General features: G+C 49.8%; 1 protein-coding gene across 3 annotated transcripts; it reads left to right on the top strand.

Moving 5' to 3' along the window:
* The first annotated feature begins 13,802 nt into the window (after nt 1-13,802).
* On the top strand, nt 13,803-70,128 carry NUMA1 (nuclear mitotic apparatus protein 1). 3 transcript variants are annotated; one of them, XM_063950890.1, is made up of 27 exons: nt 13,803-13,964; nt 39,884-39,962; nt 40,705-40,790; nt 41,382-41,452; nt 41,749-41,837; nt 41,921-42,001; nt 42,084-42,174; nt 42,660-42,786; nt 43,106-43,263; nt 44,351-44,465; nt 45,988-46,105; nt 46,652-46,792; nt 48,986-49,102; nt 49,260-52,940; nt 53,126-53,167; nt 54,144-54,212; nt 54,353-54,460; nt 54,727-54,957; nt 55,357-55,526; nt 55,649-55,901; nt 56,564-56,843; nt 56,931-57,067; nt 57,918-58,142; nt 58,299-58,403; nt 59,035-59,265; nt 59,392-59,415; nt 67,815-70,128. In XM_063950890.1, exons 2-27 carry the CDS (start codon nt 39,921-39,923, stop codon nt 67,845-67,847), a joined length of 6,825 nt encoding a protein of 2,274 aa, XP_063806960.1. In that variant the 5' UTR covers nt 13,803-13,964; nt 39,884-39,920; the 3' UTR covers nt 67,848-70,128. The 3 variants fall into 3 exon arrangements, with proteins under 3 accessions (XP_063806960.1, XP_063806962.1, XP_063806961.1); XM_063950891.1 differs by lacking the exon at nt 13,803-13,964 and adding an exon at nt 22,916-23,099; XM_063950892.1 differs by lacking the exon at nt 59,392-59,415.
* Nucleotides 70,129-71,576: the final 1,448 nt, after the last annotated feature.

Raw genomic sequence — 71,576 nt, 5'->3', positions numbered from 1 at the left:
CTACTATACACAAATCACGTTTGCGTATGCTTTACACGACGCGTATGATGACACAATTTACGCAAAAGAACGCAAAATGGTATCACGTTGCGCCACGTATCACACACAGAAACGCGCGGTCCAATCGCACAGCATATAGATACTTGTTATCTATCCGCCCTATGATCACTGGAGTCGAATTTACAAGCTGCGCTCCACAGCCGGAGCGTAACACAAAATCCTTAAACTTCAATTACTTCACAGAGTATACTCCAGGCATGTCCAAACTGCGGCCCCCCAGCTGTTGTGAAACTACATATCCCAGCATGCCCTGACACAGTTTTGCTGTCAGAGAATGCTAAAGCTGTGTCAGGGCATGCTGGGATGTGTAGTTTCTCAACAGCTGGAGGGCCGCAGTTTGGACATGCCTGGTATACTCTATCACGCTCCTGTGCAAGTTTCCTCACTACTTGCGTACTTCTCTATTAACATAAGGTAGCTGACCTCACGCCACTGAGCCTCTGCTAACTCAGTGTCTTCACGGGATCCCGACTTCCGGGGTTCAATGTGTTCACTCCTACTTTCAGCTCACACAAATACACCGTGTTTTTCTGTACGGAAAAATATCACTCCCTTTGATTGATAGTCTATCCCAGAGGTAGTACAGTTTAAACAAAATATTATAATAATCTGCTTTTAAAATTGGATAGTTATGTGCTATAGTATAAATGTATTCTATAGTGATGAGCGGGTTCGGTTCCTCGGAATCCGAACCCCCCCGAACTTCACCCTTTTTACACGGGTCCGAGGCAGGTTCGAACCTTCCCGCCTTGCTCGGCTAACCCGAGCGCGCCCGAACGTCATCATCCCGCTGTCGGATTCTCGCGAGGCTCGAATTCTATCGCGAGACTCGGATTCTATATAAGGAGCCGCGCGTCGCCGCCATTTTCACACGTGCATTGAGATTGATAGGGAGAGGACGTGGCTGGCGTCCTCTCCGTTTATAGAGAAGAGAGTAGAGAGTTAGAGACACTATTTAGTATTTACTAATTTTGGGGAGCATATTAGGACTGGAGTACTACTACTTGCTGATAGTGTGACCATTGACCACCAGTTTAATTAATCTGTTCTCTGCCTGAAAAAAAACGATACACAGTGTGACACAGTCACATACCATATCTGTGCTCAGCCTCAGTGTGCTGCATCATCATATGTAATACTGTATATCTGACTGTGCTGAGTGCTCACTGCTCACACAGCTTAATTGTGGGGGAGACTGGGGAGCAGTTAGAGCAGGAGTACATAAATAATATATTTTAAGTACAGTGCACACTTTTTCTGCCAGAGTGCCACACTGCCAGTGTGACTGACCAGTGACCACACTGACCACCAGTATATTGTGATTGTCTGCTTAGGACGGAGTACTACTTGCTGATAGTGTGACCAGTGACCAGTGACCACCACCAGTTTAATTAATCCGTTCTCTGCCTGAAAAAAAACCGATACACAGTGTGATACAGTCACATACCATATCTGTGCTCAGCCCAGTGTGCTGCATCATATGTAATACTGTATATCATTATCTGACTGTGCTGAGTGCTCACTGCTCACACAGCTTAATTGTGGGGGAGACTGGGGAGCAGTTATAGCAGGAGTACATATTTTAAGTACAGTGCACACTTTTGCTGCCAGAGTGCCACTGCCAGTGTGACTGACCAGTGACCACTGACCACCAGTATATTGTGATTGTCTGCTGACCACCAGTATATTGTGATTGTCTGCCTGAAAAAGTTAAACACTCGTCGTGTGGTGTTTTTATAAACGCATTCTGCAGACAGTGTCCAGCAGGTCCGTCATTACATAATATATACCTGTCCGGCTGCAGTACTAGTGTGATATATATATATATTTTAATTTTATCTCATTATCATCCAGTCTATATTAGCAGCAGACACAGTACGGTAGTCCACGGCTGTAGCTACCTCTGTGTCGGCAGTCGCTCGTCCATCCATAATTGTATACCACCTACCCGTGGTTTTTTTTTCTATCTTCTTGATACTAGTAGCTTACTTTAGGAGTCTGCAGTGCTGACAGACAGTGTCCAGCAGGTCCGTCATTACATAATATATATACCTGTCCGGCTGCAGTACTAGTGTGATATATATATATTTTTTAATTTTATCTCATTATCATCCAGTCTATATTAGCAGCAGACACAGTACGGTAGTCCACGGCTGTAGCTACCTCTGTGTCGGCAGTCGCTCGTCCATCCATAATTGTATACCACCTACCCGTGGTTTTTTTTTCTATCTTCTTGATACTAGTAGCTTACTTTAGGAGTCTGCAGTGCTGACAGTGTCCAGCAGGTCCGTCATTACATAATATATATACCTGTCCGGCTGCAGTACTAGTGTGATATATATATATATATTTTATTTTTATCTCATTATCATCCAGTCTATATTAACAGCAGACACAGTACGGTAGTCCACGGCTGTAGCTACCTCTGTGTCGGCAGTCGCTCGTCCATCCATAATTGTATACCACCTACCCGTGGTTTTTTTTTCTATCTTCTTGATACTAGTAGCTTACTTTAGGAGTCTGCAGTGCTGACAGACAGTGTCCAGCAGGTCCGTCATTACATAATATATATACCTGTCCGGCTGCAGTACTAGTGTGATATATATATATATATTATTTTTATCTCATTATCATCCAGTCTATATTAGCAGCAGACACAGTACGGTAGTCCACGGCTGTAGCTACCTCTGTGTCGGCAGTCGCTCGTCCATCCATAATTGTATACCACCTACCTGTGGTTTTTTTTTCTATCTTCTTGATACTAGTAGCTTACTTTAGGAGTCTGCAGTGCTGACAGACAGTGTCCAGCAGGTCCGTCATTACATAATATATATACCTGTCCGGCTGCAGTACTAGTGTGATATATATATATATTTTATTTTTATCTCATTATCATCCAGTCTATATTAGCAGCAGACACAGTACGGTAGTCCACGGCTGTAGCTACCTCTGTGTCGGCAGTCGCTCGTCCATCCATAAGTATACTAGTATCCATCCATCTCCATTGTTTACCTGAGGTGCCTTTTAGTTGTGCCTATTAAAATATGGAGAACAAAAATGTTGAGGTTCCAAAAATAGGGAAAGATCAAGATCGACTTCCACCTCGTGCTGAAGCTGCTGCCACTAGTCATGGCCGAGACGATGAAATTCCATCAACGTCGTCTGCCAAGGCCGATGCCCAATGTCATAGTACAGAGCATGTAAAATCCAAAACACCAAATATCAGTAAAAAAAGGACTCAAAAATCTAAAATAAAATTGTCGGAGGAGAAGCGTAAACTTGCCAATATGCCATTTACCACACGGAGTGGCAAGGAACGGCTGAGGCCCTGGCCTATGTTCATGGCTAGTGGTTCAGCTTCACATGAGGATGGAAGCACTCAGCCTCTCGCTAGAAAAATGAAAAGACTCAAGCTGGCAAAAGCACAGCAAAGAACTGTGCGTTCTTCGAAATCCCAAATCCACAAGGAGAGTCCAATTGTGTCGGTTGCGATGCCTGACCTTCCCAACACTGGACGTGAAGAGCATGCGCCTTCCACCATTTGCACGCCCCCTGCAAGTGCTGGAAGGAGCACCCGCAGTCCAGTTCCTGATAGTCAGATTGAAGATGTCAGTGTTGAAGTACACCAGGATGAGGAGGATATGGGTGTTGCTGGCGCTGGGGAGGAAATTGACAAGGAGGATTCTGATGGTGAGGTGGTTTTTTTAAGTCAGGCACCCGGGGAGACACCTGTTGTCCGTGGGAGGAATATGGCCATTGACATGCCTGGTGAAAATACCAAAAAAATCTGCTCTTCGGTGTGGAAGTATTTCAACAGAAATGCGGACAACATTTGTCAAGCCGTGTGTTGCCTTTGTCAAGCTGTAATAAGTAGGGGTAAGGACGTTAACCACCTCGGAACATCCTCCCTTATACGTCACCTGCAGCGCATTCATAATAAGTCAGTGACAAGTTCAAAAACTTTGGGCGACAGCGGAAGCAGTCCACTGACCAGTAAATCCCTTCCTCTTGTAACCAAGCTCACGCAAACCACCCCACCAACTCCCTCAGTGTCAATTTCCTCCTTCCCCAGGAATGCCAATAGTCCTGCAGGCCATGTCACTGGCAATTCTGACGAGTCCTCTCCTGCCTGGGATTCCTCCGATGCATCCTTGCGTGTAACGCCTACTGCTGCTGGCGCTGCTGTTGTTGCTGCTGGGAGTCGATGGTCATCCCAGAGGGGAAGTCGTAAGACCACTTTTACTACTTCCACCAAGCAATTGACTGTCCAACAGTCCTTTGCGAGGAAGATGAAATATCACAGCAGTCATCCTGCTGCAAAGCGGATAACTGAGGCCTTGGCATCCTGGGTGGTGAGAAACGTGGTTCCGGTATCCATCATTACTGCAGAGCCAACTAGAGACTTGTTGGAGGTACTGTGTCCCCGGTACCAAATACCATCTAGGTTCCATTTCTCTAGGCAGGCGATACCGAAAATGTACACAGACCTCAGAAAAAGAGTCACCAGTGTCCTAAAAAATGCAGCTGTACCCAATGTCCACTTAACCACGGACATGTGGACAAGTGGAGCAGGGCAGGGTCAGGACTATATGACTGTGACAGCCCACTGGGTAGATGTATGGACTCCCGCCGCAAGAACAGCAGCGGCGGCACCAGTAGCAGCATCTCGCAAACGCCAACTCTTTCCTAGGCAGGCTACGCTTTGTATCACCGGTTTCCAGAATACGCACACAGCTGAAAACCTCTTACGGCAACTGAGGAAGATCATCGCGGAATGGCTTACCCCAATTGGACTCTCCTGTGGATTTGTGGCATCGGACAACGCCAGCAATATTGTGTGTGCATTAAACATGGGCAAATTCCAGCACGTCCCATGTTTTGCACATACCTTGAATTTGGTGGTGCAGAATTATTTAAAAAACGAGAGGGGCGTGCAAGAGATGCTGTCGGTGGCCAGAAGAATTGCGGGACACTTTCAGCGTACAGGCACCACGTACAGAAGACTGGAGCACCACCAAAAACGCCTGAACCTGCCCTGCCATCATCTGAAGCAAGAAGTGGTAACGAGGTGGAATTCAACCCTATATATGCTTCAGAGGTTGGAGGAGCAGCAAAAGGCCATTCAAGCCTATACAATTGAGCACGATATAGGAGGTGGAATGCACCTGTCTCAAGCGCAGTGGAGAATGATTTCAACGTTGTGCAAGGTTCTGCTGCCCTTTGAACTTGCCACACGTGAAGTCAGTTCAGACACTGCCAGCCTGAGTCAGGTCATTCCCCTCATCAGGCTTTTGCAGAAGAAGCTGGAGACATTGAAGGAGGAGCTAACACAGAGCGATTCCGCTAGGCATGTGGGACTTGTGGATGGAGCCCTTAATTCGCTTAACAAGGATTCACGGGTGGTCAATCTGTTGAAATCAGAGCACTACATTTTGGCCACCGTGCTCGATCCTAGATTTAAAACCTACCTTGGATCTCTCTTTCCGGCAGACACAAGTCTGCTGGGGTTCAAAGACCTGCTGGTGAGAAAATTGTCAAGTCAAGCGGAACGCGACCTGTCAACATCTCCTCCTTCACATTCTCCCGCAACTGGGGGTGCGAGGAAAAGGCTCAGAATTCCGAGCCCACCCGCTGGCGGTGATGCAGGGCAGTCTGGAGCGACTGCTGATGCTGACATCTGGTCCGGACTGAAGGACCTGCCAACGATTACTGACATGTCGTCTACTGGCACTGCATATGATTCTCTCCCCATTGAAAGAATGGTGGAGGATTATATGAGTGACCGCATCCAAGTAGGCACGTCAGACAGTCCGTACTTATACTGGCAGGAAAAAGAGGCAATTTGGAGGCCCTTGCACAAACTGGCTTTATTCTACCTAAGTTGCCCTCCCACAAGTGTGTACTCCGAAAGAGTGTTTAGTGCCGCCGCTCACCTTGTCAGCAATCGGCGTACGAGGTTACTTCCAGAAAATGTGGAGAAGATGATGTTCATTAAAATGAATTATAATCAATTCCTCCGTGGAGACATTGACCAGCAGCAATTGCCTCCACAAAGTACACAGGGAGCTGAGATGGTGGATTCCAGTGGGGACGAATTGATAATCTGTGAGGAGGGGGATGTACACGGTGATATATCGGAGGATGATGATGAGGTGGACATCTTGCCTCTGTAGAGCCAGTTTGTGCAAGGAGAGATTAATTGCTTCTTTTTTGGTGGGGGTCCAAACCAACCCGTCATTTCAGTCACAGTCGTGTGGCAGACCCTGTCACTGAAATTATGGGTTGGTTAAAGTGTGCATGTCCTGTTTATACAACATAAGGGTGGGTGGGAGGGCCCAAGGACAATTCCATCTTGCACCTCTTTTTTCTTTCATTTTTCTTTGCGTCATGTGCTGTTTGGGGAGTGTTTTTTGGAAGGGCCATCCTGCGTGACACTGCAGTGCCACTCCTAGATGGGCCAGGTGTTTGTGTCGGCCACTAGGGTCGCTTAGCTTACTCACACAGCTACCTCATTGCGCCTCTTTTTTTCTTTGCGTCATGTGCTGTTTGGGGAGTGTTTTTTGGAAGGGCCATCCTGCGTGACACTGCAGTGCCACTCCTAGATGGGCCAGGTGTTTGTGTCGGCCACTAGGGTCGCTTAGCTTACTCACACAGCTACCTCATTGCGCCTCTTTTTTTCTTCTTTGCGTCATGTGCTGTTTGGGGAGTGTTTTTTGGAAGGGCCATCCTGCGTGACACTGCAGTGCCACTCCTAGATGGGCCAGGTGTTTGTGTCGGCCACTAGGGTCGCTTATCTTACTCACACAGCTACCTCATTGCGCCTCTTTTTTTCTTTGCGTCATGTGCTGTTTGGGGAGTGTTTTTTGGAAGGGCCATCCTGCGTGACCCTGCAGTGCCACTCCTAGATGGGCCAGGTGTTTGTGTCGGCCACTAGGGTCGCTTAGCTTACTCACACAGCTACCTCATTGCGCCTCTTTTTTTCTTTGCGTCATGTGCTGTTTGGGGAGTGTTTTTTGGAAGGGCCATCCTGCGTGACACTGCAGTGCCACTCCTAGATGGGCCAGGTGTTTGTGTCGGCCACTAGGGTCGCTTAGCTTACTCACACAGCTACCTCATTGCGCCTCTTTTTTTCTTTGCGTCATGTGCTGTTTGGGGAGTGTTTTTTGGAAGGGCCATCCTGCGTGACACTGCAGTGCCACTCCTAGATGGGCCAGGTGTTTGTGTCGGCCACTTGGGTCGCTTAGCTTAGTCATCCAGCGACCTCGGTGCAAATTTTAGGACTAAAAATAATATTGTGAGGTGTGAGGTGTTCAGAATAGACTGAAAATGAGTGGAAATTATGGTTTTTGAGGTTAATAATACTTTGGGATCAAAATGACCCCCAAATTCTATGATTTAAGCTGTTTTTTAGGGTTTTTTGAAAAAAAACACCCGAATCCAAAACACACCCGAATCCGACAAAAAAAATTCGGTGAGGTTTTGCCAAAACGCGGTCGAACCCAAAACACGGCCGCGGAACCGAACTCAAACACAAAACCCGAAAAATTTCAAGTGCACATCTCTAGTATTCTATCCTGCCTTAAATTGGACTGCTATTGTGCGGTTATAACTTGCGCTCGTGACTCAACGCAACCTTGCATAAACACGCGACCGTGCGTGTCCTTACGCCACGTGCACGTCCCTGTTCGCTGTCCTCACGTACCGAACCCACGTGTATAAACATGCGTTCGCAACTCAATAAACCACACTATCTCGATAAATGTGAGCAACAAAACTACTATTGCTCACTAACACAACACACAATTGTTCCGTACACTCGCCGGAAGTCACCCACATGGGCAATCCTCTTTTGAGTGTATACCTAAACGTTTAGGCCGGAACTATGTTTCGTGATTTTTATAATTACTCCCTTAACACACTATCTCAAATATATATATATAGCAAATAAATGTATCTGATTTCACACAGATCTATAATGACTGTTATAACTTATGGCAACAATATGTGAGAATGTATGCAAAGTATCGGTACGCTTTGTGTACGCTTTCGCGCCAAAAATTACACACAGATAATGGCCCTCATTCCGAGTTGTTCGCTCGGTATTTTTCATCGCATCGCAGTGAAAATCCGCTTAGTACGCATGCGCAATGTTCGCACTGCGACTGCGCCAAGTAACTTTACTATGAAGAAAGTAATTTTACTCACGGCTTTTTCTTCGCTCCGGCGATCGTAATGTGATTGACAGGAAATGGGTGTTACTGGGCGGAAACACGGCGTTTCAGGGGCGTGTGGCTGAAAACGCTACCGTTTCCGGAAAAAACGCAGGAGTGGCCGGGGAAACGGTGGGAGTGCCTGGGCGAACGCTGGGTGTGTTTGTGACGTCAACCAGGAACGACAAGCACTGAACTGATCGCACAGGCAGAGTAAGTCTGAAGCTACTCTGAAACTGCTAAGTAGTTAGTAATCGCAATATTGCGAATACATCGGTCGCAATTTTAAGAAGCTAAGATTCACTCCCAGTAGGCGGCGGCTTAGCGTGTGTAACTCTGCTAAATTCGCCTTGCGACCGATCAACTCGGAATGAGGGCCAATAAACGGCTTTTTTCCTGTTTGTCCCTCGGGTTACACTAGCACCTCTAAAACTATACAGAACAGACGTGGCCTAACAACACAAGATCATTTCAAACACAATGCAAGGTTACTTAAAATGCGTCTCCACCCTTTGTTGGTAGACCAAAGTCTGTTATGGCCTGCAAGTCTGTAAGTATGTGGTGAACCGGACAGAGCCCCAAATTGTTAAGTTCATTTAACTTACAGGAAGAAAAAAGCAATACCTTAAATACACAAATGTTCAGGCCGCTGCGACCGCTAAGCGTGTGTGTGAAACCCCTATGAAATGCATACACGTTGCGTAAGCAAGCCGTCACGCTGTAAGCACAAAGTAGCTACACGTGCGGCGGAATACACTTTATAACCCCTAACAGGAAAGGAATGCGACACCAATTGTATATGTAATGTTGTGGTCCAACGCAGCAACAAATATTTACTTAAAAGGGGGGTACAACAGAAATACAATAACACAAGAGAAAAAGCTACAACCAATGGATACATACGTTTTGTTCGCCTGCGCCAGCCAGATCCGTCCTCAGTCAATCTGGCTAGATGACCTTCAGAGAATTAACCTGAGACCGGCCAGGAGGCCTTGTTTTTATATAATGGTCCAAAACACAATACAATGGGAAATGTATGCTCTTCTTCCATTGGTCCGGGGGTGGGACATATCCTGAGCACTGGGGATCATTGGTCAGCTCAAACGGTGGGCGATGGCTAAGTCCTGAGATGTGATTACTGTTGTTTACATCTGAGTTCCCGCCCCAAGACCAGTTAAACACACATTATTATACATAAATCCGGTATTACTAATAACTTATTGCCGCAATATGAGACAATATCCTCATACCCACCGGATTACTGCTTATGTGACCCTGAACAATATGATCCCACACATGATATATTTATTATTCCCATCCTCGAGATATGTGTATGTGTGTGTATGTATATATATATATATATATATATATATATATTCCTGCTATTACAGTTAGTTATGATATATATATATATATATATATATATATATATATATATTACCATGAGTTAGATGTATGTAGGCTACATGTATGAGACTATAAATGTTATATCTCTGATACATACATCAAATTTCTGGTCTGTAAATGTCTTGTATGTGATTTTGTAAGTTGTTAATCAAGTTAGGGTTTGGCTTGTGTTCTTGTCTAGGATATATTGTTCTTTTGTTTTTCCTGACTTCTAGTGCAACAATGACAGTCCAGTATCTAAAACAATGGGGGCAACCAAAGGTATTTACATTCCCCATAGATCAGGGTCTATGTTCCATGATTACAAAGCTTTGCGTAAACAAGACAGTCTGGTACATTCAAGACACTGATTATAATTGAGTTCTTGGAAGTATCGCCTTTGATTGTGTGTGTGAGAATGATTTTATTATAATGTGTGCGCACAGTAACTTGCCATTGAAGAGTGTACAGACTGTGTGTAAATTATGCACTATATGGATAAAATATTGAATATGGCTTTGTGGCTTTTCCATGTGAATGCGTATGTTACCGTATTTACTCATACCACATGCTAATACGCAGGGCTTCAAGAGCCAATGTACGCAGCTTGCAGGTATGCGCCCGCACGGCAAGTATGCACCCGCACAGAGGCCACTTTGAATGGTGTTTGTATGTGTAGAGTGTAGGCGTAATATTTTTGACTTCGACATACTCCACATCCTGCATTATTTGCATGCACAAATCCAAACACATAGGCCCTCATTCTGAGTTGTTCGCTCGCTAGCAGATTTTAGCAGCATTACACACGCTAGGCCGCCGCCCTCTGGGAGTGTATCTTAGCTTAGCAAAATAGCGAATGAAAGATTAGCAGAATTGCGATTAGAAATTTCTTTGCAGTTTCTGAGTAGGCCGAGACTTACTCCTACACTGCGATCAGCTCAGCCCGTTTTGTTCCTGGTTTGACGTCACAAACACGCCCTGCGTTCGGCCAGCCACTCCCCCGTTTCTCCAGACACTCCCGCGTTTTATCCTGGCACACCTGCGTTTTTCCGCACACTCCCAGAAAACAGTCACTTTCCGCCCAGAAACACCCACTTCCTGTCAATCACACTCCGATCACTTCAACGATGGAAATTCTTTGTTCGGACGTGAGTAAATCTACTAAGTTTTGTGCTAAAATACTTAGCGCATGCGCACTGCGTACCATGAGCATGCGCATTTTTGCCTTAATCGCTCCGTTGCGAAAATCGTCAACGAGCGACCAACTCGGAATGACCCCCATGCTTCCTTACCCTGATTGCACCATACAGTGGCAACTAGCAGTGCAGAGGGGTGAGGAGGCATCCACAAAGCAGCACTGGACCTTTGGTAATATGGGAGAAATGTCACATGGGGAGGGGGGGTCTTCTGTGCTTGGGGAAGATGATCTATTTGGGGGGGTGGGCTTCAGTTTGCCGGCTGTCAGGATCCCGGCGCACAGTATACCGGTGCCAGAATCCCGACACCTGGCATACCGACACCTATTCTCCCTCTTGGGGGTCCACAACCCACTTGGAGGTAGAATAGATAGCGTGGCGTGCCCCCGTGCTCGCCCAGCTGTCGGTTTGTTGGTGGTTGGGATTCCGGTGCTGGTATCCTGGCTGCCAGGTGCCCGGCCACCGGCATACCATACTACACCCATTTGGGGGTAGGGGGGGGGGGGGTCTTCTGTGCTGTGAGGTGTGTAATGGAGGATATTGTAATGTGAATATTGAAGGAATGGGGGAGCTGTGATGTAATGAAGCGTGGAGAGTGCATTGAAGTGGTGGAGTGCTGTGAGGTAGGCATTGAAGGGAGGGTAGCGGTGCTCTGCCCAGACCTAGTTACAGACTCTCTCACCCTGTCACCCAAACATCTGCCCTACAGACACTTAACCTGAGCCATACCAGACTGGTTCCCACACACTCACCCTGTCCCCTAGCAGAACTCTCCCTGCACACTCACCCCATCCCCTACCAGACCTGTCCCTGCACACTCACTCCGTCCCCTACCAGACCTGTCCCTGCACACTCACTCCGTCCCCTACCAGACCTGTCCCTGCACACTCACTCCGTCCCCTACCAGACCTGTCCCTGCACACTCACCCTGTCCCCTAGCAGACTGGTTCCCACACACTCACCCTGTCCCCTAGCAGAACTCTCCCTGCACACTCACCCCATCCCCTACCAGACCTGTCCCTGCACACTCACCCTGTCCCCTAGCAGAACTCTCCCTGCACACTCACCCCATCCCCTACCAGACCTGTCCCTGCACACTCACCCTGTCCCCTAGCAGAACTCTCCCTGCACACTCACTCCATCCCCTACCAGACCTGTCCCTGCACACTCACCCTGTCCCCTAGCAGACTGGTTCCCACACACTCACCCTGTCCCCTAGCAGAACTCTCCCTGCACACTCACCCCATCCCCTACCAGACCTGTCCCTGCACACTCACCCTGTCCCCTAGCAGAACTCTCCCTGCACACTCACTCCATCCCCTACCAGACCTGTCCCTGCACACTCACCCTGTCCCCTAGCAGACTGGTTCCCACACACTCACCCTGTCCCCTAGCAGAACTCTCCCTGCACACTCACCCCATCCCCTACCAGACCTGTCCCTGCACACTCACCCTGTCCCCTAGCAGAACTTTCCCTGCACACTCACCCCATCCCCTACCAGACCTGTCCCTGCACACTCACCCTGTCCCCTAGCAGACCTGTCCCTGCACACTCACTCCGTCCCCTACCAGACCTGTCCCTGCACACTCACTTCGTCCCCTACCAGACCTGTCCCTGCACACTCACTCCGTCCCCTACCAGACCTGTCCCTGCACACTCACTCCGTCTCCTACCAGACCTGTCCCTGCACACTCACTCCGTCTCCTACCAGACCTGTCCCTGCACACTCACTCCGTCCCCTACCAGACCTGTCCCTGCACACTCACTCCGTCCCCTACCAGACCTGTCCCTGCACACTCACTCCGTCTCCTACCAGACCTGTCCCTGCACACTCACCCTGTCCCCTAGCAGAACTCTCCCTGCACATTCACCCCATCCCCTACCAGACTGGTTCCCACACACTCACCCTGTCCCCTAGCAGAACTCTCCCTGCACACTCACCCCATCCCCTACCAGACCTGTCCCTGCACACTCACCCTGTCCCCTAACAGGGGCTCCTACTGACTATAGCTCCATGTCCACTCTATCCAGACCCTGTGTATAGCTCCATGTTTATTGTCTCCAGTTCCTGACTATAGCTCCATGTCCCTTATATCCCGTCCCTGTGTGTAGCTCCATGTTTCCTGTCTCCAGTCCCTGACTATAGCTCCATGTCCTCTCTATCCAGTTCCTTTTTATAGCTCCATGTTTCCTGTCTCCAGTTCCTGACTATAGCTCCAAGTCCCTTATATCCAGTCCCTGCGTGTAGCTTCATGTTTCCTGTCTACAGTCCCTGACTATAGCTCCATGTCTCATATTCAGTCCCTGTGTATAGCTCCATGTTTCCTGTCTCCAGTCCCTGACTATAGCTCTATGTCCTTATATCCAGTCACTGTGTATAGCCCCATGTTTCCTGTCTCCAGTCCCTGACTATAGCTCCATGTCTCATATTCAGTCCCTGTGTATAGCTCCATGTTTCCTGTCTCCAGTCCCTGACTATAGCTCTATGTCCTTATATCCAGTCACTGTGTATAGCTCCATGTTTCCTGTCTCCAGTCCCTGACTATAGCTCCATGTCTCATATTCAGTTCCTGTGTATAGCTCCATATTTCCTGTCTCCAGTCCCTGACTATAGCTCCATGTCCCTTATATCCAGTCCATGTGTATAGCTCTATGTCCTTTTATCTAGTCACTGTGTACAGCTCCATGTTTCCATTCCCTGACTATAGCTCCATGTCCCTTATATCCAGTCCCTGTGTATAGCTCCATGTTTCTATCTCCAGTCCCTGGCTATAGCTCCATGGCCTCCCACGTGACAGTGTTTTTGTGCATCTGGGCGTGTCCGGCATTACGAATAGGAAGAGGGGAAGGGCCTCGACGTCGCGGCTGCATGAATAGGGGGCGTGGCTATGTAAATAAAGAAGCATGCAGAGGGGCGTGGCGTTATTGTCGTAGCAGGAAGAGGGGCGTGGCGGCTCGGGGTGGGGGCGGGGTATCTCGGCGGTGGCGCGCAGGCTGAGTACAGCCAATGGCGGTCAGGCCCGCGGGCGGCTCCAGCTTTGAATAGAGGTCCCGGGCCCAGTGTGTGAGACGTCGCCAGTGACCGGAGAGAGGACGGAGACCCTGGAGCAGGTGAGCAGCCGCCAGCGACCGCATAGACCGTCATTCTGTCCCCGCAGACTGCGTCCGAGTGTCCTGCGTCACCTCCCGGCCCGCCGCCTGCACCGCGCCCGGGGGTGTGAGGGCTGAGAAGACGGGGGTGACCCGGGGTGTGAGAGAGAAGGTGGGGGATCCTGAGGTGCGATGGGGAGAGAGGAGGTGGGGTACCCCGGGGTGCGAGGGGGAGAGAGAAGGTGGGGGACCCCGGGGTGCGAGGGGGAGAGAGGAGGTGGGGGACCCCGGGGTGCGAGGGGGAGAGAGAAGGTGGGGGACCCGGGGGTGCGAGGGGAAGAGAGAAGGTGGGGGACCCCGGGGTGCGAGGGGGAGAGATATGGGGGACCCCGGGGTGCGAGGGGGAGAGAGATGGGGGACCCCGGGGTGCGAGGGGGAGAGAGAGATGGGGGACCCTGGGGTGCGAGGGGGGGAGAGAGAGAGAGAGAGAGAAGGTAGGGGACCCCGGGGTGTGAGGGGGAGAGAGAGAGAAGGTAGGGGACCCCGGGGTGTGAGGGGGAGAGAGAGAGAAGGTGGGGGACCCCGGGGTGTGAGGGGGAGAGAGAGAGAAGGTGGGGGACCCCGGGGTGCGAGGGAGAGAGAGAGAGAAGGTGGGGGACCCCGGGGTGTGAGGGGGAGAGAGAGAAGGTGGGGGACCCCGGGGTGCGAGGGGGAGAGAGAGAGAGAAGGTGGGGGACCCCGGGGTGCGAGGGGGAGAGAGAGAGAAGGTGGGGGACCCCGGGGTGCGAGGGGGAGAGAGAGAAGGTGGGGGACCCCGGGGTGCGAGGGGGAGAGAGAGAGATGGGGGACACCGGGGTGCGAGGGGGAGAGAGATATGGAGGACCCCGGGGTGCGAGGGGGAGAGAGAGAGAAGGTGGGGGACCCCGGGGTGCGAGGGGGAGAGAGAGAGAAGGTGGGGGACCCCGGGGTGCGAGGGGGAGAGAGAGAAGGTGGGGGACCCCGGGGTGCGAGGGGGAGAGAGAGGTGGGGGACCCCGGGGTGCGAGGGGGAGAGAGAGAAGGTGGGGGACCCCGGGGTGCGAGGGGGAGAGAGAAGGTGGGGGACCCCGGGGTGCGAGGGGGAGAGAGAAGGTGGGGGACCCCGGGGTGCGATATGTGGGAGAGAGGAGGTGGGGGACCCCGGGGTGCGATGGGTGGGAGAGAGTGAGGAGGTGGGGGACCCCGGGGTGCGATGGGGGAGGTAGAGAGAGGAGGTGGGGGACCCCGGGGTGCGATGGGGGAGGGAGAGAGAGGAGGTGGGGGACCCCGGGGTGCGATGGGTGAGAGAGAGAGGAGGTGGGGGACCCCGGGGTGCGATGGGTGAGGGAGAGAGAGGAGGTGGGGGACCCCGGGGTGCGATGGGTGAGGGAGAGAGAGAAGGTGGGGGACCCCGGGGTGCGATGGGGGAGGGAGAGAGAGAAGGTGGGCGACCCCGGGGTGCGATGGGTGGGAGAGAGAGAAGGTGGGCGACCCCGGGGTGCGATGGGTGGGAGAGAGAGGTGGGAGACCCCGGGGTGCGATGGGTGGGAGAGAGAGGTGGGAGACCCCGGGGTGCGATGGGTGGGAGAGAGAGAGGTGGGAGACCCCGGAGTGCGATGGGTGGGAGAGAGAGAGAGGAGGTGGGGGACCCATGGATGCGATAGGTGGGAGAGAGAGAAGAGATGGGGGACCCCGGGGTGCGATGGGTGGGAGAGAGAGGAGGTGGGGGACCCCGGGGTACGATGGGTGGGAGAGAGAGAGAGAGGAGGTGGGGGATCCCGGGGTGCGATGGGTGGGGGGTATAGAGTCCCTGTTTCGTGCGAGGATGCGGAGATTTAGCAGCTTATCCCGTGCCGGGCGCCGTGCAGTTGAGCTATGCCCGCCGCTTGCGACCATCGTAGAGCCCCTGTTTAGCGTGGCTTTGTGCTTGGGCCTCAGGAGAGTATGAGCGGAAATATGTGATAAGTGCAGCCCCAGGGCTGTTCGCGCACATCAATTGAATAGCTGCCGGGCACTTAGCACGGGAGTGACGGTTTCCTGTAACAATTGAATTGCTCCCTATGAACCCTATCCTGGCGGCATTAGATGTGGGCTGCTCCCTATGATCCCTACTGATGTACGCAGCACAAACTCAGCTCAGATTACACCTAGAATTGGACAAATTGTTCAAAACAACGCCGCCATTGAAAGATGTGCTGGTTACATGTACCCTCCCATTTACTTCCCCCTGGTTCCGTACGGCTACAGCTCACCAGTGTGACCGCAGCCCATGATGATCTGGATGTAACTCAAATGTAGGGTAACCCTGTGTCTGCCTCTAGCGTGTATTTGTTAACTCGCTGCCTTGGTCTATAACGCTTGTATCGGGGACATATTCAGAGGTTTGGGCTGGGAGATGGTGCAATGTTTCAGTCTATAATATCTGTAGAACGCAATTCAATTAGAAATGGTATGACTGGTTAATCAATGCTATATATATCTATCTAAATCTCTCTCTCTCTCTCTCTCTCTCTCTCTCTCGGGTAAGCCTATTAATGTATCAAACCTGTTTCCACGAGAGTTGCAGGGGCTCGTTATACACCTGAATTGCTAATTATTGTAATCATACGTGTTTGAGAAATGAATTGCAGCACCATTGTTGGTATTTATAATACAGTGGGGTCGATTCAATTAGGCAACAGTTGAATGTCGCCGGGAATTAGCTCCCGACGCTATTCAATTCAGCTCCAGTTAAGTCGGCGATGGCCCGTTCTTGCCGACTTAACAGGTAGTTTTGTCGGGAGAACGGGCATTCTCGGACTTAACTACCCGCGGCGATGCTGATTCCCAACAGAATCAGCATTGCGCCGGCCGCGCGGCAGCACTTTTGTCAGGTTTCTAATCTTATCCCCCGGGGATGAGAAGAATTCCCGACAATTGAGGGTCAGTCGTCGCTGTATTGAATAGCGCTGGGAGCAAACTCCCGACGCTATTCAACTGTTGCCGAATTGAATCGACCCCAGTGACTGGTAAATGGTGAAGTAGTCATTATGTTGCTTTTGGAATACAGTATATGTGCTGAGCTTCTGACCTCGTCCCATTAAATTTGGGCTTAAAATATGGAGCTATCAATGGAGGCAGAATGGACATCCATTGGATTTGTAAGGTGACAATCTAGGGGCTGATTCGTCCCCTAGTGTCTACCACTAGGGGACGCAAAATGGAGCAATTCAATTGTTGCTCGGTTATGTGCCCAGTAGCCGCAGGGGTGACTCTTCTCGCAGCAAATACAGATCTTCCATCAGTTTAGTAGAAACGTTCTGCAGATTGTTACCGTACACTAGCAATCTAGAGCTCCAGTTGATCTGTGAAATCCAACATGTTGGACAACCTGATTTACCAATCCCAGTCGATGTATTTATATTTTGAGTCTGAGTCTGCGATCTGTGAACCCCTACATTGCACATTTATACCCCTCTCAGACGTGATGGTAAATCCCAGTTTATGCACGTGAATGCGCTTCATCCCTGCATTAATGCATGTGTGGAAGGACACAACCCAGGAGTAAGTCCCTGGTCCCTGACCCTGACCCTGACCCTGCTCCCGACCAGGGACAAACAGCTGAGATCCGGGAAATTGCTGGCTGCTAGACGCGGCAAATTTCCGGGTCACATGTCTGAAAAGGGTACGATTTGCGCAGTCACCGGCAATGCACCAAATTGCTCTGTTTGCTTGCTGATGTATGGGGGACTCCAACGTCCATGTGTAAGTGATATCCGTGCTTCTGCACAGATGCTTAAGTCGCCATAGCTGAGACCTAGATAGCACTACAGCCTGGGCTATTAAGGTGGGTACACACTAGGCGATGTGTTCTGTGAGTGACGTCGCCCATTGTTTCCCCCTCCTGGGCCGGGCAGTCGGCGGCCGTGCATACACCCTGAGCGATACAACGACCATATCGCTCAGTGATGTCACGCCGCGGCAGGGCAGTTCTTGGATGAGCTGCATGCACGGCCGACAGCAGGGGTCGTTAACGACCCACTGTGACGCATGTCGTTTGTCGCCTGCATGCACACTTTCCGAGAAAGTAAACAATGTCGCTCAGGAAGGGTGAAAATGAGCGACGTGGTTGACTTTCTCAGCAAGTGTGCATGCACCGTTAGTGTGCCTTGAGGACTGCGCTTGGAACGCCTGCTGCACACCGTACACATTTCCTAGGCTTAGTCACCAGGGGGGCCGTTGTGATAATGTGGATGGCTGATGGGCCGTGTGAGTGTTATTATTGCACTATTGGATCATTTTATTTGAGTTTTTTCACATGTGTATGCGCAGTCCTTTGTGGCAGAGTCTTCTAACCTCTGTCCTTAAGGCACACTGTACAGTCCAAGCTGTAAGGATAGATCTGCTTGAGCACAGCTGACTTAATAGCTTTGCTATTTTTATTTAACCACCTGTGCTCAAGCACGGAGATTACTAATTCCTGGACTGTTGGTGTGCTTTTGAGGAATGGCTGCTTTGTGGTGTAGTTGGACTGCATAGAACAGAGGTTCACAAACTCAGGCCTCAAGACACACCACGGTCCAGGGTTTAGGTATAGACATGGCTCGGCACAGACAGTTAAATCAAATTGACCAATACTAATTAAGTCACCTGTGGCCAAGCATGGATATACTTAAAGCCTGAACCATTAGGCTGCCTTGAGGACTGTGTTTGGGAAGCAGAGATATTACTGATGTGCCTTCTTACACGATAGGGGGGTCTCTATCCTGTGGAGGGCCCCTCCGCGTCGCTCCTATGTGAACCTACGAGAGTGCTTTATATGCAAATAGACTAGACTGTTCTGTTTGTTCTTTGTCTTGTGACATTATGTGCTGAGAGATCCTCAATGAATTTCAAGAAGCACACAGCAGACTGCTGCTTTTTTTGTGTGTTGTGTATAGTTTATCTGTTTCCATTATAGAGTACTGAGCTTGGAAGCCTTCATTGTCCCCCTATGGGTGAAACAGGGGACCATGTAATATGGAGTATTACCAGCTGGTGGCGCTGTGTCCTTACTAGCTCCTTACTGTGATCCTGCAGGGAGAGTTGGGCTGGCCTGTCTGCTCAGTATTGTCCATCTGCCACTAAATTTAAGATGACCCTCTTAGTAATGGGGTAAATAAGTGGTTTCTGTGCAGTAGCAGATCCCGCAGGAGGGATGTGCAGCAGGCAGTGTGGTGATCTGCACTGGATAGACTTGCAGCAGGCAGTGTGGTGATCTGCACTGGATAGACTTGCAGCAGGCAGTGTGGGGATCTGCACTGGATAGACTTGCAGCAGGCAGTGTGGGGATCTGCACTGGATAGACTTGCAGCAGGCAGTGTGGGGATCTGCACGGGATAGACTTGCAGCAGGCAGTGTGGTGTTCTGCACTGGATAGACTTGCAGCAGGCAGTGTGGGGATCTGCACTGGATAGACTTGCAGCAGGCAGTGTGGGGATCTGCACTGGATAGACTTGCAGCAGGCAGTGTGGAGATATGCACTGGATAGACTTGCAGCAGGCAGTGTGGGGTTCTGCACTGGATAGACTTGCAGCAGGCAGTGTGGGGTTCTGCACTGGATAGACTTGCAGCAGGCAGTGTGGGGATCTGCACGGGATAGACTTGCAGCAGGCAGTGTGGGGATCTGCACTGGATAGACTTGCAGCAGGCAGTGTGGGGATCTGCACGGGATAGACTTGCAGCAGGCAGTGTGGGGATCTGCACGGGATAGACTTGCAGCAGGCAGTGTGGGGATCTGCACGGGATAGACTTGCAGCAGGCAGTGTGGGGATCTGCACTGGATAGACTTGCAGCAGGCAGTGAGGGGATCTGCACTGGATAGACTTGCAGCAGGCAGTGTGGGGATCTGCACGGGATAGACTTGCAGCAGGCAGTGTGGGGATCTGCACGGGATAGACTTGCAGCAGGCAGTGTGGGGATCTGCACGGGATAGACTTGCAGCAGGCAGTGTGGGGATCTGCACTGGATAGACTTGCAGCAGGCAGTGAGGGGATCTGCACTGGATAGACTTGCAGCAGGCAGTGTGGGGATCTGCACGGGATAGACTTGCAGCAGGCAGTGTGGGGATCTGCACGGGATAGACTTGCAGCAGGCAGTGTGGGGATCTGCACGGGATAGACTTGCAGCAGGCAGTGTGGGGATCTGCACGGGATAGACTTGCAGCAGGCAGTGTGGGGATCTGCACGGGATAGACTTGCAGCAGGCAGTGTGGGGATCTGCACTGGATAGACTTGCAGCAGGCAGTGAGGGGATCTGCACTGGATAGACTTGCAGCAGGCAGTGTGGGGATCTGCACGGGATAGACTTGCAGCAGGCAGTGTGGGGATCTGCACGGGATAGACTTGCAGCAGGCAGTGTGGGGATCTGCACGGGATAGCATTGCAGCAGGCAGTGTGGAGATATGCACTGGATAGACTTGCAGCAGGCAGTGTGGGGATATGCACTGGATAGACTTGCAGCAGGCAGTGTGGGGATCTGCACTGGATAGCATTGCAGCAGGCAGTGTGGGGATCTGCACTGGATAGCATTGCAGCAGGCAGTGTGGGGATCTGCACAGGATAGACTTGCAGCAGGCAGTGTGGGGATCTGCACTGGATAGACTTGCAGCAGGCAGTGTGGGGATCTGCACTGGATAGACTTGCAGCAGGCAGTGTGGGGATCTGCACTGGATAGACTTGCAGCAGGCAGTGTGGGGATCTGCACTGGATAGACTTGCAGCAGGCAGTGTGGGGATCTGCACGGGATAGACTTGCAGCAGGCAGTGTGGGGATCTGCACTGGATAGACTCGCATGTTGCATTGTGTAGCGTCTTTATTTTTGTGGTATTTTGATATAAAGTGCGTGCACTGGAGGGTCATTTGCTGTCCATGCGCTTGAGGTTTCGTGTTGGTGCTACTTAGTAATCGGGTGTTTCCAACCCCGGCACCCTCTTGGAAAGATGGAGCCTGCACATGGGCTCCTATCAGACTCTCCACACGTATGCGGCGGCGCTGCATCCACCGGACTTAACCATGCTGCCGTTCATGCTTGAGTACAGGTGTCTTAATTAGTACCTCAGTTATTTTGGTTTAACCATCTGTGCTGAAGCCTGGATATCACTAAAACCTGCCCTGTTGTGCCTTGAGGACTGAGGTTGGGAATTCCTGGAGTAGATTGTCTGTACAGATGAATGATTTTAGACGCTTTCAGGAGGTTAATGCATAGAGTGAGCTCTGTGCTAGGAAATCTTCCCCGTCTTCAGGTGATATGCTGAGACTTTGACTGGCGGCCATGTTTAGCTAACCACCGGGCAGATTTGGAAAAGGAGATAGCGATTTGTAGGACAGACACCAGATATTTGTTCCTAATAATGTACCTGCGGGCGCAGCAATGCTTATTACTAAGCCACTAGCTATAATACTAGCCCATTAATACACCTGGCTCAGTAATACCCCACTGCATCATATGGGGGTATATACCCACCCAGGAGTAGTTGCTAAATGTCTTAATACCCCTGTGGGGTTTAGCAGAGAGATCATCCCTACGGTGTAATGGATTAGCCAGTGGTTCTGTGGATGTGCGTTCACTGACCTGCTAATATCTGTAATCACTATACACAAGGATTATAGTGACTGGTGGTGCAGTGACTGCTGGGATGTATGCAGATCTGGGCACAAAGCTAGCACCATGGCACATCCTTCTGCACTGCAGGGGACAGGTGTAAAATGTGGGTAATTTGCAGTCCTTATTATATTTCACCTTAGAGGATTATATTTCAGGACCTACCAATGATCATAGGCTAATAATTCCTAATTAGCAAACTATGGGGTCGATTCAATTCGGCAACAGTTGAATAGCGACGAGAATTAGCTCCCGACGCTATTCAATTCAGCTCCAGTTAAGTCGGCGATGGCCCGTTCTCTCCGACTTAACAGGTAGTTTTGTCGGGAGAACGGACATTCTCCAACTTAACTACCCGCGGCGATGCTGATTCCGGACAGAATCAGCCTCGCGCCGGCCGCGCGGCAGCACTTTTGTTGGGTTTCTTCTCTCATCCCCCGGGGATGAGAGAATTCCCGACAATTGAGGGTCACTCGTCGCTGTATTGAATAGCGCCGTGAGCAAAATCTCGGCGACTTCAACTGTCGGAGAATAGAATTGACCCCTAGGACTAGTACCCTCAGTGATATGTCTGCAGTAACTGAGTGATGCCCATTGCAGGTCCCAGCTACACGGTCTCCGTGGTGTAAATGACTGAATAACATGCCGAGACCCTCTCTGAGGTGTATATAAATAGATCTTCATTAGGCCTGAGGCATTTGCCCAAGTTCCAAGCCTGTGGTAGAGGGTGTTCAGGTAGAATTGGGTTGTGGGTAAAGGCTTTGCCCTTTCCATACCCAAAGTGACACCCTGCGCATTATCCCAATCCTAGAAAGACATGATGAGCAGAGGTCAGGATTGGGGTCACAGCTATTATCCGTGCCCCATCCCGGACTAGAGATGAGATTTGCAGTGGCTGCTAGGTGCATAGGGTATTTACTAATGGAAAATTAGAGCAGTATCTGACCGCATCCCATCTGACCTACTATGGCCTGACCCCACAGCGTCTGGGAGACCTCTCATGGGTGAGCCCTGGGGCAGCGGAGGCTGCATTTGTTCCTCAGTGTTGTGTTACAAGGGATCTGCATGCAGTCTGGGCGGCTTTAATGTCGGTCCTCCCTGTTGGAAACGTCTATAAAATGTAACTGCTGCAAGCCTGTCGGTGCAGGGGTTAATCACTGGTGTGTGTGAGGACTCCCCTCCCTCAGCCACCACCTCCCAGGCCCCACCAAAAATCCCAGATGCAATGTCTGCTCAGGCTCATTGTGTAGCATCTCGCTGCTGTGCAACCAAACTCTGCCCCCCCCCTTCCCAGCCACATAACCGCGACGTCACAGCCCCAGAGCATGCTGGGATATTTGGCATGCAAATACAAGCTGGCCTGCCATGGCAGCCGTCCTCTTCTCCTCCCCAGGCTGCAGCTCTCGCCTTTGAAGTGGATTGAACTTTGTAAAGTTATTTTCGTCCCCCTGGTGATCTGTGGGTCCTGCAGGAGCTGGAGGCCACTGCCCCCCGGTGCATGGGTAAAGTTGCCCCCAATGTGAGTAGCTGTGGTCTTGGGGAGACGCTGGTTGCGTTCCATTCGCACAAGATCAGCTGCATCCTCTGGCTGGCGGGGTTTGGGGGGTACAGTTGGCTCTCAGGGCAGCGATCTGTGCTGGGTGACGTTTTGTGTACAGCTGCAGTTCCACTTTGTTGACTGGGCCAGCTTGCTGAGTGTGTGCAGCGTGTGAGTTACTGTGTGCAGGGCCCGGCTGCCCCCCGTGTTTCTGCAGAGTGCGGGTGATGTGCACACCTGATACCTGCTGCTGTCTGTGTGCAGGCGTCCTGTTGGCGGGCAGAGTTCCTGGAAAGGACCACGGGGTTCTCTGGTGGTGCCGGGGTTAATGCTGCTTATCGTGGCTCTAGATGAACTTTGTTTAAAGGGTTCTTGGACTTGTGCCAGCAGAGAGCTTTCTCCTTGCGGAATATGGCTATAAGCTGTTCCTGCTGGGAGGAGAACCCTGCACTACATGGGGGTATGAGACAAAGATGTGTAGGAGCCCCCCCCCCTCCCCCCCCCATTGTGGTGCACCCTGGGGGGGCTGCTTCCTCACAGACCTCACATAAGATGTGGCCTCTGGAGCTCCGTGACTGTGTGGAGGTTATACCTGTCTGTAACGGAGTCCATTGTCTTGTTGCTTTAATTATAAATATAACATATATACAGGGGAGGTCACGCAAACCCCACACACTGACCACTGAGCTGGAACATCTGACCCCAGCCGTATGCTCAGTAAATGTGATGTTTCTGTAGTTTGCATGTAAGCGGCCTCTGTAGAGATGTTCCCGGGAAGAGAGTGATATTGAAGTACCGGTGTGTGATAACGTGGTCGCTGATGTTACACGTGACAATACCCTGGCGTTCTAGAAGGACCTGATGCCAAACCTTGTTCAGCTGTGATCTGTGAGTGAGGGGGAAGTGTAGCAAATCAATGTAACGTCTAATCCAGCTCATGTCATGCGTCTCTTCCATCGCTACCTGTAACGTTCTAATGGTGCCCATACACTTGTGAGATAATCTGTGCTAAGCTTCCATTTCAACCGCATCTGGGGGATATCCAATTAGCCTCGGTTTTTTTACCGGGGCTAATTGTCCCGCCGGGGGCTATCTAATTAGCCCCGATAAGCCGCGGCAGAATCCCAGGAAACAGGCCCGATTTCGGACAGAACCTGTGTGTTTTCGGGGGTAAGGTGGGGGGGGGGGGGGGGGGGGGGGTTACACGCTAATCGACAGGATAGTCTGTAAAGAATTTTTTTTTAATAAATCGGTGAAACATCGGGAAAAAGTCCGATAAACGTCCGAAAACGGGCGTTTATCGCACCCGATGTTTTAACGGGAATAATTTAACGGGGATAATTTGATATCCCCCTGTGAGAGAAATGGAAGGATTGTGTGCACATTTTAGGTACCTTGCGACGCAATGCTCCCACTCGGCGGTGACGTGCCCACCACGTGATTACCATGTGCATGATCAGATGGTAATCACTTTGGCAGTTCAGGTGCGAGTTCATCACACCTGAACTGCCGGTGCGATGCCCCACGATGTTGCGGGGCATCGCACAAGTGTGTGGGCACCATTACTTTCATGTAACGTTTCCATGGTCTGTTCTTTGTCTCTGGAACCCGATTTGTGGCTTTTATACATCTGTAGCAGAAACGCAGCGCATTGCCCGCTCTGTATATACTGCACCTTCTGCGACCAGCTGCTGTTACGTATACCGTAGATTGGCTGCGTTGATGCTGTACACTCCGGGTAGGGGTACGTAGGACTGCTGATCTCTCATGTTCCTGAGCGAGCTGCCTATTTCCCCAATAACTAACACCGTAGCTACTTTATATTAGCCATTGTAGCCTATAGTCTACACTTCACATAAATTAATATAAAATAAAAACATTCTTTCTCTGACGTCCTAGTGGATACTGGGAACTCCGTAAGGACCATGGGGAATAGACGGGCTCCGCATGAGACTGGGCACTATAAAAGAAAGATTAGGTACTATCTGGTGTGCACTGGCTCCTCCCTCTATGCCCCTCCTCCAGACCTCAGTTAGAATCTTGTGCCCGGCTGAGCTGGATGCACACTAGGGGCTCTCCTGAGCTCCTAGAAAGAAAGTATATTTTAGTTTTTTTATTTTACAGTGAGACCTGCTGGCAACAGGCTCACTGCAGCGAGGGACTAAGGGGAGAAGAAGCGAACCTACCTGCTTGCAGCTAGCTTGGGCTTCTTAGGCTACTGGACACCATTAGCTCCAGAGGGATCGACCGCAGGACCCGTCCTTGGTGTTCGTTCCCGGAGCCGCGCCGCCGTCCCCCTTACAGAGCCAGAAGCTAGAAGAGGTCCGGCAAAATCGGCGGCAGAAGACTTCAGTCTTCACCAAGGTAGCGCACAGCACTGCAGCTGCGCGCCATTGCTCCTCTTGTACACCTCACACTCCGGTCACTGATGGGTGCAGGGCGCTGGGGGGGGGGGGGGGGGGGCGCCCTGAGCAGCAATAATTAGACCTTGGCTGGCAAAATAATCACAATATATAGCCCCAGAGGCTATATATGTGATAAATACCCCTGCCAGATTCCATAAAAAAGCGGGAGAAAAGTCCGCCGAAAAAGGGGCGGAGCTATCTCCCTCAGCACACTGGCGCCATTTCTCCCTCACAGCTCCGCTGGAAGGAAGCTCCCTGGCTCTCCCCTGCAGTCTGCACTACAGAAGGGTAAAAAAGAGAGGGGGGGCACTAAATTTAGGCGCAGTATATAATTTATAGCAGCTATAAGGGGATATAATTCAGTTAGTCCCTGTATTATATAGCGCTCTGGTGTGTGCTGGCATACTCTCTCTCTGTCTCCCCAAAGGGCTTTTTGTGGGGTCCTGTCCTCTGTCAGAGCATTCCCTGTGTGTGTGCGGTGTGTCGGTACGGCTGTGTCGACATGTTTGATGAGGAGGCTTATGTGGAGGCAGAGCAGATGCCTATAAATGTGATGTCACCCCCTGCGGGGCAGACACCTGAGTGGATGGACTTATGGAAGGAATTACGTGCAAGTGTCGACTCCTTACATAAAAAAATTTGACGACATGCCAAATGCGGGACAGCCGGCTTCTCAGCTCGTGCCTGCCCAGACGACTCAAAGGCCATCAGGGGCTCTAAAGCGCCCGCTACCTCAGATGGCAGACACAGATGTCGACACGGATACTGATACCAGTGTCGACGACGAAGAGTCTAATTTAATGTCCACTAGGGCCATTCGTTGCATGATTGAGGCAATGAAAGAGGTATTACACATTTCTGATATAAACCCAGGTACCTCAAAAAAGGGTATTATGTTTGGGGAGAAAAAACTACCAATAGTTTCTCTAACGTCCTAGTGGATGCTGGGGACTCCGAAAGGACCATGGGGAATAGCGGCTCCGCAGGAGACTGGGCACAAAAGTAAAAGCTTTAGGACTACCTGGTGTGCACTGGCTCCTCCCCCTATGACCCTCCTCCAAGCCTCAGTTAGATTTTTGTGCCCGAACGAGAAGGGTGCATACTAAGGGGCTCTCCTGAGCTGCTTAGAGTAAAAGTTTAAAGTAGGTTTTTTTTTTTCAGTGAGACCTGCTGGCAACAGGCTCACTGCACCGAGGGACTAAGGGGAGAAGAAGCGAACTCGCCTGCGTGCAGTGTGGATTGGGCTTCTTAGGCTACTGGACATTAGCTCCAGAGGGACGATCACAGGCCCAGCCATGGATGGGTCCCAGAGCCGCGCCGCCGGCCCCCTTACAGAGCCAGAAGACTGAAGAGGTCCGGAAAATCGGCGGCAGAAGACGTCCTGTCTTCAATAAGGTAGCGCACAGCACCGCAGCTGTGCGCCATTGCTCTCAGCACACTTCACACTCCGGTCACTGAGGGTGCAGGGCGCTGGGGGGGGCGCCCTGAGACGCAATAAAAATACCTTTTTTGGCAAAAAAATACATCACATATAGCTCCTGGGCTATATGGATGCATTTAACCCCTGCCAATTTTTCCATAAAAAAGCGGGAGAAAGGCTCCGCCCCCTTCTCGGCGGCCTATCTCCTCAGCACACTGGCGCCATTTTTTCCTCACAGCTCCGTTGGAGGAAGGCTCCCTGACTCTCCCCTGCAGTCCTGCACTACAGAAACAGGGTAAAACAAGAGAGGGGGGGCACTAATTTGGCAGATAAATATATACAGCAGCTATATCAGGGAAAAACACTTATATAAGGTTATCCCTATATATATATATATATATATAGCGCTCTGGTGTGTGCTGGCAAACTCTCCCTCTGTCTCCCCAAAGGGCTAGTGGGGTCCTGTCCTCTATCAGAGCATTCCCTGTGTGTGTGCTGTGTCGGCACGTTGTGTCGACATGTATGAGGAGGAAAATGGTGTGGAGGCGGAGCAATTGCCTGTGTTAGTGATGTCACCCCCTAGGGAGTCGACACCTGACTGGATGGTCTTATGGAAAGAATTACGTGATAGTGTCAGCACTTTACAAAAGACTGTTGACATGAGACAGCCGGCAAATCAGTTAATACCTGTACAGGCGTCTCAAACACCGTCAGGGGCTATAAAACGCCCGTTACCTCAGGTCGATACAGACACGGACACGGACACTGACACGGACACTGACTCCAGTGTCGACGGTGAGGAAACAAACGTATTTCCCAGTAGGGCCACACGTTACATGATCACGGCAATGAAGGAGGTTTTGAACATTTCTGATACTACAAGTACCACAAAAAAGGGTATTATGTGGGGTGTGAAAAAACTACCCGTAGTTTTTCCTGAATCAGATGAATTAAATGAGGTGTGTGATGAAGCGTGGGTTTCCCCCGATAAAAAACTGCTAATTTCTAAAAAATTATTGGCATTATACCCTTTCCCGCCAGAGGTTAGGGCACGTTGGGAAACACCCCCTAGGGTAGATAAGGCGCTCACACGCTTATCAAAACAAGTGGCGTTACCGTCTCCTGATACGGCCGCCCTCAAGGAACCAGCTGATAGGAAGCTGGAAAATATCCTAAAAAGTATATACACACATACTGGTATTATACTGCGACCAGCAATCGCCTCAGCCTGGATGTGCAGTGCTGGGGTGGCTTGGTCGGATTCCCTGACTGAAAATATTGATACCCTGGACAGGGACAATATATTATTGACTATAGAGCATTTAAAGGATGCATTTCTATATATGCGTGATGCACAGAGGGATATTTGCACTCTGGCATCAAGAGTAAGTGCGATGTCCATTTCTGCCAGAAGAGGGTTATGGACGCGACAGTGGTCAGGTGATGCGGATTCCAAACGGCATATGGAAGTATTGCCGTATAAAGGGGAGGAGTTATTTGGGGTCGGTCTATCGGACCTGGTGGCCACGGCAACGGCTGGGAAATCCACCTTTTTACCCCAGGTCACCTCTCAGCAGAAAAAGATACCGTCTTTTCAGGCTCAGTCCTTTCGTCCCCATAAGGGCAAGCGGGCAAAAGGCCACTCATATCTGCCCCGGGGCAGAGGAAGGGGAAAAAGACTGCAGCAGACAGCCTCTTCCCAGGAACAGAAGCCCTCCCCCGCTTCTGCCAAGTCCTCAGCATGACGCTGGGGCCTTACAAGCGGACTCAGGCACGGTGGGGGCCCGTCTCAAGAATTTCAGCGCGCAGTGGGCTCACTCGCAAGGGACCCCTGGATCCTGCAGGTAGTATCTCAGGGGTACAAATTGGAATTCGAGACGTCTCCCCCTCGCCGGTTCCTGAAGTCTGCTTTACCAACGTCTCCCCCCGACAGGGAGGCGGTATTGGAAGCCATTCACAAGCTGTATTCCCAGCAGGGGATAATCAAGGTACCCCTCCTACAACAGGGAAAGGGGTATTATTCCACGCTGTTTGTGGTACCGAAGCCGGACGGCTCGGTGAGACCCATTTTAAATCTGAAATCCTTGAACACTTACATAAAAAGGTTCAAGTTCAAGATGGAGTCACTCAGAGCAGTGATAGCGAACCTGGAAGAAGGGGACTATATGGTGTCTCTGGACATCAAGGATGCTTACCTCCATGTCCCAATTTGCCCTTCTCACCAAGGGTACCTCAGGTTTGTGGTACAGAACTGTCACTATCAGTTTCAGACGCTGCCGTTTGGATTGTCCACGGCACCCCGGGTCTTTACCAAGGTAATGGCCGAAATGATGATTCTTCTTCGAAGAAAAGGCGTCTTAATTATCCCTTACTTTTGGACGATCTCCTGATAAGGGCAAGGTCCAGAGAACAGTTAGAGGTCGGAGTAGCACTATCTCAAGTAGTACTACGACAGCACGGATGGATTCTAAATATTCCAAAATCGCAGCTGATTCCGACGACACGTCTGCTGTTCCTAGGGATGATTCTGGACACAGTACAGAAAAAGGTGTTTCTCCCGGAGGAGAAAGCCAGGGAGTTATCCGACCTAGTCAGGAACCTCCTAAGACCAGGCCAAGTGTCAGTGCATCAATGCACAAGGGTCCTGGGAAAGATGGTGGCTTCTTACGAAGCGATTCCATTCGGCAGATTCCACGCAAGAACTTTTCAGTGGGATCTGCTGGACAAATGGTCCGGACCGCATCTTCAAATGCATCAGCGGATAACCCTGTCTCCAAGGACAAGGGTATCTCTCCTGTGGTGGTTACAGAGTGCTCATCTCCTAGAGGGCCGCAGATTCGGCATTCAGGATTGGGTCCTGGTGACCACGGATGCCAGCCTGAGAGGCTGGGGAGCAGTCACACAGGGAAAAAATTTCCAGGGCTTGTGGTCAAGCATGGAAACGTCACTTCATATAAATATCCTGGAACTAAGGGCCATTTACAATGCCCTAAGTCAGGCAAGGCCTCTGCTTCAGGGTCAGCCGGTGTTGATCCAGTCGGACAACATCACGGCAGTCGCCCACGTAAACAGACAGGGCGGCACAAGAAGCAGGAGGGCAATGACGGAAGTTGCAAGGATTCTTCGCTGGGCGGAAAATCATGTGATAGCACTGTCAGCAGTGTTCATTCCGGGAGTGGACAACTGGGAAGCAGACTTCCTCAGCAGACACGATCTTCACCCAGAAGTCTTCCACATGATTGTGAACCGTTGGGAAAAACCAAAGGTGGACATGATGGCGTCCCGCCTCAACAAAAAACTGGACAGATATTGCGCCAGGTCAAGGGACCCTCAGGCAATAGCTGTGGACGCTCTGGTAACACCGTGGGTGTACCAGTCAGTATATGTGTTCCCTCCTCTGCCTCTCATACCCAAGGTACTGAGAATCATAAGAAGGAGAGGTGTAAAGACTATACTCGTGGCTCCGGATTGGCCAAGAAGGACTTGGTACCCGGAAATTCAAGAGATGCTCACGGAAGACCCGTGGCCTCTACCTCTAAGAAAGGACCTGCTCCAGCAGGGACCATGTCTGTTCCAAGACTTACCGCGGCTGCGTTTGACGACATGGCGGTTGAACGCCGGATTCTGAAGGAAAAAGGCATTCCAGATGAAGTCATCCCTACCCTGATAAAAGCCAGGAAGGATGTAACTGTGCAACATTATCACCGTATTTGGCGTAAATATGTTGCGTGGTGTGAGGCCAGGAAGGCCCCTACAGAGGAATTTCAACTGGGTCGATTCCTGCATTTCCTGCAAACAGGACTGTCTATGGGCCTCAAATTAGGGTCCATTAAGGTTCAAATTTCGGCCCTGTCAATATTCTTCCAAAAAGAACTGGCTTCTGTTCCTGAAGTTCAGACGTTTGTCAAGGGGGTACTGCATATACAGCCTCCTTTTGTGCCTCCAGTGGCACCTTGGGATCTCAATGTAGTTTTGGGATTCCTAAAATCACATTGGTTTGAACCACTCACCACTGTGGACTTAAAATATCTCACATGGAAAGTGGTAATGCTGTTAGCCCTGGCTTCAGCCAGGCGTGTATCAGAATTGGCGGCTTTATCCTATAAAAGCCCTTACCTAATTTTTCATACGGACAGGGCAGAATTGAGGACTCGTCCTCAATTTCTCCCGAAGGTGGTTTCAGCTTTTCACTTAAACCAGCCTATTGTGGTGCCTGCGGCTACTAGGGACTTGGAGGATTCCAAGTTGCTGGACGTAGTCAGGGCCCTGAAAATATGTTTCCAGGACGGCTGGAGTCAGAAAATCTGACTCGCTGTTTATCCTGTATGCACCCAACAAGCTGGGTGCTCCTGCTTCTAAGCAGACGATTGCTCGTTGGATTTGTAGTACAATTCAGCTTGCACATTCTGTGGCAGGCCTGCCACAGCCAAAATCTGTAAAAGCCCATTCCACACGGAAAGTGGGCTCATCTTGGGCGGCTGCCCAAGGGGTCTCGGCTTTACAACTTTGCCGAGCAGCTACTTGGTCAGGGGCAAATACGTTTGCAAAATTCTACAAATTTGATACCCTGGCTGAGGAGGACCTGGAGTTCTCTCATTCGGTGCTGCAGAGTCATCTGCACTCTCCCGCCCGTTTGGGAGCTTTGGTATAATCCCCATGGTCCTTTCGGAGTCCCCAGCATCCACTAGGACGTTAGAGAAAATAAGAATTTACTTACCGATAATTCTATTTCTCGTAGTCCGTAGTGGATGCTGGGCGCCCATCCCAAGTGCGGATTGTCTGCAATACTTGTACATAGTTATTGTTACAAAAATCGGGTTATTGTTGTGAGCCATCTTTTCAGAGGCTCCTCTGTTATCATGCTGTTAACTGGGTTCAAATCACAAGTTGTACGGTGTGATTGGTGTGGCTGGTATGAGTCTTACCCGGGATTCAAAATCCTTCCTTATTGTGTACGCTCGTCCGGGCACAGTATCCTAACTGAGGCTTGGAGGAGGGTCATAGGGGGAGGAGCCAGTGCACACCAGGTAGTCCTAAAGCTTTTACTTTTGTGCCCAGTCTCCTGCGGAGCCGCTATTCCCCATGGTCCTTTCGGAGTCCCCAGCATCCACTACGGACTATGAGAAATAGAATTATCGGTAAGTAAATTCTTATTTTTTCCTCCATCTGAAGAATTAAATGAAGTGTGTGAAGAAGCGTGGGCTTCCCCCGATAAAAAATTGGTAATTTCTAAAAAGTTACTAATGGCGTTCCCTTTCTCGCCAGAGGATAGGTCACGTTGGGAAACACCCCCTAGGGTGGATAAAGCGCTCACACGCTTGTCAAAAAAGGTGGCACTACAGTCTCCGGATACGGCCGCCCTAAAGGAGCCTGCTGATGGAAAGCAGGAGGCGATCCTGAAGTCTGTATATACACACTCAGGCATTATACTGAGACCAGCGATTGCTTCAGCATGGATGTGCAGTGCTGCAGCTGCGTGGTCAGATTCCCTGTCGGAAAATATTGACACCCTAGACAGGGACACTATTCTGCTAACCGTAGAGCATATAAAAGACTCAGTCTTATACATGAGAGATGCACAGAGGGAGATCTGCCGACTGGCATCTAAAATAAGTGCTCTGTCCATCTCTGCTAGGAGAGGCTTATGGACTCGGCAGTGGACAGGAGATGCAGATTCGAAAAGGCACATGGAAGTTTTGCCTTATAAGGGTGAGGAGTTATTCGGGGATGGTCTCTCAGACCTAGTTTCCACAGCAACAGCTGGGAAGTCAGCATTTTTGCCCCATGTCCCCTCACAGCCTAAGAAAGCGCCGTATTATCAGGTACAGTCCTTTCGACCCCAGAAAAACAGGCGGGGAAAAGGCGGGTCCTTTCTGTCCAGAGGCAGAGGTAGGGGAAAAAAGCTGCAACAAACAGCAGGTTCCCAGGAACAAAAGTCCTCCCCCGCTACTTCCATGTCCGCCGCATGACGGTGGGGCTCCACAGGCGGAGCCAGGTACGGTGGGGGGCCGCCTCAAAAATTTCAGCGATCAGTGGGCTCGCTCACAGGTGGATCCCTGGATCCTTCAAGTAGTATCTCAAGGGTACAAGCTGGAATTCGAGGCGCCTCTCCCCGCCGTTTCCTCAAATCTGCCTTGCCGACAACTCCCTCGGGCAGGGAGGCTGTGCTAGAGGCAATTCACAAGCTGTATTCCCAGCAGGTGATAGTCAAGGTGCCCCGACTTCAACAAGGACGGGGTTACTATTCCACACTGTTTGTGGTACCGAAACCGGACGGTTCGGTGAGACCCATTTTAAATTTGAAATCCTTGAACACATACATAAAAAGATTCAAGTTCAAGATGGAATCGCTCAGGGCGGTTATTGCAAGCCTGGACGAGGGGGATTACATGGTATCCCTGGACATCAAGGATGCTTACCTGCATGTCCCCATTTACCATCCTCACCAGGAGTATCTCAGATTTGTGGTACAGGATTGCCATTACCAATTCCAGACACTGCCGTTTGGACTGTCCACAGCACCGAGGGTGTTTACCAAGGTAATGGCAGAAATGATGATACTCCTTCGAAAAAAGGGAGTTTTAATTATCCCGTACTTGGACGATCTCCTTATAAAGGCCAGGTCCAAGGAGCAGTTGTTGGTCGGAGTAGCACTATCTCGGGAGGTGCTACAACAGCACGGATGGATTCTAAACATTCCAAAGTCACAGCTGGTTCCTTCCACACGCCTACTGTTCCTGGGGATGGTTCTGGACACAGAACAGAAAAAAGTGTTTCTCCCGCAGGAGAAAGCCAAGGAGCTGTCATCTCTAGTCAGAGACCTCCTGAAACCAAAACAGGTATCGGTGCATCACTGCACACGAGTCCTCGGAAAAATGGTAGCTTCATACGAAGCAATTCCATTCGGCAGGTTCCATGCAAGAACCTTTCAGTGGGACCTCTTGGACAAGTGGTCGGGATCGCATCTTCAGATGCATCGGCTGATAACCCTGTCTCCAAGGACCAGGGTGTCTCTGCTGTGGTGGCTGCAGAGTGCTCATCTTCTAGAGGGCCGCAGATTCGGCATACAGGACTGGGTCCTGGTAACCACGGATGCCAGCCTTCGAGGCTGGGGGGCAGTCACACAGGGAAGAAATTTCCAAGGACTTTGGTCAAGTCAGGAGTCGTCCCTACACATAAATATTCTGGAACTGAGGGCCATTTACAATGCCCTAAGTCAGGCAAGGCCCCTGCTTCAACACCAGCCGGTACTGATCCAATCAGACAACATCACGGCAGTCGCCCATGTAAACCGACAGGGCGGCACAAGAAGCAGGATGGCGATGGCAGAAGCCACAAGGATTCTCCGATGGGCGGAAAATCACGTCTTAGCACTGTCAGCAGTGTTCATTCCGGGAGTGGACAACTGGGACGCAGACTTCCTCAGCAGACACGACCTACACCCGGGAGAGTGGGGACTTTATCCAGAAGTCTTCCAACTGTTGGTAAACCGTTGGGAAAGGCCACAGGTGGACATGATGGCGTCCCGCCTCAACAAAAAGCTAGAGAGATATTGCGCCAGGTCAAGGGACCCTCAGGCGATAGGGTGTACCAGTCGGTTTATGTGTTCCCTCCTCTGCCTCTCATACCAAAGGTACTGAGAATAATAAGAAGGCGAGGAGTAAGAACGATACTCGTGGTTCCGGATTGGCCAAGAAGAGCTTGGTACCCAGAACTTCGAGATATGATATCAGAGGACCCAGGGCCTCTACCGCTCAGTCAGGATCTGCTGCAGCAGGGGCCCTGTCTGTTCCAAGACTTACCGCAGCTGCGTTTGACGGCATGGCGGTTGAATTCCGGATCCTAAAGGAAAAGGGCATTCCGGAGGAAGTCATTCCTACGCTGATAAAAGTTAGGAAAGAAGTAACCGCAAACCATTATCACCGTATTTGGCGAAAATATGTTGCGTGGTGTGAGGCCAGGAAGGCCCCTACTGAGGAATTTCAGCTGGGTCGTTTTCTGCACTTCCTACAGTCGGGAGTGACTATGGGCCTAAAATTGGGTTCCATTAAGGTCCAGATTTCGGCTCTGTCGATTTTCTTCCAGAAAGAACTGGCTTCACTGCCTGAAGTTCAGACATTTGTAAAGGGTGTGCTACATATTCAGCCCCCTTTTGTGCCTCCTGTGGCACCTTGGGATCTTAACGTGGTGTTGAGTTTCCTGAAATCACATTGGTTTGAGCCACTTAAAACTGTGGATCTGAAATATCTCACATGGAAAATGGTCATGTTATTGGCCTTGGCTTCGGCCAGGCGTGTGTCAGAATTGGTGGCTTTGTCATGTAAAAGCCCTTATCTGATTTTCCATATGGATAGGGCAGAATTGAGGACTCGTCCCCAGTTTCTCCCTAAGGTGGTATCATCTTTTCACTTGAACCAACCTATTGTAGTGCCTGCGGCTACTAGGGACTTGGAGGATTCCAAGTTACTGGACGTAGTCAGGGCCTTGAAAATTTATGTTTCCAGGACGGCTGGAGTCAGGAAAACTGACTCGCTTTTTATCCTGTATGCACCCAACAAACTAGGTGCTCCTGCTTCTAAGCAGACTATTGCTCGCTGGATTTGTAGCACAATTCAGCTGGTGCATTCTGCGGCTGGATTGCCGCATCCTAAATCAGTAAAAGCCCATTCCACAAGGAAAGTGGGCTCATCTTGGGCGGCTGCCCGAGGGGTCTCGGCTTTACAACTTTGCCGAGCTGCAACTTGGTCAGGGGCAAACACGTTTGCTAAATTCTACAAATTTGATACCCTGGCTGAGGAGGACCTTGAGTTCTCTCATTCGGTGCTGCAGAGTCATCCGCACTCTCCCGCCCGTTTGGGAGCTTTGGTATAATCCCCATGGTCCTTACGGAGTTCCCAGCATCCACTAGGACGTCAGAGAAAATAAGATTTTACTCACCGGTAAATCTATTTCTCGTAGTCCGTAGTGGATGCTGGGCGCCCGTCCCAAGTGCGGATTGTCTGCAATACTTGTATATAGTTATTGCCTAACTAAAGGGTTATTGTTGAGCCATCTGTTGAGAGGCTGTTATATTTCATACTGTTAACTGGGTATAGTATCACGAGTTATACGGTGTGGCTGGTATGAGTCTTACCCGGGATTCAAAATCCTTCCTTATTGTGTCAGCTCTTCCGGGCACAGTATCCTAACTGAGGTCTGGAGGAGGGGCATAGAGGGAGGAGCCAGTGCACACCAGATAGTACCTAATCTTTCTTTTAGAGTGCCCAGTCTCCTGCGGAGCCCGTCTATTCCCCATGGTCCTTACGGAGTTCCCAGCATCCACTACGGACTACGTGAAATAGATTTACCGGTGAGTAAAATCTTATTTAAATAGTGACGTTCCAATCTGTCCCTGTAGCCTGGAACCCATGACCTCGGTGCTGTGAGCCGGTAATGCTGACCACTACACCAACCGTACTGCCCTAAACTATGATGAGTAGAGGGTGTGTGCGGGGCTGTGTGCGGTCTTCCTTACATGAGTAAAGGACCATGCAGCCCCAGTAACCAGCATACACTTACCCCGGGGCTCTGCTGCACTTGTCTGGCCTAAACCAGCGTCCTGCCCAGGGTGTACCCGGAGTGGCTGATCCGGTGTCGGCATAAGTGCTGTGTGTGCGTTCTGCCGTTCAGAGCAGATTTCCAGTGTTACCAATGTATGTGATGACTTGCCGCATTACCATGCTCCTACACTTCATGTTGTAACGCAACACTGTTAAAATGGCGAAAGTAGCATTATCTATCTATCTAATCCCCCCCCCCCTATAGGGTTTTAATTTTGGAATACTTGTGAGAGTAATTGTGTCCAATGCACCGTGTAGTGTAATTACCATTTGGAGATGCTGTGATTGGCTGACTTAATGAATTACTGTGAAATTATTCAGTCTGTGGGGCTTCCTGTATCTGTACTGTGAGTTATATAGTGGAAGGAGCAGGGTCCCCAGCAGCACAGAGTATATCAGGAGATGAGTGATGTGTCAGTGAGGACAGGGCTGCATGTGACAGGGGCAGTGACATGTGAGGAGGGGAATGGAGGCAGCAGGAAGCCATAGACTGAGACTTATATAATGGAAGGAGCAGGGTCCCCAGCAGCACAGAGTATATCAGGAGATGAGTGATGTGTTGGTAAGGACATGCGCAGTGACATGATGTGAGGAGGGGAATGGAGGCAGCAGGAAGTCAGACAGTTATATAGTGGGAGGAGCAGGGTAACCAGCAGCACAGAGTATATCAGGAGATGATTGATGTGTCAGTGAGGACAGGGCTACATGTGACAGGCGCAGTGACATGATGTGAGGAGGGGAATGGAGGCAGCAGGAAGCCACAGACTGAGAGTTATATAGTGGGAGGAGCAGGGTCCCCAGCAGCACAGAGTATTTTAGGAGATGAGTGATGTTAGTGGTGATGCACTGGTGTGATGTGCTCCTTGTATGTTTACGTTCCATCCTTTTCACATGTATTGGTAGTTTCCAGGTAAAATGGAGGGGAACAGGTCGTTGGGTCGACCACTATCGGTCGACATGCAGTAGGTCGACAGGGTTGCTAGGTTGACATGAAAAAAGGTTGACATGAGTTTATTGTATAATTATTATTATTTTGTGTTGTTTTCTTCATAGAGTGACCAGGAACCCCAATTAGTGTTCCCTCACTCCGCTACTGCGGCGCTCGGAACAGGATGGTAAAGTTTGAAATATTGTGAAACTCATGTCGACCTTTTTTCATGTCGACTTATCATGCCGACCTATAGACTGTCAACCTAATGACTGTATTCCAAATGGAGATTACACTCCTAAGTGATTATTGTGATGGAATAAGGTGGAACAGAACTGAGCTCCCTGTTACTGATCCCTCATTTCTCCGTGTAATGTACAGTCTATGTATATACAGCAGAGCGGCTGTGTGTGGTGTATGGCTGTTTCCTGTTCTATGCTATAACCTGCAGCACTGTGTGTACTGGAGATACAGAGACCATTGCCATAGTGTGTGATGGGAGGAGAGCCAGGCGGCTGTGCTAGCTCATTACCATGTGAGGTGTGATAGGTACTGCTGGTAGTGTAACCCGAACAGTGGCTGGCAGCCCAGGTTATTTATCTTGAGCAGCATGGATGGTGTAGTGGTCAGCATTACTGCCTCACATCACTGAGGTCATGGGTTCCATTCCCACCATGGCCCTAACTGTGTGGAGTTTGTACATTCTCACCATGCTTGTGTGGGTTTCCACCGGTTTTTCCCACAATTAAAAAAATAAATATACTGGTAGGTTAATTGGCTCCCAACAAAATTAACCCTAACGTGAATGTGTGTACATGTGGTAGGGAATATAGGGGTATAAAGTGCAATGTTTTCCGACAGTCGGAAAATCTCCACTAATTCGACCTGTGGGTATACAAATAGCGGGTGTTTTCGGCCGTTTTTGGTCCATTTTTCGCCATGCCTTTTTAGTTTTTTTTTTTTTGTGTCAAATTGGCATGGGGTGAAAACAACCGCTAATTTGACAAAACACGTGGTTCGGTGGCGAATTCGCCGATCCACGTGGTTTTCGACCATGCAGATTTTTTGATCTATCTGTCAATTCGACCTAAAAAATTGTCAAAGTGCTTCTTATTTTCTTACTGGTTGAAAGACCGGCACTAATTGAATACCACCCATAGAGTGTAAGCTCCACTGGGAACTGATGTCAGTGGCCAGATATTCTCTGTAAGGCGGAATATGTGTGCGCTATGTAAATAACTACATAAATTGTGTCAGAACTCCCAGATGTATGATGGGTCTCCACAGCTCTATTCTGGCCGACTTAGCACTGGGACATCCTGAGCGGAGTGTTTGGCACCAGAGGGGATCTGCCAGTCAGGTATATAAGGAGTGCAGGTCTCGATGAAGAGCATTCTGTCCTGGTGGATCCTATGTACCAGACATCAGCAGGAAACCACCTGGGCTAGGCATCACTGTGCCAGCAGGGGCAACCCTACCAGGACAGGGTGTGTGAGACCCCAGGCTGGGGGGGGGCACAGGACTATCTAATTTACGGTAGTGGTAAAGCCGCAGATTGAGATTACTATTTTAGGATGCTGGAGGAGGGATCTGGTAAGGATCCTGACGTTCCGTATGCCGGCAGTCGGAATCCTGACACTGCTCAGAACACTGATGCTGGGATCCCAGGATCTATTGCAGTGCCGCTATCCGGAAGACAAGGATACCAGGGCTGGTGAGGGTCAGGCTGCAGGGGTGGGAGGATTAGGTTTAGGCAGCGGGATTCGGATTAGGCACCACTGGGAGGGGAGGGGGGGGGGGGGGGGGTTAGGCTGCAGGGAGGTCACAGGTCAGGCTTACTACACTTACCTAGTAGTTGTCGGGATGCCGCTGTCTGTATTCTGACCGCCGATATCCTGATACCATCCTCTGGTGGATACATACTACCAATTACCCTGTACGTGAATGTCTTATGGTGCTGCTGTAATAAAGATATATATTTTTATATATATTCTTGTCTGTCTGAGTGAATTGAATCTCGCCGAGGGTAACCACTATACCAGCGAAGTGTGGTTTCCTCCCGGTTCTCTTACACAATACACCAGGCGGCTGTTTCTGTGATGACGCTGAACGGGAGTCGCTGTGTACGGAAGTCTTGCGCAATGTCCTGCTCTCTAATGATGTCCTGTGCGATCTCACCAGCGCGTGCTACCTATAATGCAGACGCTGATTATTAGTTACTGTACAGACCTCTTCTGTTTCGCAGTAAAGTGCAGACATTGAGACCTATAGGGCGACGTCACAGATGATTATAGTAATAGAATAGAAAGCGTTGGAGGATAACATTGCTGGGGACACCGGCACTGGTCCCTGTAACTGTACAAACCCTTGTGTGTAATGTGTGTTCCCTACTAATAGCTGTGTTTCTCCATCAGGTACTTACATGCTGTGTGACTGCTAGACGCTCTGAGGATGGCGCACCAGGGAACCTCAATGGAGGCTCTGCTCACATGGGTAACTGCCAGACTGCATGTTCTGATCACGCCATTCACTGTGCCCACACTACGGGCATTCCAGATACCTGCTGCTGCGATTGGCATATCTTCTATATGAGGCCCCTCGCAGATAATTAGGGAACAGTCTTCTCATACCAAATGATCAAACCCCATTGTGTACATAAGTGTTCTCTGCAAGCCACCCCCAGTGCACCTTTTATATACATGATCTAACCCACTGCACGGTCCGCAGGCTGCAGTCATGTCATGAAACCTCTTATTGTTTCATATGAACCAGCCCAAGTAACCAGCGTATCCTACACAGCCGGTGCCCAGAGCATGACCAGTCCCCGGCCCACAGATTGTACCGACGTGACAAATGACCGACACACCCTGTGGCCCACACCAGCCCCCCGTTCCCACCACCCGCCCACAAAGCAGCTTGTGGTTGTCTGCTCCTCACCAGATTGTGCCCTGCCTGAACAAGACACAAAATCCTGGGCATCAGGTCAACCATAATATACCCCCTTCAGCCTCCGTGCCATCACCAAGAACCATTAGAATTACAGAAAGGTTCAGGAGTCTCCCATACGTGAAACGAATAGTCCTATGCTATAAGGGTCCATTCTTTCCTTATAAATGTCTTCTGATTGGTAAACAAGCAGGAAAATAAGAATTTGCATGTTACTTTGTTTTATGGAGGATCTGTGTGTGATATATGTGGACTTACCCTGATAGAATCCTGTGTGTACATCCCACAGATAAACAGCCTGAAGGTGGATGAGCCCATCGAGCGGCTATCTCAACTGCACGATCTAAACACGCTCGTCAAAATTGTCACCAAGCTGTGAGTACTGTGTGCGCGTCAGGGTATTCCGGGGGTGGGCGTCCTCTGCGCAGGGGCGTGGGGTGCAGGTCTTGCCTCTGTTTTCCTCTTTTGGAGTCACATGACGGAGATGGCAGAGGGTACTGCATTTAGGCTATAAAGCACACACCGTTAACGACAGAGGTGCCTTATAATCAATCATTTATTGGAATGTAGTATTAAAAACGACACAAGCCTCCTAGGTAACACAGCACAATCACCACAGGACTGTTAACTACATCTCACAATGAACAGGTTAAGTACCAGGCTACCCAAAATGTCCTAGTAGAGTCCAGTTACTCCAGTTTATCAACGTTCCTACCATGTTACCTGCTGCCTGGGCTCTGTTAGCAAACACACTGCTTTCGGGAGATTCCAGCAAGTTTTGGGAAGACTGACACACCCTCCCCAGCACCTGATCCCTTTTAAAACCCGTTAAGACATGACTAGGGGTATGTTCATTTCACAAAGCCAGCAAAAAACACCTTTGTTGCAGTTTGGTTACTTTAATTGGGGTAATAATCCCAAAGATGATTTTATAAAGCTTCACTGATCTTGAGTGTTCTCTTACAGGAATGGAAACCTGGAGGAAGCGCCCCAGATTCTGCAGCAGCCTATAGAAGAACGTCTGAAGTTCCTGCAGAGTAAGAGCTATGTGGCTGGGACACAACTTGTACCACAACTGGGATGGGCAAAATATTGTGCAATTCAGGTGCCAGTACTCAAATCTCCGGAGCCAGGAAAGATTACCTTCTGCCCTCTGTGGGAAGGCCTCCAGCAGTCGGGTGCAAACCTGTCCAGTGTCCTGCACTGGCTTTTGGGCTTTGCCCAGATTAAAGGCCTGTCTTCATGTGGTCATGGGGTGGGAGCAGCTGTGGGTGGGAGCGTAACTGTGTGGTGGCATGTACCCCGTTTGCCATGTTGCGTTTGCTCTCCGCAGGACATTGCAGATGCGGCTCTAAAGCAGAAGACTTGGTCCAGTGGGAGAAGATCTTACAAGGGGAGAACAGCGAGCTGGAGATAAGTAAGGTAAGGTCCCATCACCATAGAGATAAATTGTAGTATTCCGGGCTGGTATACGCTCTGGAATCTCATTGTTCACTCTTCCTCAGGTCATCGTCCTGCTCTTCTACCTGTCCAACATAAAGTGTAAGAGCGCCCAGGAGTGGGAGTCGTTTGACCTTAAGACGCAGGTGAGTCCCTCTCTCCAAGGACTATGGTCCGTTATAGCTTGAGGTCCTCATGTGGAGATAACGTTGCCTTGTTCCTCCGCAGACGGAGCTCGCCGCCATACTGCGCTTCATTCTTGATAACGAGGAGGACTTATCCGTTGATGACAAGCTGATCCACTTCCTGCAGAGGAAAGGTAGGGACCGAGGTCCGGCAGGACAGGCTTAGGGACTCTGCATTCGCTTACCATGCTCAGAGTGCAACGTCTGGCCCTTTGTGACTGATACCACACTGTACTTCGGCCACCTTTGCCCGGCTGATCCAGAGGGGCTATCCACGTACTAAATCCTGATCTGGTTTTGTAGTATAAACACTGCAGTAACATTGCTAGATGCATTTAGTGTTCCCTTCTGGCTGCGGCTTGCCCGTTAATGTTATGCAGGTGCCTTAGTACGGTCTCTTTACTGACATACATCACGAAGGAGACTCCAATGACCTGTGACCTGAAATAGTAAGGACTTCCTTACACATGAGAGGCCAGCACTGCTCACCTGATAGAGATTCCACGGTATCTAATTTGTCTCTCTCTTTCTATCCTGCATGGCATGTCACTTCCTGCCCTACATCTCCATGATGTCACTTCCTGCCCTACATCTCCATGATGTCACTTCCTGTGAGCAGCGAGAGTGGTATCCTCCAGTGACAGCGCCTCCAGCTCTGATGAGATCATCAGCCCATTGCCTGTCCGGCAGACACAGGTGCGGTTTTTGGAGCTGCACCGCATTGCTTCGTCTTCCTCCATGAAAAGGTACGGCGCTCTGTGTTTCTTTGGGGTTTCCATTTAGGTGTATAGGCTCGGTCATGTGGTTGGTGCACTGATTAGGAAGTGCTGACTACCTTCCAGGACATCCTTTGTGGTCACCTGGCTCCTGTCCTCATAAACGGTTCAGTAAGGTCCATCAGGTTCCACCATTTATTTTCCTACTTATCCTCATTTTCTTTCTCTCAAGTGCTGAATCAGGAACCAGTCCCTCTATGATTGTTACCACTGACCTCCCAGCTCCCCCTTCCGTTTCCTCAGAGGCTCTTTAGGGTTTAATGTGATCTGGTTTCTCTCTACTCGGCAGCCTGGCGTTGGACTCTCCATCCTCCCCCATGATCGAGGTTCTTCATATGCCTCAGTTCCAGATCAGAAAGCTCAGGAAACAGCTTACGGAAGGCAGAGAGCTGCGGGATGAGCTGGAACTGGAGCTCTCGGAGACTAAGAAAAGATTGGCTGAAAAAGGTGACAGCAGAGACCGCGCAGATCGCGTCTGATATGTGTGACTGAGCCTTTCCTGCAATACGTGCAGCGCACACCGCTGGGGGCGGGGAGGTCGCTGGGGGCGGGGCTTTGTAGCACATTCTGTGTATTAAGGTCGCTGGGGGTGGGTCTTTATATTACACCCCATTAATATGTAATCTGGTAGTGCTTTATCTGTATAGTGAGGTCGCTGGCGGCGGGGCTTTGTGTAGCACATTCTGCGTTTTAAGGTCGCTGGGGGTGGGGCTTTGTATTATACACCATTAATATGTAATCTGGCAGTGCTTTATCTGTATAGTGAGGCCACTGGGGGCGGGGCTTTGTATTACACACCATTAATATGATCTGGCAGTACTTTATCTGTATAGTGACATACCTCCCAACATGACCCTCTCCAGGAGGGACAGAATGCTCTGCTCCTGGACTTCTCTCTCTTAATTGATGATTGCCACCACCTGTGCTGAAATGCCTTTCCTACCCATTAACCTGTTCAGCACAGGTGATGGCATTCATAAATTTAGAGAAAAGTCCAGAAGCAGAGCATTGTGTCCCTCCTGGAGAGTGTAATGTTGGGAGGTATGTAGTGAGGTCGCTGGGGGTGGGTCTTGTCATTTTGTATGTATCCTGACAGAGTGCGTGCTTTGTCTAGGGAGGTCGCAGGAGGCGTGGCTTTAGATGTAGAACAATAGATTTATAACGCGTCGTTCTTGACAAATGTGCGCTTAGTGTTCATTTCAGAAACCTTTGTAGGGTATATGCAGAATACAGCGGAATCATTGTTGGACGTATAAATGTTTTCCCAGATTCCGATACTAATGTTTGTTGTGAGCCTGTTGCAAGCTCTGCGGTATTGCTGCCATCGTTCCATTAGATAGCAGGCAGCCTGCAGTGTGTCGCCCCCATCCAGCCCTCATGGAATCGTTGTGCATCCAGTGTTCATGTTGGAAACGCTGGGCAGATCTGACGCTTCCATCTGTACGTTTGCATTAATCATTTGTGAGGGACAGGCTGGGCGTAGGGGCAGGGACTGAGGGTCCTGCCTGTGTCTGACTGTCTGCCTTGTTCACAGATGCCCAGATCTTCCTAATGCAGCAGCGTATTGAGCGCCTTGTGGTGCTGAATGAAAAGCAGGCCGATCAGCATGAACCCAAAGAGCTGGAGGAGCTCCGCGAGAAGAACGAGGGGTAAGCGGATCCCTCCCTCTGCGCCTATAGCGGCCAGTGGGTAATTGTGTAGATGGGGTCATAGCTGTGAGTGTAGGAGAACAGCGGCAGATTGGTCTGAGTATACTCTCTCATTACTTGCTATTGGGCTCTTGTGATTTAATGACTGTTCTCCGTTTTCACCCGGATCCCTCTAATAAACGCATCTTGTCGCGTTGAGGACGAGTTCTCCTGCTGCTGCCTGGATGCTGGGAACACTGAGTTCTTACTGCAGATACACCTCCGATCACCCTTTTTATGTCTTCCTGAACTTCAAAGTAAAAAACTTGACAGTGAGAATATATGATGTCTTTGTACAGTGTGGGGGAGATAGATCACCTGGTGCAATCCTGCACAACCCTGGAAACGGGTGCGAGCGTCAGTCCGGCAATACACAGACGTCATGGACTCAGTGACCGTACAGTCTCTTGTGTCATTACAAGCGTTACAGGAACATGCGGTTACTGAGCCCTGACCGCTCCATAGGGTGTGTATATTCTATGTCGCGTGTTCTGCAGAATAACCTCTGCTACTGAATCTTGGTCTACTGTTCCTCTGTGTCCGTGGTTTACCGGTTACCCGCTATTGCATAGTCCTCATGCGTGGCCAGGTCGGTTGTCCCGGTGTCTGTCCTCACCTCTGCGTATGGGCAGTAGCTTTACCTAATTCCCAAACTCTGTCCTCAGGGCACCCTAATAGTCCAGGTTTCAAGGATGTCCATGCTTGAGCACAGGTGGTTAAATTAAACTGACCGCCTTACTATGTAAGCCACCTGTTCTCAAGGATTGGTCTGTTAGGGTGCCTTGAGGACCGGGTCTGGGAGCCTCTGCTCTGTGGTATCTTTTTTGTCTTCTATATTCTATTTTTGTATCACCTGTTTAGGTTCCCTCTCCTGGCATTGTAAAGTATTCCCAACACCTATCCTCCTCGGGTTGCCCCAGCCGGTCTCCATTCATTGGGCGCCTTATAATTGTGTCCTCCCGGTAGAAAGCGGCCTCCCCTACTTTGGGACTTTCCTCCATGCATTGTGGCTTCTTCCCGTGACTCCCCCACCCTATTTACTAAACGTTACCATTGAGCACGGGTGTGTTCTGTGTGCCGGTGTACGGAATCTCTTCTCGCTGTTTTATTCCCTTTCTCATAGGCCTGTACTGTCCGTGCAGTGAATCCTACCCTTCATTTGTAGGGTCGTGGATTGGATTACCCTTAATCACCCTCCTCTCCTTTTGTCGTTTTCTCTTTACGTTCTATCTCTCTCCACCTCTGCTTGCTAAATGGGAGAAGTGGTTCTTTATACGGAGGAGGAGCTTCAGTGCCCGACCTCCGCTAGCGACCTCTATATGTCCACACTTTGCACTGACAGTACGAGCCTGTGAGAAACGCATCTTATGTAAGAACATGTTTCCGTCTATTGCTTCCCTCGACCCAAGTGTAAAGTCCCTTCTGCCGCTGAATGGAGGTTACTGAGGCTTTGAAGCAAATGACCTTTCTCCCTTGTCCCTAGTCTCATGATCCGGCTGCGAGACACCCTGAAGCAGTGCCAGGATATGAAGACTGACCGGAGCCAGCTTGAGCGCAAGAACGACCAGCTCTCGGAGGAGAACGGAAACCTCTCGTACAAGGTACCCACTTGTGACTCCTGCTTCTGCAGCTGGTGATGGCGCAGCAGTGGGCGGTAAGGTGGTTCTGTGGCTGCAGCGCCCTTAGTATGTGGGAAGGAGGTTACGGACTATCCTGTGCGGAGAGGCTCATTCCTGGGCATGTATTGGGGTCCATGCATGACGTCTTGTACCCTGCACTATTTTAATTACAGTGGCCAGGGTTACAGATCCCATCTAGAGTGCTCAGGCTAATGTCCTTACTGTACATTGGGCTGCGCAGTGGGCGTTTCCTGTTCCCCTGCCTGTTATACAGCACATAGGGCCGCCTGTACGCTGGGACAGTCACTAGGTATGTTTCCAAATGCGTCTATCACTTCCCTGTTCTCATCTCTACTGGTAGACACTGCTCTTCGGTGCTATCATTGGAGTAAGGAACTCATTTTATTCACACCTCTGACCTGTGACCTCTCTGTTTATGAGCTGTGACTGGCGTTGCTTTGTCATGTGCTGAGGGGTTGGTCTCTAGCCTGTTGTATTAGGTTCACCGATGCCCGTTTCTTTGCCCAGGTACGGGAATTGTCCAGTCACGTGGCGCGGCTGAAGGAAGCCCTTAATGAAACCTCAGAGGAGCACGAGGCGTCTGCGACCAGCTGGCGTCAACAGCAGAGCCAGCTGCAGAACGAGTGTGGCGCTCTAGTTGCAGAAAAGGTAACGATGAGTTGTTACGATAATACTGATGTTATCGTGGACTTGGCGCTGTTACCTCCCGCATACAGTGTGCCGTTCTGCCTTACAGAGCCTCGAACTCTTACAGGATCTCCGTTTACATTCCCCTAATGTGACATTGGTGTATTTCCATCGGTTGCAGGACATGCAGTGTGATTTCTGTATACTGCGCCTATTTTATCATCACCACTTAGTAACCGCCATAGTCTCTCCCTGTTGTATGCCCCGACGAGGCAAGACGCTACTCTGTCTGGAACAGGTCTTCCTGAGACTTTATAGTGCTTAATATGCTGCTGAATGTTCCATATATAATGCAGTTGCCTAGTTGAGCTTTTGGCCAAGGAAAATAATTAATAAAATGCAGTGTAATGAAAATATTCAGAATTTCACATGATGATGTAACCAAACATCAATTTATTTTCTAGTATAACATAAATTTCCGATTATATTTTCAGCGTATCCTCCTTTGGTGCGTATCACTGCGTCACATAATTTGGCCATTAGAGACACCAACTTTTCTCGCGCTTCGTAGGTTATGCCTTTCCAGGCCTCACTCAGACGTTCCCATAAGTTTAGTATTACTTTTCTGTCTAATTCATCCTAGAGTTTGTCAGTGGGACAGACCAGGTGGCTGAGGAGGCCGTGTCCTAATCTGTAGAACTTTTCTGCTTTTCTTTACTGTTTCCATTAATTGATACGGGATGTAGTTATGATCCAGACGTGCGGGACCCCTGCGGTCAGCATACAGACGCTGGGATCCGGCTGCCATAATGCCAGCAGGAGACTCTAGACTAGTCCCATAGGAGGGGCTTCATTGCGCCCCCCCCCCCCCCCCCTGGCATTCTGGCGGGCGGGATCCCGGCGTTAGTATACTGACCGCCGGTCACCAGATCCCAACCCATTGATAGTTTAGTTGTGTGCTTAGGGTCGTTATCTTGTTGCATGATGAATCCCTTTCCAATATATCACGTTCCACCTGGTACAGTGTGATGTACTAAATTCCTGTGTCATTGCTTCCTATCCCGAGTTCTAAATCTCTCTAGCCTTTCCTCCACCAAAACCCCCCCCAAATTATTATTCATTGGGCCATCATAGTGGTGTTACTTTATTCACAGATCGCCACAATGGTATTCTGCGAGATGTGTGACCTTTTAGACCCGGGGAGGGGAACCTTTGGCCCTCTAGCTGCTGTTGAACTACACATACCAGCACGCCCTGCTACAGTTTTGCTATGTGGCCATGATAAAACTGTTACAGGGCGTGCTGGAATGTGTAGTTCAACAACCGCTGGAGGACCAAAGGTTACCCATCCCTGATTTAGACCTATGTTACACAGGTATCTCTCAACTGTATGAACTGGAGTTTGTATCCGTTACTTTTATATAGAGCTAACGTTTACGTTACACTAGACTGTGGAATTTTTTTTTATTTTTTTTTTAGCATTCGCTGAGTATAGCCTTCAGAGAGTGTGACTGTTGCCATGCAATTCAAGTGACTATTCGCATATTTTCTACGTCTTGAAAAAGTTATGGTTATTGTTTTTAACACGCTAAACAGGGAAATGGACATTAACAAAAATATTCAATTAATATATTTTATTAAAAAAAATATTGAATAAAGTTAACATCCATAACCGATTTATTAATGACCAGCTCTAAATTACGTACTTCAGCATATCGATTAAACTCTTGGAACAGATTTTATTTTAATCTGCTGTGTTTACAAATAGTATGGTAAATCTAAGGGTAGTACAGTTCAAATAAAGTTCTAAAGTCTTGTTTCTAATCGTAATGAATATTAACTTTATTTGCTCCCTAAAATCATTATAAGTAAACCTATATAAACTTCCGCCAAAGTCTTTTGCACGCTAGAGTACAACATAACAGGCGTGATTCAGAGGTGGAAGCCACCACCCATCTCCGTGCGTCTGCTTGCTCGCCGCTCAGGAGGGCCCAGTGCTTTTCCAAGACCTTTCCGATATCGTGCGTACTGATCGCAACTGCGCCTTTCCGTGTGCACTCTGTATAATGCATGCGCTGTAGGCGTTTAGTGATTTATGGGCACTAGAAAATATCGCTCAGTTATGTGAAGGCATTGCGTCCCTGGTCGGGACTTATCCTTGTGTCATTGTGTTAGTCCATCTCGTATTGACCAAGGATTTCTTGTATTTCACAGAAAGACCTGGAAGAGCGCATTCAGATCCTGCTGGGAAAGATGTCTACGTTGGAAGACCAACTAAAGATGGCGGGTGACTCGCAGGAGAAAGGGGAGAGTCTGGGGGATGTTCTGAAGGTACATAAGCAATGGTTATGCATGTTCAATAATAAGTTCTTTTTAAACTTCTTGGGAAGGGTGGTACATATATACATAGGGAACATTAGTTCCATTGTTTTATTGCATAATTACAATTAACCTGTATTAACTCCCAATATTTCTTATTGCGTTTTAGCTGGAACACCTGCAGGAAGAGGTTGTGGAGCTGAATACGAAATCGGCGGCACTACAAGCTCAGATCGCAGCCCTGGAAGAAGAGAAGCGTGCAGCCTTGGCGAACTTTGAGTCACAGAGGGCCCGCTTTGAGTCTGAGAAAGTTCAGCTGCAGGACATCGTCACCAACCTGCAGACCTCCCTGTCTGAGATCACCTTCCAGAAGGAGAGGCAGGATCAGGAGGTTAGGCTGCAAGAGGAAAAGCTGACCAGTCAGATCACCACACTCAAGCTGGAGATCTCCAAGCTGAAGTCCTCCCTGGCACAGAAGGACCAGGAGCTTTCTGGTCTCCACAAAGAAGTGGAAGAGGAGCGAAGAAAGAGGAGACAGTTGGCGGATGTGCTGCATAAACAAGAGGAGTCCTCCAAAAAGAGCATTGAAGAACTCAACGGCCAAGTGGACAATCTCAGGAGGACTTTAAAAGTTACTGACGGCAAATTGCTGGAGCTAACCGAGAAATTGAGCACAGGCGCCCAGCAGATCACTAGTTTGCAGCAAGAGCGCAATAAACTGGTTGAGGACAGAGATGCCACAGTCACAAAGTTCGGTGATTATAGGCAAGCTAAGGAGGAAGAATTAAGTGTCCTGGGTAAAACATTGCAGACCTTGCAAAAAGAAAACAACGCAACCTTGACAGCAAAGGAGGAGCTGAAAAGGGAGAAGTCTGAGTTGGTGCTGAAAGTGCAGGCGTTGGATGCCACCATTCTAGACCTGATTGCCAAATGCCAGAACCTGGATATGGAGAACGTCACGCAGAACAAGACTCATAACGCTACCCTGGAGTCCATGAACTCCAAGCTTACGGAGAAAGAAGCTCAGTTAAAAATCTACAAGCAGAAAGAGTCTGACATGAAGCAGGTTACTGAAGAACACAGCAGAGTTAAAGAGCACTTGGCATCACTCGAAGACACTGTGAAAAACCTAAATGAATTGTTGGAAAAGGAGAGAAAATATTCCGCTTCTCTGGAAGGCGAAAGGGAGAAAAATTCTGTGCTTCAAGGGGATCTGAAGAAGCTGAACGAAAGCGGCGAACATGCACTTGCAGAGCTAGCTAAAGAGAGGGCTGTTAGTAAAAAACTGGAGACCCAGGTCAGCCAGCTGGAGAAGGAACTCAGAGCAAAAACGGAGGACCTGCAGCAGAAGTTGTCCCAGGCGTCATCTGTGGTCAGGCAACGGGAGGACGAAGTTATGAACCTTACAAAAGAAATGGGCAAATGGAAAGAGCGAGCGCAGAGCTCCAGCCTAGTAAAAGAGAATTTAGCAAATTTGCAGAAAGAGCACCAGGATGTTTGCCAAAAGTTGGAGAGAGAACGGCTAAAAGTGTCCGAAATAGAAGCCCAGACAAAGGCGGCCAAGTCTACCCATAAGGATCTTGTGTCCAAGTTGGAATCTGCCCTCTCTGCGGCCAGAACTGAACTGGAGGAGAAGAAGGCTCAAGAGCAGAAGTTGCTTCATACAATCCATTCGACAGAAGAGAAGCTTAGGTTGGCACAGCAGGAAAAATCAGAACGCGTTTCACAGCTGGAGACCACTTGCAGCAAGACGGCACAAGATCTTAAACTGCTTTCTAAAGAGCTCTCTGAAGAGAGAATGAGGAAATCTGAATTGGAAGCCAACGTAAAACGTCTTGAAGAACAGAAGTCCAAAAGGATGTTGGCTTTGGAATCTGAAATCGGCTCCATGCAGGCAACCATTAAGGATCGGGAACATAATGCAAAACAACTTTCTACAGAGGTGGAGCGACTTAGAAAGCAACTAGAAGAGTCTATGCAGAGGAACCAAAAGGAGCTCGTCCAGAAAGATGCTGAGATTTCTCGTCTGGCAGAGGAGAAAAAAAAGGTTGTTTCAGAACTTAAAACTGAGCAGTCCGTTAAAATGGAAGTAAAAGCTCAGCTGCAGAAGTCTATGGACAGCCATAAGAGTGAGTTTTCGGCCCTTCAGAATGAGCTATCCCGTTCTCTTGACCTCATTACGGTAAAAGAGTGCGAGGTGGAGAGACTTGCTAAAGAGATAGCTGCCAAGGAAGAGGAGTTTCAGCAGGAGAAACTGACTGTGGCTAAGCTCTCAGAAGAGGTCGCAACGTTACAGGCATCAAAAGAACGTGTGGTCGCCCAGGAAGAGGAAATCAAACGATACATTAATACCGTTAAAGCTACAGAGAAGGATATCACCCTTTTAAAAGCCACCATCTGTGAAAAGGAGAAGGAGATACGTCATTTGCAATGTGACATCCAGTCTAAAATTACAGACCATTCCTCCATCCATGAGCAGTACCAAGCTACAGTTGGGGACGTGACTGTCCTCAAGTCTAAAATCTCAGAGCTGGAGGAAAGATGCCGGGAGGGTGAAAAGGCCTTGAGCAGCGCTCGCAAGGAGGCAGCTGACTCAAAAACGTCCGCATCAAAAGAGCAGCATAGCAGAATCCAGGACTTATCTGCCAAGATCCATCAGGAACAGCAGAAGTCTAGCCAGCTTGCGAAGCAGCTGGAAGAGGCACGATCGTTGCAGTCCGAGAGAGAATCTTCTTTAGAAGCTTTGAAGAAGGAGCTTTACCATAAGGTTCAGGAACTAGAGCAGAGCCAGAAGTCTCTAAGCGAATCGAGCAGAGAGTTGTCTCGTGTAGGGTCTGCTTCTCAGGAACTGGAGAAGTCTTTGGCTGAAGCCAAAACACAGATTGCTAACTATCAGAAAGACATCGAAAAGACATCTGGACAGAATGACGGCATGCAAGAGGAATTGAAGAACGTGACTGCAAAGCTGGCCACAAACGAGCAACACTACTTGGAGATCAAGAAGCTTCTGGAGAAGGAGAATGCTAGAAGCAGTGGGTTTGAAAAACAGTTGAAGATTGTCCAGGAAAAACTGGAAGCATCCGGTAAAGAACTGTTGGAGAAGCAAGGGGCTGTCCAAAGTCTGAGCACTGAAGCTGCAAGCTACAAAGAGGAAGCCAAAAAGCAGCAGATGTCTGTTGAAGGACTGCAGAAAAAACTGTCTACTCAAGAGGCATCTATAGTGAAGCTGGAGCAGGACGTCATGACCTGGCAGGAGAAATGCTCCCAGAAGGAAGAGCAGATATCTGGTGTAAAGCAGCAGCTTAGCAGCTCCCAAGATCTTCTGAGAGAAGTAGAGTCTCTCAGAAGCAGCTACACTGAGCTGAATGCTGAGCACGCTCAAAGGGAGAGCAAGTACAAGGAGGAACTTCTGGTGAACCAGAAGACTGCTGAGAATTTGAAGCTCGAGCTAGAGAAGACCAAAGCAGAAGTGGCTTCCCTGGCATCCCTTAAAGAGAGGTTGTGCAAGAAAGATGGGGAGGTGGAGACTCTTCAAAAGGAAAAGAATGACTACATTAAGCAGGTCTCTGTGCTTCAGGAGGACATCCAGAAACTGGTGGTAGACAATAAGTCTCTGTCCCAAGCCCATAATCAGGAGTCTGAGAAGATGCAGAGTAAATTGTCCAAAATCTCTGAGAAGCACCAGCAGGAACTCCAGCAATATGATAAATTGGTCTCTGAGGGCAAAGAACAAATGGAAGATCTCAGCCAAAAGCTGGAGGCGGTGACCAGCAAGTATGACCAGGCGAAGACGAGGGTTCTGGATGAGAGGCAGAAGTTCCAGGAGGAGAAGCAGAAGCTGTTGGCCCAGGTACCATAATGCTTCTATGGGAAAGTATAGAGGGACTCGAGAGTAACACTCGTGTGATTGGGTAACTGCATGAAACGTTGGGTGGATGGACTAAAGAAATAGTGGTACTCCTGAAATAGCGATAAATGTATTGTTCATAAGATAGTAAATCTGGTGTTAATCTCTCCTGTAATGCACCCTAACAGGTGGAGCAGTTGGAGAGTGCCAAGAAGACCCAATATGAGCAGGTAACGAGTGTAGCTAACCCTCTGCTCCAGCTCCTTAAACGGTGATGGTGCATGCCGCTAACATACCCACTTTGCACAGCGCCGTCTCTGGGCTCTCGTTCCACTGCAGTTTTCCTTGTGAACTGTTTGCCAAAAGGCCACAGCAGGACAAGGGATCTCGTACTGGCGTGTCCATCTCTCATGCACTTGTAGTTGTGCAGCCTCTGCTGCACCCCAAAAAAAAAAAAAGTCTCTAAGTCGTGCTTGCTGTGATACAGGTTAGAAAACTTCCATTCCTTTGGCTTCTTCTGCATCCAACCCTCCAAAATGATTATCCCTATGATTCCCTGTAATTTGGCACCTGGAATATTGTCTGTAATGAAGCCTTGCCAATGTTCCTGCTAGCTTTGTGATAGACCCTCTTAATTCAGCCTTATCCGGGCTTTCCCTGTGAATCGGGGGGAGACCCTGTGTACTGTTCCTAGTCCCTCTCCCATTTTCCCTTTGTACTGGGTTTATTGTACTGTGAATTGGTGGATACGTAGATGCCTGCCCCAGCCTGCAAACAGTTTTCAATGAAGATGGCAGCATTTGAGTGTTGTCTATCAGCCCGTGTGTGTGGGGAGGTGACCACAGGGGGCTACTAGTGGTTCTTTGGTGGCTTCATCTGGCTCCTTATACTAAACCCTCTCCCCTTCCATTACTAACCTCTGTTCCATACTTCGCTCATGGCTTTAGGCTGCCTCCTTCCATGCTGTCTTCCACTCTTCAGGTACGGTCTACTCCTGCCGGCTTTCCCTTTCCTGGGCATACCTGGTCCTACTACCGAATCAGAGACTGACCAACACTATGCCTGGCTTATAGGGTCGGACGTTCTCTTCGGTCTGCATATGACTAAGAGGGATGGTTCGGCAGGACTATGCTTACCTGTAAAATAATGACGTCTTTCGCCTGCTCTTGTGCTCTTCTAGATGTTACCTGGCTTGTTGTGTTACAGGTGCAGGAGCTGAACAAGCAGCTGAGTCAGAAGGAGAAGACCATCCAGAGTCAGCAGGAGAAGCTAAAGGTACCGATAGTGCAGAAACATCCTAAATCTCGTTCCTGAAACACTTACTGTGATCTCCCATCTGCTCACTATCGGGGGCTGTTTACTAAAGTCTGCATTGTAAGCTTTAACACCCATCCTCCCTGTCTCCTCTCTCACAGCGGGACAGTGAAGGACATAAAGAAGTCGAGAAGAAGCAGAAACAAGTGACTGAGCTAGAGGCACAACTTGAACAGCAGGTTCAGGCAGTGGAGCACTACAAAGTCCAGGTAGGTGTCTGTTCTCGTCCACATATCTTGGTTACAGTGCTGTGTTTGATTCATAGGGGTTGTAATTGCAGCTACACGCCTATAGGTGGCATCAAATCACTTAAGCTCTTTGCCATGGACTGTAGGGTAAGGGGAACATCTCATCTTCTGAATGTTTTAATACAGTAACTGACAGGGTTTTCTGGATATTGTGGTGAGGAGATGCCTCTTTAGCTGTAGGGTTCCTGGTTGTTCATGGGTTTATATCCTGTGCATCTTCTTCTTAGATGGAGAAGGCTAAGCTACACTATGATGCCAAGAAGCAGCAGAACCAGGAGCTGAGCAATGAGCTTCAGAACGTCACCCGGGAGCAGGAGCAGCTGCGCAAGGATAACGCAGAGAGCAAATCGGAGACGGAGCGCCTTGCCAAGGAACTTCAACTATCGCTGATGCAAACCAAGGAGGCCGAGCAGAGCTGCAAGGCCCTGACCAACCAAGTGAGGAGCCTGGAGGCTCAGGTAAGCTTGGTGCCCTTCACTGCTTTACCAATTACATCACTACAGAACAAAGTTCTGGGTCTTCCTGTATGGTGCATTGCTGATCACGGCTAATATGAATACATCTAGGGGGAAATGTATCCTGCCTTCTAAAGACAGAAGAAGTTGCCCATAGCAACTAATCAGCCTCCAGCTATCATTTATAAAGTATATTCTATAACACGATAGGTTGAAATTGATTAGTTGCTATATGCAACTGGTCGTTGTCTTCCCATCTCTAGAAGGTTTGATCTCTCTCGCCACCCCAAGTCCTTTACAACGTCTTGTTAGTATACAGATCATATGTCAGTTGGCCCTGACATCATGGTGGAACTCTGGCAGGTGCTGATTGCCCTGTTGCTGCTTTAATCCATTCTCCAGGTGGAGTTCGCAGACAGGCAGCTTCGTGAGTTGGGAAAGTCTCAGGTGGCCACTGATGCGATGAAGAGCCGGGAGACTCTAGGCCCACCTCGGATAACCCGGAGCCAGGCGGACGTTAGCATTGACAGTCTGGATATGAGCGATGATGATAACCCTTTGAACTCCACCAGGTAAAAGCCTTGGCCCCACAGTCTTTGTACGTATGGTTTGATCGTAGGGGGTTGTATTGCAGCAGTTCCCAACCATCTAATGCCCGTTCCATCACGTTCTAATCAGTGCTTTCTCTGTACAGGCGGAACGGCCGCTCTAATCAGGAACCCTCGACATCTGGCCATTCTGTCAGCCCAGAAGCTCCATCATCTAGCCGTCTTCCCAGAAAGGTGGAATCACTAGAGAGCCTCTACTTCACCCCCATCCCCAACCGTGTACAGTCCAAGCTGGATGCAAGTCTTGGGTCTATTGGCGATCTGTCTCTAGATTCTAGCAAGAAGACTCGTTCGGGCCGGAGACGAACCACCCAGGTCATCAACATAACCATGACTAAGGTGAGACGAGATGCGGTTCTATGCACTTTAGTCCAACCATAATCTCATATTGTGGGTTCTCTGAGTCTACAGCCTTTTGGCCAAGACCTCTTCCTCTAACGGATATATATTCAGGCAGATAAGCTGGGGTGAGGTACACTGTTTGCTCAGTAAAGGGCCCCTATAGCCGTAACCTCCAACCTGCAGCTATAATGTAATGCTTGTATAGCAATTTCACTTTCTTTTGCTCATTTGACACTACCATTCACTGTTCCTGCTAATTCCTGCCACACTCCCCCTATACACAGTGCTCGGAGTGAGGTGTTACCGGTGTCCTTGTACAGTGGTATTATAACTCCCCCTTCCTATACACTGTAGATGTGAGGTGGTACCGGTGTCCGATCCCTCTGTTCCCGTTGTCGTACGTCTTTTATATATGCAATGTATGTTTCCGCACTGTAGTAAACGCCGCTGCTTACTCTAGATCACCACTTGTATGTTTCACGCCCTTCTGTTACAAATCCCTGTATAATCAGTGCGGCTTCCCTTTCCCTTGTGCATCACAGATAGTATCTCTGAGTCCATGTTTCAGCCACATCTTGCTTCTGCCCCTGTGTGTGCCGGCAGTTGCCCTGTAACATATGATTGGATGATTTTATACATTATTTTCCCTTTCGGTTTAGAAAAAGAAGGAAGAGGCGGATCCAGAGAGTGCCAACACCTCCTTCTACAGCCTCCGCTCTACTCCGTCCCAGCCGAATTTACACCAGGCGAGCACGCGGCGTGGAAAGAAGCCCCAGTCGGCCGTTTCAGCCCCCGCCATCACCAGCCTCCCGTCCCAGGAGTCTCTGGTGAAATCGGAGCTCACCTCGTCGGACGATAGCCTGAATAACTCTGTACTGATGAACTTACCCGGCTACCGGCCCCCCACTCGCAGCTCTACCCGGCTGTCCCAGGGAGGAGGTGAGTGCGTCTCTGGGTAGTGACCTAGTAAGAGGGGAATAGTAATGGGTGGAAGTCCTGAGATGTGATCTCTGTAATGTGTTTCAGGCCGGAACAGCTTCTACATGAGCACTTGCCAGGATGAACCAGACCCCCAGGAAGACTGGAATAGAATCGCAGAATTGCAGCAGCGGAACCGGACCTGCCCCCCTCATCTGAAGACCTCCTATCCCCTGGAGTCCAGGGTATGCAGCTTGTGTTCTCTGGTCTGTGATTGGCCGGTGCAGCCAGCTCACAATCTGCGGCAGAATCCTATTTACCATTTAAATCCTGCAGAGTTCCAGGCATCACAGTAGTCGTGCGACATTGTGTCGGAGAACGGCCACTTCTGCCCAGGAATCCCCCCACATCTATGCAAGGACAGTAGGGGGATCCTGGCTCATTCGCTTTCTTTTTAAAGACCCCATCCCCCATATATTGTGATAAGTGATTCTGCTGTGTCTGGGCTGATACGTCTGCACACTCTCCCGGTCATTAATGTGATGAGAACATACAAACTCCACACTGGTAACCGTGGCTGAAGTTGAAGCCATGAACACAGCCCAGTGCCAGTATTAAGGATATCCATGCTTGACTACAGATGGTTAAAGCAAAATGACTGGTACTAATTAATCTGTACTCAAGCAAATTATATTCTTAAAACATGGACGGAGCGTGCGTAGCAGGCGGAGCTTCGATTGCATAGTGTTACCGGCTGCTGACATAACCAAGTGCTGTGCCTTAGTGTTGTGCTGCAATAGATCAGCCTGATAACCTGCAATGCCGGTGGTTGCTGAGTAATGATCCGAGCATGTGGCTGTGTTTAATAGGAGTTGTAAAAGTAATCTTTGTGTAGAACAGTGATGGGGAACCTTTGGCACTCCAGCTGTGGTTAAACTACACATCCCAGCATGTCCTGCTACAGTGTTAGCATGGCCAAATAGCAAAACTGTTGCAGGGCATGCTGGGATGTGTAGTTCAACAGCTGGAGTGCCAAAGGTTCCCTATCACTGGTGTAGAAGGTGACCGTAACACTGAGTTGCTTCCGTATTGCAGCCATCTCTCCTACCTTCCATTACGGACGAGGAGGTTAAAACCGGAGACCCCAAAGAAACCCTGCGGCGCGCCACGCTCTTGCCAAGTCAGATCCAAGAGTCCCTGGCAGGCGCACGGAGGAAGACCTTGGCGCCCAGCGGATTAGAGGGGGCAGAAGGTGGAGTAACAACGCGGCATCAGAAACGAGCGACTGAGGAGTCTCACTATGGTCCTGACACCCCGGAGGTGAGAAACGAGTCGTTAGCGGAGGTTCTGTCTCTGACCAGGCCGGAGATGGGTTCAGACGAGCTCTCTGTAACTCATGCTTCTGTACACTGGGGTGGGAGGCGTTGCTTCTAGGTTTTATGGTCTCTGAATTGGGCTTCTCCGTTCTTCCAATAGGCCAAGAAGTCTGCCAGTTGCTTTCCACGGCCAATGACTCCCAAAGACAGACCAGAGACCCGCAGAATGTCCACCGCAGAAAGCAAAGCGGGTACCAGCCAGCAGGTGAGTGTACTGGACACGGCTGTGCGGGGCTACTTACTGTGACCTCCAGGTGCTGGGCCGTGGGCCTGGGAGGTGTGGGGTGCTGGGCCGTGGGTGTGGGGCGGTGGGCCTGGGAGGTTTGGAGCGGTGGGCCTGGGAGGTTTGGAGCGGTGGGCCTGGGAGATTTTTACTCGAGAAAATCAGTAATTTCAGCTTTCTGTTGTAAGAAAGTTAAATAGAAATATTTCCCCTGCCTAGTGGACTTACCCTTAGCCGCTTTCTTGGTGTGGTCACAGCAGATGTCACCGCGCCAGGCTGGGCTTTACATGACCTGGTCGCATCTGATGGGACCAATCAAACACCCGCTGCCGCTCACAGAGGGACCTCTCGGCCCCTACGCTTCCTTGTACTCTCCCCCAGTGCCTGTCGTGCAACCACTGCTGATCGGGCAGCCCCGGGGGCACCCCCACACCCCGCAGCGGCAGAGAAATGTAAATTAAATGGCTCCCACCTTCCCCGTGTACTCCACCCTGCAGCCACCGGAAAGGACCAAAGCAGTGATGGTCTGTTGATCTGATGTATCAGTCACCGATTTGTTTTTACATTTTTTAACATTTTTTACTTTACAAATGTTCTCTTCTCACCCCACCAGGCGAGCACAAGCCGGCGCCAGTCCATGGCTTTCACCATTCTGTCCACCCCTAAGAAGCTGGGGAGCAGTCTGCTCAAAAGGGGTCTTAACAAAAAGACAACTCCCAAAAATGTCCCCCAGGGACGGAAACAAAGCGGTAGCGCCGCCAGTTCACCGCATCTCTCGCTCCACAAGTCCCCTGGCAGGAAGTCCCCGAGAGGGCCCGCTGCAAAGTCCCCTAAGACGAGTAAGGTGAGTACTCCCAGTGACTTAAGTTGTGCCGTGCCCGTTGTCCTGTGTTACCTAGCGTACGGCGTGGTATACTGTGCCGCAGCTGGGTTACTGGGGTGTAACAGATGTGAGTCTTCTCTTGTGCAGGTATCACAAGAACTACATGTACAGGTAACAGCGGAGGGTTTATTTGTGGGTGCACGCGGTGGCTTGTGAATGGTTTGGGGTTCGGCTATAACTGGTTGAGAGAGTGCGCCGGCTTCTAGTGGATAAGCAGCGTGACCTGGGGCCTATTACCATGAACACCAGTACAATAATAAAGGCTGCCACGGTTTGCCAGTAATCAGCGGATGAGAAGAACCTGGCGTGTCAGCGGGCCTAGGAGATCCCAGATCCACCTGCTTGTTCATGAAGAGCCTTGGTGATGACACTGGCTCCTAAGTACAGGACGGGTTGTGCACTTACTGGCTGGCGTTCCTGTCACCAGCAGAACGCTGTGAAATCCAGGCAATCTCTACTTTATTAACAAATAAATAACAAGTGGCGCTTGACAATCAGAAAAGTAAAAAACATTTATTTATATAAAATATATCTGGGTTACAACAACCTCCCGGGAGTAAGAAACAATATTAAAAATGTCACAATGATATGAATATGCACTGCATTAAAACTTCATAATCAATTTATAGAACATGAATTATAAGTAATCTTATTCACATGTGACTATTTCTTAGTAACACCTGGAAGGTTTTAGACCATACTGGGTTCACTATGTGCACACAATAAATGTAAAATGTATAAAGCTGTAAAATGTTTAATCTAAACAAGAGTCACTCACGGCTGTATGTTTTGGAGGGATTGTATGCGTCACAAATCCATGGCAATATGCAGCTGGTACAAGAGAGAATGATTTGAAAATACAACCTCCGCTGGACAGGAGCCTATTCAGTCCTTGCTCCCTGGTGTCGTCCCGCCGTCCCGACAGAGACACACACCAGAGTCTCAGCGGATGCAACTGATGCCGCGCAGGGAGTCCCGACAAGCTGTCCCCGCTGATCCACACCACCTCCGGTACCTCCGCACTTTCAAGATGGAGGCTGTATGCTGATATTCCGGAGTATCTATATTGATTTATGTGGGTGTATTCGGCCAACAAACGGCCTGTCTTGAGTGAAACAGACACCCGGTGTGAACTCTATGCACCGGTCTGCGCCGGGCTGAGGGGAACGGCACCTGTAGCTTCTACCTCCCCGATTTGAGGTGGATGGCTGGGGCTGTAGGAATATAAGCTGTAGTGCAGGTATTCCTAATTGCGGTGATGGGAACCTGGCTCCTGTGCACGGTTTGGAAGTAATGCAGCAACAGGCAGTGTTGATCCTTGAGAAACAAAGTCCTGTATCCTTAACGCGTTTCAACGCCAACAGGGCGTCTTTTTTGAAAGGCAGGTAAAATACCTGCCTTTCGAAAAAGACGCCCTGTTGGCGTTGAAACGCGTTAAGGATACAGGACTTTGTTTCTCAAGGATCAACACTGCCTGTTGCTGCATTACTTCCAAACCGTGCACAGGAGCCAGGTTCCTATCACCGCAATTAGGAATACCTGCACTACAGCTTATATTCCTACAGCCCCAGCCATCCACCTCAAATCGGGGAGGTAGAAGCTACAGGTGCCGTTCCCCTCAGCCCGGCGCAGACCGGTGCATAGAGTTCACACCGGGTGTCTGTTTCACTCAAGACAGGCCGTTTGTTGGCCGAATACACCCACATAAATCAATATAGATACTCCGGAATATCAGCATACAGCCTCCATCTTGAAAGTGCGGAGGTACCGGAGGTGGTGTGGATCAGCGGGGACGGCTTGTCGGGACTCCCTGCGCGGCATCAGTTGCATCCGCTGAGACTCTGGTGTGTGTCTCTGTCGGGACGGCGGGACGACACCAGGGAGCAAGGACTGAATAGGCTCCTGTCCAGCGGAGGTTGTATTTTCAAATCATTCTCTCTTGTACCAGCTGCATATTGCCATGGATTTGTGACACATACAATCCCTCCAAAACATACAGCCGTGAGTGACTCTTGTTTAGATTAAACATTTTACAGCTTTATACATTTTACATTTATTGTGTGCACATAGTGAACCCAGTATGGTCTAAAACCTTCCAGGTGTTACTAAGAAATAGTCACATGTGAATAAGATTACTTATAATTCATGTTCTATAAATTGATTATGAAGTTTTAATGCAGTGCATATTCATATCATTGTGACATTTTTAATATTGTTTCTCTGACGTCCTAGTGGATGCTGGGACTCCGTCAGGACCATGGGGATTAGCGGCTCCGCAGGAGACAGGGCACAAAAATAAAAGCTTTAGGACTAGGTGGTGTGCACTGGCTCCTCCCCCTATGACCCTCCTCCAAGCCTCAGTTAGGTTTTTGTGCCCGTCCGAGCAGGGTGCAATCTAGGTGGCTCTCCTAAAGAGCTGCTTAGAAAAAGTTATTAGGTTTTTTATTTTCAGTGAGTCCTGCTGGCAACAGGCTCACTGCAACGAGGGACTTAGGGGAGAAGAAGTGAACTCACCTGCGTGCAGGATGGATTGGCTTCTTAGGCTACTGGACACCATTAGCTCCAGAGGGATCGAACACAGGCCCAGCCATGGAGTCCGGTCCCGGAGCCGCGCCGCCGACCCCCTTGCAGATGCCGAAAAGTGAAGAGGTCCAGAAACCGGCGGCAGAAGACTTTTCAGTCTTCATGAGGTAGCGCACAGCACTGCAGCTGTGCGCCATTGTTGTCAGCACACTTCACACCAGCGGTCACTGAGGGTGCAGGGCGCTGGGGGGGGGGCGCCCTGGGCAGCAATGATAATACCTTGTTCTGGCTAAAAATACATCACATATAGCCCCTGGGGCTATATGGATGTATTTAACCCCTGCCAGGTCTCACAAACACCGGGAGAAGAGCCCGCCGAAATAGGGGGCGGGGCCTATCTCCTCAGCACACAGCGCCATTTTCCTGCACAGCTCCGCTGCGAGGAAGGCTCCCAGGACTCTCCCCTGCACTGCACTACAGAAACAGGGTAAAAAAACAGAGAGGGGGGGCACTTTTTTGGCGATATTGATATATTAAGCTGCTATAAAGGAAACAACACTTCTGTAGGGTTGTTCCTATATATTTATAGCGCTTGGGTGTGTGCTGGCAAACTCTCCCTCTGTCTCCCCAAAGGGCTAGTGGGGTCCTGTCTTCGATAAGAGCATTCCCTGTGTGTCTGCTGTGTGTCGGTACGTGTGTGTCGACATGTATGAGGACGATGCTGGTGTGGAGGCGGAGCAATTGCCGGTAATGGTGATGTCACCCCCTAGGGAGTCGACACCGGAATGGATGGCTTTGTTTATGGAATTACGTGATAATGTCAGCACGTTACAAAAATCAGTTGACGACATGAGACGGCCGGCAAACCAGTTAGTACCTGTCCAGGCGTCTCAGACACCGTCAGGGGCTGTAAAACGCCCTTTACCTCAGTCGGTCGACACAGACCCAGACACCGAATCTAGTGTCGACGGTGAAGAAACAAACGTATTTTCCAGTAGGGCCACACGTTATATGATCACGGCAATGAAGGAGGCTTTGCATATCTCTGATACTGCAAGTACCACAGAAAGGGGTATTATGTGGGGTCTGAAAAAACTACCTGTAGTTTTTCCTGAATCAGAGGAATTGAATGAAGTGTGTGATGAAGCGTGGGTTAACCCCGATAGAAAACTGCTAATTTCAAAGAAGTTATTGGCATTATATCCTTTCCCGCCAGAGGTTAGGGCGCGCTGGGAAACACCCCCTAGGGTGGATAAGGCACTCACACGCTTATCAAAACAAGTGGCGTTACCGTCTCCTGAAACGGCCGCCCTCATGGATCCAGCTGATAGGAGGCTGGAAACTACCCTGAAAAGTATATACACACATACTGGTGTTATACTGCGACCAGCCATCGCCTCTGCATGGATGTGCAGTGCTGGGGTGGTTTGGTCGGATTCCCTGACTGAAAATATTGATACCCTGGATAGGGACAGTATTTTATTGACTTTAGAGCAATTAAAGGATGCTTTTCTTTATATGCGAGATGCTCAGAGGGATATTTGCACTCTGGCATCGAGAGTAAGTGCGATGTCCATATCTGCCAGAAGAAGTTTATGGACGCGACAGTGGTCAGGTGATGCGGATTCCAAGCGGCATATGGAAGTATTGCCGTATAAAGGGGAGGAATTATTTGGGGTCGGTCTATCGGATTTGGTGGCCACGGCAACAGCCGGGAAATCCACCTTTTTACCTCAGGTCCCCTCCCAACAGAAAAAGACACCGTCTTTTTAGCCGCAGTCCTTTCGTTCCTATAAGAACAAGCGGGCAAAAGGACAGTCATATCTGCCCCGAGGCAAAGGAAAGGGTAAGAGAGTGCACCAAGCAGCTCCCTCCCAGGAGCAGAAGCCCTCCCCGGCTTCTGCAAAGCCCTCAGCATGACGTTGGGGGCTTTACAAGCGGACTCAGGGGCGGTGGGGGGTCGACTCAAGAATTTCAGCGCACAGTGGGCTCACTCACAGGTGGACCCCTGGATCCTGCAGGTAGTATCTCAGGGTTACAGGTTGGAATTCGAGAAGTCTCCCCCTCGCCGGTTCCTAAAGTCTGCTCTGCCAACGTCTCCCTCAGACAGGGCGACGGTATTGGAAGCCATTCACAAGCTGTATTCTCAGCAGGTGATAGTCAAGGTACCCCTCCTACAACAGGGAAAGGGGTATTATTCCACACTATTTGTGGTACCGAAGCCGGATGGCTCGGTAAGACCTATTCTAAATCTGAAATCTTTGAACCTGTACATACAAAAATTCAAGTTCAAGATGGAGTCACTCAGAGCAGTGATAGCGAATCTGGAAGAAGGGGACTTTATGGTGTCCCTGGACATCAAGGATGCTTACCTGCATGTCCCAATTTGCCCTTCACATCAAGGGTACCTCAGGTTCGTGGTGCAAAACTGTCATTATCAGTTTCAGACGCTGCCGTTTGGATTGTCCACGGCACCTCGGGTCTTTACCAAGGTAATGGCCGAAATGATGTTTCTTCTGCGAAGAAAAGGCGTATTAATTATCCCTTACTTGGACGATCTCCTGATAAGGGCAAGGTCCAGAGAACAGCTGGGGGACGTAGTAGCACTAACCCAAGTAGTGCTGCAACAGCACGGGTGGATTCTGAATTTTCCAAAATCTCAATTGACCCCGACGACACGTCTGCTGTTCCTGGGAATGATTCTGGACACGGTTCAGAAAAAGGTGTTTCTTCCGGAGGAGAAAGCCAGGGATTTATCCGAACTTGTCAGGAACCTCCTAAAACCAGGAAAAGTGTCTGTGCATCAATGCACAAGAGTCCTGGGAAAAATGGTGGCTTCTTACGAAGCGATTCCATTCGGCAGATTCCACGCACGAACTTTTCAGTGGGATCTGCTGGACAAATGGTCCGGATCGCATCTGCAGATGCATCAGCGGATAACTTTGTCTCCACGGACAAGGGTGTCTCTTCTGTGGTGGTTGCAGAGTGCTCATCTGTTAGAGGGCCGCAGATTCGGCATACAGGACTGGGTCCTGGTGACCACGGATGCCAGTCTGAGAGGCTGGGGAGCGGTCACACAGGGAAGAAACTTCCAGGGAGTGTGGTCAAGCCTGGAGATGTCTCTTCACATAAATATACTGGAGCTAAGAGCGATTTACAATGCTCTAAGCCTGGCAAAACCCCTGCTTCAGGGTCAGCCGGTGTTGATCCAGTCGGACAACATCACGGCAGTCGCCCACGTAAACAGACAGGGCGGCACAAGAAGCAGGAGGGCAATGGCAGAAGCTGCAAGGATTCTTCGCTGGGCGGAAGATCATGTGATAGCACTGTCAGCAGTGTTCATTCCGGGAGTGGACAACTGGGAAGCGGACTTCCTCAGCAGACACGATCTACACCCGGGAGAGTGGGGACTTCATCCAGAAGTCTTCCACATGATTGTGAACCGTTGGGAAAAACCAAAGGTGGATATGATGGCGTCCCGCCTCAACAAAAAACTGGACAGGTATTGCGCCAGGTCAAGAGACCCTCAGGCAATAGCTGTGGACGCTCTGGTAACACCGTGGGTGTACCAGTCAGTGTATGTGTTTCCTCCTCTGCCTCTCATACCAAAAGTACTGAGAATTATACGGCAAAGGGGAGTAAGAACGATACTCGTGGCTCCGGATTGGCCAAGAAGAACTTGGTACCCGGAACTTCAGGAGATGCTCACGGAAGATCCGTGGCCTCTACCTCTAAGACGGGACCTGCTTCAGCAGGGACCGTGTCTATTCCAAGACTTACCGCGGCTGCGTTTGACGGCATGGCGGTTGAACGCCGAATTCTAAGGGAAAAAGGCATTCCGGAAGAGGTCATCCCTACCCTGGTAAAAGCCAGGAAGGAGGTGACTGCACAACATTATCACCGCATTTGGAGAAAATATGTTGCGTGGTGTGAGGCCAGGAAGGCCCCGACGGAGGAATTTCAACTGGGTCGATTCCTACATTTCCTGCAAACAGGATTGTCTATGGGCCTCAAATTAGGGTCCATTAAGGTTCAAATGTCGTCCCTGTCGATTTTCTTCCAGAAAGAATTGGCTTCAGTTCCTGAAGTCCAGACTTTTGTAAAAGGAGTACTACATATACAGCCCCCGGTTGTGCCCCCAGTGGCTCCGTGGGATCTTAATGTAGTTTTGGATTTTCTCAAATCCCATTGGTTTGAGCCACTCAAATCGGTGGATTTGAAATATCTTACGTGGAAAGTAACCATGCTACTGGCCCTGGCTTCAGCCAGGAGAGTGTCAGAATTGGCGGCTTTATCGTATAAAAGCCCATATCTGATTTTCCATTCGGACAGGGCAGAACTGCGGACGCGTCCTCAGTTTTCTGCCTAAGGTGGTTTCAGCGTTTCACCTGAACCAGCCTATTGTGGTGCCTGCGGCTACTAACGATTTGGAGGATTCCAAGTTGCTGGACGTTGTCAGGGCATTGAAAATATATGTTTCAAGGACGGCTGGAGTCAGAAAATCTGACTCGCTGTTTATACTGTATGCACCCAACAAGCTGGGTGCTCCTGCTTCTAAGCAGACGATTGCTCGTTGGATTTGTAGCACAATTCAACTTGCACATTCTGTGGCAGGCCTGCCACAGCCTAAGTCTATCAAGGCCCATTCCACAAGGAAGGTGGGCTCATCTTGGGCGGCTGCCCGAGGGGTCTCGGCATTACAACTCTGCCGAGCAGCTACGTGGTCGGGGGAGAACACGTTTGTAAAATTCTACAAATTTGATACCCTGGCTAAAGAGGACCTGGAGTTCTCTCATTCGGTGCTGCAGAGTCATCCGCACTCTCCCGCCCGTTTGGGAGCTTTGGTATAATCCCCATGGTCCTGACGGAGTCCCAGCATCCACTAGGACGTCAGAGAAAATAAGATTTTACTTACCGATAAATCTATTTCTCGTAGTCCGTAGTGGATGCTGGGCGCCCATCCCAAGTGCGGATTGTCTGCAATACTTGTACATAGTTATTGTTACAAAAAAATCGGGTTGTTATTGTTGTGAGCCGTCTGTTCAGAGGCTCTTACGTTTGTCATACTGTTAACTGGGTTCAGATCACAAGTTGTACGGTGTGATTGGTGTGGCTGGTATGAGTCTTACCCGGGATTCAAAATCCTTCCTTATTGTGTACGCTCGTCCGGGCACAGTATCCTAACTGAGGCTTGGAGGAGGGTCATAGGGGGAGGAGCCAGTGCACACCACCTAGTCCTAAAGCTTTTATTTTTGTGCCCTGTCTCCTGCGGAGCCGCTAATCCCCATGGTCCTGACGGAGTCCCAGCATCCACTACGGACTACGAGAAATAGATTTATCGGTAAGTAAAATCTTATTTTCTTACTCCCGGGAGGTTGTTGTAACCCAGATATATTTTATATAAATAAATGTTTTTTACTTTTCTGATTGTCAAGCGCCACTTGTTATTTATTTGTTAGTTTTGTTTTAAGGGACTGGCAATTCCCTTCAACAGGAGGCTGCTGACAATCACAGTGCAGTGCTATTCACCTGAGCGCATAGTTTTTTCTTTCTTCTTAAATCTCTACTTTATTATCTGTTTTTGGCCTTCACTTTGGAAACCAGCTGCACTTCCCTCGACATCTCCACCGGTAGCTGGAGGATCTAGGTGTCTGCTTATATGGGGTTATGCCTGGATGGATCTTATTCCAAGTGTAGATTAAAAGGGGCGACGTATTGCTAAACAATATGTACTGGCAGAGTGTGGTCCATCTCCTCCTCATTGCGGCCACTCCATTCCTGGCTCTCGGGTCTGTCTCTTACATTTCAAATCCACAACATAGTCTGTTCCCTAATCCACGCCTTCTAATTATACGACACAGGTAACGGGTGTTACTGGTTTTCTGATCATTGGGTTCCTTGTGATCTAGCGCTTCTATATTCTGTTCTGTGTGTTTCACCTAATAACTTTTTGTTTTTTGTTTTTTCTCTTTTGATTTACATTTCAGTTTTTTGAGCGCAAACAGAGCCGGAACAAATAACAGGACAGTGCTTGGAAGGGTGCAGCTTTAATCTATGGACATCCGTGGGGCGGACGTGGGTTTGAATTGCTTTGCTGTCACCATATCTGCAAATTACAATATGTAAATGCTTTGTGCATGTGGACTTGTGCATAGCGGTCCAGGATGAGGATCTGTAAAAGTGGCTTCTGGTCGGTGATGACTTTAATGAAACCTCTGCGACGAGACAGTAATTGTGGACTCTGTTAATGATGGAACGGTCAGAGGTGGCTCTTCCAGGAATCCTGCGATCACCGCGTGCATCTCCCACTGCCTGTGATGTGTAATTCGCCAGGCGATGTTATGTTTGCCAGATACTAAGCTAACTCTTCTTAGTGCCTTATTGCTGTGGCTCTGTAATTTAGCTTATTTTATTTTCTTTCCCCTTTCTATTTATTAAACCTTAATCATTTGCCTGGCAGGTTCCTCCCAGTGTCCTTATATAACCGTACGGCATTTCCGTCTGCCTCTGTGTGCTAAATAGGTGAGAGCTGGGTCGTTTTTCCCAGTGGGTTGTCATTGTCACCAATTCCCCAGTGCTTACGCCTCTGTTCCGGCCAGGTGAACCAGCGACTGTCCAGGCTTTACATTGGGGTAAACTGTTCTGTACACAAGTCCTGAAGCCTGGCTTGTGCTATTGACACCATATATTGTGGCTTGTGTTATAACAAGCCTACGTAACGATGGTCTTTAGCTGACCTCACGGCGCTCTCCTGTGTGTGTCAGTCGGCTCCCACCCATTCTTCTACCCAGTAAAGTCACAATCGCACTCCAACAAAAAAGCGCAAACGCCAAATAAAGGCCTTTTGCGCCACGAGACGCAGCCTTTTTTCCGCGCTGCGTCACCTAGGTTTCCGCTGTGTATTGCTGGCCCATGGTTAGCCATTCCTGCTCGCTTCCACGTAATACGGGATGTTACAGGCCCTGTGAGCGCTGACTGTTCCAATCCACGCCACCTGCACACACGGACGTCTCGATGTAGTGTGTTTGGCACCTGTATCGGTCAATAGGATTTGATGCCTTTTTAAAAGTTCTTTTAAAACAAACAGAATATTTTCTATCACTGTATATATATCTCTTCACATGTTTCATTGGATGTTGCATTTTAGATTTTCTTTAAACCATTTCACAAATGTTTGCATGGCGTGACTATCGCTCACTAATGTACATACACAGAATGTGTCACCCAGTACGATATTTAATGTACGAGTCCGTCCTCCTATATACCATGTACACTCACACGCAGTGCTTTTTCTCTAGTCGGATCGTCTTCTGTTTGAGAAATCGCCTGGAGTCTCTGGGAGGTCTAAATGGACCCTCGCCCGTGTAATTACCTTGGGGTCCAGCGAGTGTGACCCGGTGTTATTTTCTTTAGTGATTTCCTTTAAGATGCAGTCGGAACCTTTGGGACTAGTTGTTGCCTGCTGAAGTGTTGCGGCCGATCAGATCATGTGTACCAGGAGATAGAAATGTGCCACGCTGTTTCACCTCGATTTGCACTAAGGGACCGCCATGGTTATGAAGTAAAGATATAAAATTAGTTGCACAGCTTAAATCGGTTTTACTATTGACATTTGTGTCTAGAAGGCGGCATTTCCGTTACCCCAGTGGGCCGGAACACCCCATTTAGTGCGGTGGGGATGAAGGATAATTATTTCTGTTTGTCTGGAGGGGACTTTTCAACCTCGCCATTGGGAAACTCCTTAAAACTGCATTTGATCTTCGGTTTCCTTTTAAATTGCATGGTGGCGGCCGCACTTATCAATAGTGTCCCATATCTCTGACCTTGCTCTCCATATGTTACTTTTTTTTTTTTTTCAAGCAACTTTACGCCTACATAAACAGGTGCAGGCTGGACACAGGGTCTGGTGTGTGTCCCCTCCTAGTGGTATACCGCATCTTGTAGATGCTGAGCAGGTTCTAGGTGCGCGGCGGAGGTCAGTCCCACCCCGGAGACTCTGCGATTTGGTTGTATGATGACAGCTCGTGTGTGTCTTTCTTCTTCTATCTCCGTAATCTTTTGCCTGAAGTGTAGATTTAGAGAGAGAAATTTTTTAGTTGTTTTTTTTATTATTAATGCTCCTTTTAAAACCAGGCCTCATTGCTTTGTACCATTGTGAAAGTAAAGTGACGCACATACAGGGGAATGTAATAGAGATTCGTCCTCTCTCTGCTGAAGCTATGCTGAGAGTTGTTGTCCATCTTGGTGTAATCTCTGGGATTAGTTGTGTCTTCTCTTTCTGTAAATAAAGTTATCCACTCATTTCCTCTGGCCTGTGTTCTTATTGCGAGTGTCTGCGGGTGATCAACTTCCACAGTTATAGGGGTACCGGGCCGTTGTTTTGTTCCTCCCTGGAACTGGATGCATAAACCCACACTGGCTGCACGTTTGGCGAGAGGAAGAAGGTAGGCAGATTACAGCAGGTGCCACGTTCCCTGCTAGTGGGAGGAAAACTGGTGTGAGGGGCAGATTACAGCCGGTGCCACGTTCCCTGCTAGTGGGAGGAAAACTGGTGTGAGGGGCAGATTACAGCCGGTGCTGTGCTTCCTGCTAGTGGGAGGAAAACTGGGGTGAGGGGCAGATTACAGCCGGTGCCATGCTTCCTGCTAGTGAGAGGAATGCTGGGGTGGGTGGCAGATTACAGCCGGTGCCACGCTTCCTGCTAGTGGGAGGAATGCTGGGGTGAGGGGCAGATTACAGCCGGTGCCACGTTCCCTGCTAGTGGGAGGAAAACTGGGGTGAGGGGCAGATTACAGCCGATGCCGTGCTTCCTGCTAGTGAGAGGAATGCTGGGGTGGGTGGCATATTACAGCCGGTGCCACGCTTCCTGCTAGTGGGAGGAATGCTGGGGTGGGGGGCAGATTACAGCCGGTGCCATGTTCCCTGCTAGTGGGAGGAAAACTGGGGTGGGGGCAGATTACAGCCGGTGCCACGCTTCCTGCTAGTGGGAGGAATGCTGGGGTGGGTGGCAGATTACAGCCGGTGCCACGCTTCCTGCTAGTGGGAGGAATGCTGGGGTGAGGGGCAGATTACAGCCGGTGCCACGTTCCCTGCTAGTGGGAGGAAAACGGGTGAGGGGCAGATTACAGCCGATGCCGTGCTTCCTGCTAGTGAGAGGAATGCTGGGGTGGGGGGCAGATTACAGCCGGTGCCACGCTTCCTGCTAGTGGGAGGAATGCTGGGGTGAGGGGCAGATTACAGCCGGTGCCACGTTCCCTGCTAGTTGGAGGAAAACAGGGGTGAGGGGCAGATTACAGCCGATGCCGTGCTTCCTGCTAGTGGGAGGAATGCTGGGGTGGGGGGCAGATTACAGCCGGTGCCCTGCTTCCTGCTAGTGGGAGGAATGCTGGGGTGGGGGGCAGATTACAGCCGGTGCCGTGCTTCCTGCTAGTGGGAGGAATGCTGGGGTGGGGGGCAGATTACAGCCGGTGCCGTGCTTCCTGCTAGTGGGAGGAAAACTGGGGTGAGGGGCAGATTACAGCCGGTGTCGTGCTTCCTGCTAGTGAGAGGAATGCTGGGGTGGGTGGCAGATTACAGCCGGTGCCACGCTTCCTGCTAGTGGGAGGAATGCTGGGGTGAGGGGCAGATTACAGCCGGTGCCATGTTCCCTGCTAGTGGGAGGAAAACTGGGGTGGGGGGCAGATTACAGCCGGTGCCACGCTTCCTGCTAGTGGGAGGAATGCTGGGGTGGGTGGCAGATTACAGCCGGT

This window comes from Pseudophryne corroboree, chromosome 2 (assembly GCF_028390025.1).
Source record: "Pseudophryne corroboree isolate aPseCor3 chromosome 2, aPseCor3.hap2, whole genome shotgun sequence".
NCBI lineage: Eukaryota > Metazoa > Chordata > Amphibia > Anura > Myobatrachidae > Pseudophryne > Pseudophryne corroboree.
Note: the sequence above shows the minus strand (reverse complement) of the source record. Positions and strands in the feature narration are given on the sequence as shown.

Excerpts from the sequence above, each read along its gene's own strand:
- NUMA1 (XM_063950890.1), top strand. The coding sequence starts at position 39,921 with ATGGCGCACCAGGGAACCTCAATGGAGGCTCTGCTCACATGG. Across the intron at positions 53,168-54,143 it reads AGAAGACCCAATATGAGCAG|GTGCAGGAGCTGAACAAGCA; the intron begins GTAACGAGTGTA and ends GTTGTGTTACAG. Across the intron at positions 59,416-67,814 it reads CACAAGAACTACATGTACAG|TTTTTTGAGCGCAAACAGAG; the intron begins GTAACAGCGGAG and ends TTTACATTTCAG.